The sequence below is a fragment of the Arachis hypogaea genome, chromosome 14, assembly GCF_003086295.3.
Source record: "Arachis hypogaea cultivar Tifrunner chromosome 14, arahy.Tifrunner.gnm2.J5K5, whole genome shotgun sequence".
Taxonomy (NCBI): Eukaryota; Viridiplantae; Streptophyta; class Magnoliopsida; order Fabales; family Fabaceae; genus Arachis; species Arachis hypogaea.
The window spans coordinates 135,883,102-135,952,934 of record NC_092049.1 but is presented as its reverse complement, the minus strand read 5'-3'; the positions used below and the strand labels follow the sequence as shown (position 1 = coordinate 135,952,934).

The following is a 69,833-nucleotide window of genomic DNA, read 5'->3' as shown; positions in this document are numbered from 1 at the left end:
AAATGGATATCATGTTGAGACGATGAATGAGGGAAATCATGAGTATTTATGTATCACAACTCATGATTCAAATAAGAAAGTTATATTAGAAAAATTACCCTCACTTTCATCTGGGTTGTATTATACCAAGATTAGTGCAATTGAATCACATGTCACTGTAAACCAGAAGTTTACTAGCTCAAATGAGTTCATAACTTGGCACGACCGATTGGGTCATCCGGGAACAACCATGATGAGGAGAATTATTGAAAACTCTCATGGACATTCACTAAAGAACCAGAAGATTCTTAAATCTAGTGAATTTTGTTGTGCTGCATGTTCTCAAGGGAAGTTAATTTTAAGGCCATCACCAGTAAAGATTGGATTTGAGTCCCCTGAATTCCTAGAAAGGATTCAAGGTGATATATGTGGGCCTATTCATCCACCATGTGGATCTTTTAGATATTTTATGGTCCTAATAGACGCATCTTCGAGATGGTCACATGTGTGCTTATTATCTTCTCGCAACCTGGCGTTTGCGAGATTACTGGCTCAAATTATTCGACTAAAAGCACAATTTCCAGAAAATCCAATCAAAGCAATTCGTCTTGATAATGCTGGTGAATTTACTTCCCAAGCTTTTGATGCTTATTGTATGGCTTATGGAATAAGTGTTGAACATCCAGTAGCTTATGTTCACACACAAAATGGGTTAGCAGAATCACTCATTAAGCGCCTCCAATTAATTGCTAGACCCTTGCTTATGAGAACAAATCTCCCAACCTCGGTTTGGGGGCATGCAGTTTTACATGCTGCAGCACTTATTCGTTTGAGACCAACGAGTTACCATCAGTTCTCTCCTATGCAATTAGCTTTTGGCCAGCAGCCAAATGTTTCCCATTTAAGAATATTTGGGTGTGCGATATATGTTCCCATTGCGCCACCTAATCGCACCAAAATGGGACCCCAAAGAAAATTGGGGATATATGTTGGATATGACTCTCCCTCTATAGTGAGGTATCTTGAGATACAAACTGGTGATGTGTTTAAAGCCCGGTTTGCGGATTGTCATTTTGATGAATCAAAATTTCCAACATTAGGGGGAGAGAATAAGTTTCCTGAAAAGGAACTTAATTGGAATGCATCATCATTGATGCATTTAGATCCTCGATCAGGGCAATGTGAACTGGAAGTTCAAAAGATTATACATTTGCAAAGAATAGCAAATGAATTGCCTGATGCATTTTCCGATACAAAGAGGATAACCAAGTCGTATATACCAGCGGAAAATGCCCCAATTCGAATTGATGTCCCAGTAGGACAAGTAGCCACTGAAGCAAATTCACGCCAGAAGCGTGGCAGGGCGGAAAATGCCCCAATTCGAATTGATGTCCCAGTTGGACAAACTGCCACTGAAGCAAATACACGCCAGAAGCGTGGCAGGCCTGTCGGTTCCAAAGATAAAAATCCTCGAAAGAGAAAAGAGGTAAATACGATTCCTGTTGAAAAAGACATAGTAAAGACACCTGCAGTTGTCCAAAATTCTGATATAACGCCAGAAGACGTTCAGGTACCTGAAAATTGTGAAAATGACGAGATCTCGATAAATTATGTCTTTACAGGAGAGAAATTGGACCGAAATAAGACAATTGTCAATGAAATATTTGCATATAATGTGGCATTAGATATCATGCATGAAAGTAAGGATCTTGAGCCAAGATCAGTCGAAAAATGTCGACAAAGAAATGATTGGCCAAAATGGGAAGCAGCCATGAAGGCTGAATTAGACTCACTTGCAAAACGTGAAGTCTTTGGACCTGTAGTCCGTACACCAGAAGATGTAAAACCTGTTGGATACAAATGGGTATTTGTGAGAAAACGAAATGAGAAAAATGAAGTTGTGCGCTACAAAGCCCGACTTGTGGCACAAGGTTTTTCACAAAGGCCCGGTATAGATTATGAAGAAACGTATTCCCCAGTAGTGGATGCGATAACACTGCGTTATTTGGTCAGTTTATCTGCATATTATAAACTGCATATGCATTTAATGGATGTGGTAACAGCCTATTTATACGGCTCATTAGATCGTGATATCTATATGAAAGTCCCTGAAGGACTAAAGATATCTAAACCATCCAATGAATATTCGCAAGGGTTATACTCAGTCAAATTGCAAAGATCTTTATATGGTCTAAAGCAATCTGGACGAATGTGGTATAATCGTCTTACTGAGTATCTGGCCAAAAACGGATTCAAGAATGATGATATCTGCCCGTGTGTTTTCATAAAGAAATCTGCATCCGGATTCATTATAATTGCTGTGTACGTTGATGATTTAAATATCATTGGGACTCCTGAAGAGATTCCAACAAGAGTAAAGTATCGTTTTTGTCCCCAACGTTTGGGGTAAATCTTATTTATGTCCCTAACGTTTAAATCGTCCTATTTGTATCCTTAACGTTTATAAAAGTGATTCAATGTTATCCTACTATCAGTTATACTAACAAATCAGATTATATTTTTCAATTATTTTTACTTGAATGTATTCATTCTCAATTAGGTCTCACTTGGATGTGGTCGATTTTAATATTATACTCACTATTTGTGTTTAGATTCAATTATGTCCTTAGAAAAGTAAATTATGTAGATGTTATAGGAATTAGTTTTAACATTTGATGAGCTATTTTTCGGAGTAGATCATCAATTCTATCCCAAACATTTATATTCTAACTTCAAGAAGAGGTTTTTAAAACTCAAACTAAAGCGTTGATGATGTGTAATTGACGGCAGGATAACATTGAATCACTTTTACAAACGTTAAGGATACAAATAGGACGATTTAAACGTTAGGGACACAAATAGGATTTACCCCAAACGTTGGGGACAAAAACGATACTTTACTCTAAGATTCCAACAATTATAAAAACTCTAAAAGAAGAGTTTGAGATGAAAGATCTTGGAAAGACTAAGTTTTGTCTCGGCCTGCAGATCGAGCATATAAAAGGTGGGATCTTTATTCATCAAACAACATACACAGAAAGGATCTTGAAAAGATTCTATATGGATAAGTCACATCCATTAAGTACCCCAATGATCGTAAGATCTTTGGATGTGAAAAAGGATCAATTCCGTCCTAAAGAAGAAAATGAAGATATCCTTGGTCCTGAAGTACCATATCTTAGTGCCATTGGAGCGCTAATGTATTTTGCTAATAATACGCGACCTGACATATCATTCGCGGTGAATTTACTAGCAAGGTATAGTTCCTCTCCAACCAGAAGACATTGGAGTGGAATCAAACAAATTTTTCGATATCTTCATGGAACGATTGATATGGGATTGTTTTATCCCTATGAATCCAAGTCACAACTAGTTGGCTATGCAGATGCCGGATACTTGTCTGATCCACATAAAGGGAGATCTCAAACAGGATACCTGTTCACACATGGTGGTACAGCTATATCTTGGAGGTCCACAAAACAGACGATTGCTGCAACATCCTCTAATCATGCTGAAATACTAGCGATTCATGAAGCTAGTCGCGAGTGTTTTTGGCTGAGGAGTCTGATTCAATATATTCTGTCATCATGTGGACTGATTGATCATAAGATAGCTCCAACTGTCCTGTTTGAAGATAATACAGCATGCATTGCTCAACTTAAAGGCGGATACATCAAAGGTGATAGAACAAAGCATATTTCTCCCAAATTTTTTTTCACTCATGACCTTCAAAATCAAGGGACAATTGATGTCCAACAGATCCGTTCAAGTGACAATCTGGCAGATTTATTCACAAAGTCACTCCCGAAATCCTCCTTTGAAAGATTGGTACATGAGATTGGGATGCGTCGATTTCGAGATATTAAATGATGTCGACAAGAGGGGGAGACTGTACTCTTTTTCCCTTGGTCAGGTTTTTTCCCATTGGGTTTTTCTTGACAAGGTTTTTAATGAGGCAGTCTCCATCACTAAAGGATATTGTACTATTTTTCCTTCACTAAAGTTTTTTTTCCCACTGGGTTTTTCTTTAGTAAGGTTTTAACGAGGCAATAATCCTGAATGGTCATCCAAGGGGGAGTGTTGTAATATGGATGACCACGTAGACTCACCTTCTCAATATTGAAGGAATCATTCTCAAGAGAGAATGGATTTAATGAGGTTTGAAAAAGCTAGTTCTGTATGCCTATAAAAGGATGTACGAGCAAAAGGAATAAACAACAATAACAACAGAACAAAAATATTATTCTTCCTTCCTTTTCATACAAATAAATCAATCCTCTTTTATGCAATCAAATACCCTTCTCCTTATATTACTATTACAATTCTTTCTCTTCTTTTATTTTATAAGTATTTTAAATTCTATTTTCTATTACTCTTTACATATAATATTAATAGCAATATTAACCATCTTTATTATATCGAGATAGTATCAAATGCAAATCTCTCTCTCTTTATTTTTAATACTTTTTCTTATCTTTGTATATATATACACAATACAACATATAATATTATTATATATATATAATAATTATTGAGCTAATTATATTAATAATAGAGTCTTCTATTTATACATCTTTATTATATATATATATATCTTCTATTTCACAACAGAAACAAGAAGGAATTATTTTTTCTACTTTAATTCTTAGAATATTAGATTATTATTATTTGCTAATAGATTATTATTTATTGCATAGATAAAGTAGAATTTAAATTTTTGATATTTGTTCTCAACCAATAATAATTCAAGTTGGTTAAAGCATTAGATAAATTAAAGTTGTCCAATACTATTAATAAAGAAATAATATTTTAAAATTTTAAAAATAAAGTTTGATAACTAATCATCCGAGGTGTGGTCTAAATAAATTACTCTTTTAATTTTGTCAGTATTTAGTATTTACTAATTAATGACAATTTAGATAATTGTATGACTCAATAAAAATGATCACCTTTTACATTGATCGCATGAATGGTCACTCAAAAAAAAATAAATGTGATTATACAATTTTATAAAATGTTTTAGATTTTCAGTGCATTAAAAATAAACTCTTTTATATATTATTTTTAGCTTTTTGTAACGTTCAATGAATATGCATCGCATCTCTTTTTATTAGACAAAATATGAGATTTGCATAAGATGAAGATTACATCTTAAAAGAGATGTGCATCAACTCAGCACATAAGACATAAGACATAAAAGAATCTGTCTATTAACATAATTTTCAACATAGCCAAATAATTCCTTGCAGAAAATACTTGACACCATTGATTTGTCACAACTCTCTAGTCACCAAAAAATTTTGTCACAACTCTCTACCATGGGAATGGTCATATCTGGCCAGTGGTCAAGTGTGGAATTCAATTAGATCATTTATTCATTAATTGTGTTGTTTGTTTTAACTTTTAAGTTACTTTTTGACAATTAAAATAACATTTTCTATAACCAACTTGGGTTGGTCGAATGGTCAGCTCACTCGTCCGCTTAAACAAGTGTCGGGGATTCGAATCCCGCCTTGTGCATGCAGCAACCCATTGGCCAACGACAGACCCTTAAATGAAGCTCCGATCCGCGACGGATTAATCTTTGACCTGTCAGGTTAAGGAATACTGTGGGTAACAAAAAAAAAACATTTTCTATTAATAAGTGGGGAATATATAATGCCATGCATCAAATCAACTTTATGTAATACTTAATTAATGGATTCAATGTTGTGTTTGCATGTGTGTCCACTATCCCAGAAATTAATGAGTTCGCGCGAACTAGGTTATTAGACTAAGTTTGTTTACAAATATAAAAAGAGGAGTGTCAAGTCCAGCAACTTTTGTGATTTGTAGATCATCAAATAGTTGATGATTTTAATGGTGTGAGATTGGTATGAGATTTCATCCAATAGCTCACTTTTCTTTACTAGTTACATGCTTACCAGAATTTAATAAAATTGATGGCTCCTAGACTTTTTCAATATAAAATAATAAGATATGGACATAAAAATACAAAATTATATTTAATAAATAAAATATAAATAAAAATATTATATTTTAAGATATCAAATAATTAATAATAAAAATATAATTTATTTTATGTTTTTTATTATTATTTAATTTTTTATAATTATATTTTTTATTATCTATTATTTTTATATTTTATATGAAAAAATAAAAATAAATTAATTTTTTATTATTTATTTTATTTTATATTTAATTTATCACCAAATAAAATATAAAACATTAATTTTTATATCTTTATTTTTTATGTCGTATTCTGAGTCGTATTCTATTTTTAAAATCAAACGCAACCTAACCTACACATACATGCATGGAAAAATACATAAGCGGATATTTCTACCAATAACGGTGGTTTGAAACATTTTGGAACAACATTAAAAATGACAGCACTACTTATCAAGCTTTTTGTGTTATTGTATTCTTGAATCATGTGATTGAGAAAAAGGGTAAGAAAATAATATAATAGTGGTGCAAGTGCGGACTGCATTAAGCAGGGAAATGCAGTAAATCTTGAATGGACATATCACTATGCACCAAAATTTTTAATTATGCTCAAGAATTATCACATACGAGAGACAAGACAAACTCTGTTGTTGCTTCGCACTGAGATTACATGATGTTGGTTATCTATTACTAGTTTACTACCGTTTTTTTTTTTTTCCTTTTCCTTTTTATCATTTGTCCCTTCTACCTTCGTGCGCTTGAACTATATATTGCATTACAATGCCTTTTAAATTTTACAACAGAGAGTAAATCACTAAAAAATTATTTTAAAATTATATTTTTTAAAAAATATTACGTACACGCTAAAAATTAATTATTAAATTAGTTATTATATTTGTATATGAATATATATAAAATTTAATTTTGATATATTATTATTGTAAAACAATTTTATATACATATTTAATTATATAATATTATATTAATAAATTTATATATTTTATAGAATTAAACTTATATATATTATTTAATTTATTTTTAATATATTTTATATTTTAACATATATTTTAATCTAAATGATATATATAAACATTTTAAATCTTTTTTATTGAGTGAGGCCGTTTTTTATTCTCCTTTTATTTCCGTATGAATAAATTAAGGGTGAGAGATAATATATCAGTCTTATGAAAATGTGAAAATATATTTATAGTCATTGAATTAATTTAAAAATTTAACTAAATGTGTTCTAAAGACATATTTTTAAAATATAATATAATTTTTTTTAATATTTTTGATGTATTTGAAAATATAAAAAAATATTTTTTATAAAATATTTTTTTTATAATATGCTTAACTTATGTCTATAGAGTACAAATGAGCAAAATTCTTAATTAAATAATTAAAATTAAATATATCTAATAAATAATATATAAATAATGTATTTATTATAGTCATTGAATTCGGAATGCATTTATAACTATTATATTTATAGTTATTATTTTTAATTTTTATTAAAATATACCTAATAAATAAATTAAAATAATAAATTTCTTTATCCAAATAAAATTAAAAATATTTTTGTTAATTAAATGTATTTTTTAAAATTTTATACAAATATAAAATAGAACTTTCTAAAAAATATATTTAAAAAAAAAATAAAAAAGTATTTTTTAAAACTAATCCAAACTAACCTTATATTACGTTGTTGATAATTGTTAAAACAATCTAGTAATCTAAGATTGATTAGAAGGAATAAATGTTCTTTTTTTCGTAATTATTTTAAGAAATCTTTTAATATTTTTTTTTTTTGGTGACTAAGAAATCTTTTAATATAAAAAGAAGTTACAATACTATATGAGAGTTAGTTTTTAAATATAATATAAAAAAAAAGAATTTTAGATTTTGGTGGATAAATGAAATAATTTATTTCTAACTCTAAAAAAAGTTGAAAATACTAAATAATTTAAAATTTAATGTAAAATATTATATAAAAATTAAAGATTTATACTAAAAGAAAATAATTTCATACCATGAAAGCAAATATCATAAGTATTTTTAAGTATAAAATATTATACTAAAAGCAAACATAACTCGGTCACAATTTATAAAAAATCCAATAGAATAAATAGGGGTGACAATACAATTTGTATATGTAAGTATCTAACTCGCTTCAATTTAGTTTAAGTAGATTGATAATACGATTTGTAGCAAGTAGGGTGTATCAAGCAAATTTTATCCGTTCAACCTGTATTTTTAGTATATAATGTAATGTAGACATATGAGGAATGAGTAAAGATTTAAACTCCATTTTTTGATTTGTGCACAAATACTTATTGTCACTAAATTTATTTAGCATTGATGGTTTATTAGTGACTAAGAGAAGGGAGAGTTGAATCTTAGTCCTTTTTTGTTGAGTAAATTTTGCTGTCATTTTAAAACGCTTCAAGAGATATTTCTGCTTTTTGTCTCATCAATAATCAAGAGACATTTTTTTTTGTCTCGTAACCAATGTGGAGATATTTTTCAATTTTGTCTCCTACGAACAGAATCAAAAATTGAGTAGACGAGAGAGAGAATCACACCCAGAAGTATCCTGGTTCAGCTGCTAAGTGCAGTGCAGCCTACATCCAGTCTCCATCACAACAATAACGTAATTTCACTATAATCAAATAGATTACAAACACCAATTCTCCCTAGGAACTACCATTCCTATCCGGGACAACTCCAGAATCTATCCCCAATCCTGAACTTGACTTGGTCACCTACCAAGCTTTCAACTACTAAGTGCTAACCCAACTTGCAAGGGGATTCCCACAGAATCATGAAACACAACACAGATATACAAAGGACCTCTAAGGACATCTATGGCTTTTTTCTTTTAATTTTGTATACTCTACCTTTTTCCGCTCTATGGCTTTTTCTTACAAACCTTACTGTTTGCCTTTTTCCATGAGACTCAAGACAGACAAAACTAAACAGAAAAATACAACATGAAAAACATTGAAGGAGAAGAACTTCTGTTAGCTTGGGTAGCTATGAGAACTCTGTGCTTTCACTCTTTTTCTCCTTACTTCAAGCCCTGGCTGTTCTCCCTTATTTATAGAAGGGGAAGCCTCCAAAGTTGAAACTGATGAACCGAGCTAACTTCTTCTTCTTCATGCAAAAACCGGTTCGGCCGAAGAGAGGAGAGAGAAAATTGAATGCTATAACCAACATGCAATTACCTCTGTGTCATCCCTTCTCACCAAGCTTCATCAATCTGGGCCTTCCATCGTAACTTGCTCCTCAAGAAGGATTCCTAGCCCTTGATGAGTCCTTGAATGCTTGACAGCTCCTCCTGCTCTTATCTTCTGCCTCATCCTCCACGTAGCTGCAGTAGCTACCTCATGTGGTGGTTGATCAAAAGTAGAGACGAGCTATGCTTTCAAGGGATCTTCTTCCTCTGACCGAAATGGATCTCTTTCATTTTTGGGTATGGAGAGCTTGAGACTTCCTCACCACTTCTTACCATAAGTGGTAAAGATCTCAGCCACACCCTACTATAGATCTTCTTTTTCTCAATGCCATCATCACAATGGCCTCTTCTTTGCAACTAGCTTCTCTGTACTTTTTACTGATAGCTTGCTTCATCCATCCTTTCCTGCTAGACAAGACCGAAAGAGAGAGGAGAGAGAACAGAGAAAAGCTTGCAATGTAATTAAAGAAGAAAATAAAAATGAGTTAAGTTTACTTTACTCATGCCTAGTTTCTGCTTTCTTCTTATGGTTACTTGCTTCTACCATTTTTCTTCTCTGATAGTGAGGTGACCAAATACAAAAAGAGAGAAGAGAGAGAAGAAAGAAAACTTTTAATGTATTTGAAGAATGAAATTAAAAATGAGTTAACCACTTCCTTTTCCCATGCCTTGTATCGTGTAGAGCATTAAAAGCAATCAAATCAATGTATCCTTTCTCTCTCATGTTACCAATGCACTTAGTTAAATTTGAATTCCATCACCCATAGAAAATGACATCTGTGGAAGGCATGCTTTCAATTAGAATTTGGATTCTACCAAGGTAAATGGATAACGAAACATGCTTGAGATCCTTGGACTTCATTTTTTGATTTATCAACTTTGGTTTATGGGCTTCTGATTTGAGCTTAACTCACTCTCAAAATTCAGCCACTTATATTTGAATTAATTTTTCCCAAGGCTGATTTTAATGATTCATTTGGGCTTGTGATTTGGGCCAATTTGGTTTTCTTCTATTTCAAAGCACACCCATTTATATTAATTTTGCAAATAGCTTGATTAATAATAAGTGGGGCTTATATTGCCTTTTGACCTAATATGAAATCTTCACACTAACAAACACATTAAAACAACCTATTGGAAGCAAATAACAATTTAATAATTTAATAATATTTGATCATCAAATTAGACATTAGTTTTTCAAACTCAATAATCTCTCCCTTGATGACAAATATTATTAAAGCTGAATTAAAAAGGATTAGGATTAGAAAATTCCCTTGATGATTTGGCCGAATCCTCTCCCTTTCAATTGTTCAAAATACTCCCCCTTAATGTGTGCCTGATTAACATAATATTCAAGAAAGCAAAAACTGTGTACAAGCTCCAAAGGATTCCCAAAAGATAAAAATTTCAAGAATTTGGATCCTTTAAGACCGAGCCATATTTTCACAAGAAAATACTTTTCAAACACCTTAATAAAATCCATAGTCCAGTCAGCACACTTGCATTTGAGCAAATAAATTTATCAATGATAATCAAAGCTCAAGTCAAAATTAATCCACTAACACAAAGTGCTCAAAACAGAGCCAGATCAGAGCATAAAACAGAGTAAAACAGGGCAAAAAATCAATGAAATATAACAGTTTCAATTATCAGAGCATAAAATAGAGCAAAACAGGTCAACAAATGAAACATAATAGAGGAAAATAGGGCAACAAATTAATAAAACATAACAGTTTCAATTCAGCCCTTTTTCTCTTCTCCCCTTTTTGTCATCAAGGAGGGACCCTGCAAAAAATGGAGAAAAAAACAATGCAGTCCATAACAAAATAGCATCAAAGTTAAGTTTGGTACAGTCTTCCAAGATAAATGAAAATAGTTCCATTGAGTCAAATACACAGAGAGCAAAATAACTGAGCATTCAGCCGCAGCAGCAACAGGGAGCAAACTTAGGCATCAGAATTTTCTTTATTAGATTCCAAAACATCATCTTATTTCTCAAAAGGAGCCATGTCCTCATCAACTGAATCCAAATGCTTTAAGAGCAAGTTTACCCTTGCATGAGATTTTAGCCAAGCCTTTTCATTTTGAAATGCAAGCTTTCTAGCTTCTTTGCTAGATTTTACCATTTGCTTATACATAGTAGCAAACTCCAAGAGAACTTCTTTACCTTTAGCATGTTGCGGTACACCACCACCTTTGATTGTGGACACTTTATTCTCAACAGGTTCATTACTCAAATCAACATTAAAATGCTCAATCAAGCAAGTCAAAAACATACCATATGACAAGTTACTCCTTTTATCACTTTTCACACAGTCCCGCATATGATGAATCATAAAGTAAGCTAAAGATATGGGGATGGAGTTCAAAAACAGTATAAAAAACAAGGGTGTCACAAACAGCTACCTTCTGATATGATCCGCTTTTAGGAGTAAAAGTGTAAACCCCGGTTAAATTAGTATATAATTAGTCAATAAATTAGTTTTTAATAAGGAGGATTAGAAATGTGAATATTATATCAAATTAGGGTAGAGCTCATCGAAACAAGAATTTTGACACTAATTTCGAAAAAAAGGTCCAAAATTGGACCGAAAGAACTGAACCGGTTGAACCAGACTCGAACTGGGCTGTCAGTCCAACCGGACCATCCCTTTTAAGTGAACCCAAGGCCTTTCTTCCCTTCATTTTAACAGAAACGAAGCTTTCAGCTTCCACGGGAGGGAAGAACGAAAATTTCACCGAAACCCTTACGGTGGTTTCCGATCCCCGTAACTTTTCCGTCCGAGCTCCGATCGCCGCACTGTTTGCGGCCACGCATCCACCGCGTCGAGCTCTACATTTCTACCGGAACAATTTTACTGGTAACTTGTTTAATCACTCTCAGCCCTCTTTTCCCCCAATTTTCAAATTTTTAATGGGAATGTCGAATTTCTTTGATTTCTGATGTTTTAGGATCCAATTAGCTTGAGGAAAACGTTCACTCTTGCTTATGTGAAACTTGGGTAAGGTGAGGATACGATAATTCTATTTTATTTTTATTAAATTTGAGCTTTGAGTATTAAATTGGATATATATGTGTTATGAATGTGTATTAGGTTGTGAATAAATAATTGGAGCTTGAAATTGTGAATACTGAAACTTGGAGGAAGCGGATTAGTTGAGGTTTTGAGGGCTGTATTCTTTTAGGAAAATTGTCTTGAAATAATACTTGGAAATTGGCTAAAGTATGGTTTAGGTTTCTTGCATTTAATATATAATGTTTTTTGTGAAAACTTAGGCTAGATGACCATAGGATAAGTTGGATTGCATGTGTATATTTAATGCTTAGTATCCTGTTGATGAACATGGTTGGTTTGGTGTTGTTGATTAACTGGTGATTTGGAAAATTATTGATTTGAGGTATAACTATTGTGGAGGTTGTTGTGATAACGAGGTATTTTGTGTTAAAAGCCTAGGATTTGTGAACTATGATTCTTAGTTGAATTTTGGTTGTTGGATTTGAATATTATATTAGTATAATTATTTATCTGAGGTAGATTTATTGTGGTGATTGTTATGATGATGAGGAAGGGTATGTTGAATTGAAAATAATGCAGGTTTGGATCCGAAAAGGGTGGCAAAGTCCGAGTTTTAGGGGAGATGCTGCCGAAATTTTATTAAAAAAAATTAGAGATTTTGTTTATATGATTATTTATAAAGATTTAGATTCAAAGGTTATATGGTTTGATTTTGAGTTATTAAGAAAATGAGCATGTTTTAAGTTTGATTCATTTGGAAAAGAATGAATTATGTTTTGAATTGGAACTATTGATAGACGGAATGGGAGGTGTAATAATGAAGGATAAGGATTGAATATGATTGACGTATAATGATGAATGAGATGCGATTGAGAATGATGTGGATGTTGATGATTATAATTGAATTATTTATATGGCTTATGAATTTGAATAATCTGAGATACGAGATTCCCTGGATTAAGTGCCGTGGCTTGCCACCACGTGTACCAGGTTGAAAACTCGATACTCTGTTGACCTTACAACATAAGTGTGACCGGGCACTATATAAATTCCCGGGAATGTTATCCCCATTGAGCAATATTGATTATTTAAGAAAAAGCTATGCATAGACTCTTAGGGATGCACGTCGGGGATAGTCTAAGGACAATTCAGACTTGTCGGGTTGGCTGGATAACCGACAGATGAGCCTCATCAGCCATAAGACAGGCATGCATCATATGCGTATTACTTGAATTACTTGTTTGTGCCTTAATCGGGTGTGCCTATATGTACTTGCCATGCTAAATGTGTATTTGTTACCTGTAATAACTGTAACTTTCTTGTGTTTGTCTTTATCTGTCTATTTGTCTGTGAAAATGCATGAAGGAGTTGGAAGTATGGAAGAATGGCAGTATGGGACTTAGATTTAAGGTTAAGTTAAGTTAGGTTTAAATATTTTTAGAAAACCACCTTTTATTGCTTCTGTTTAATACTTTAAGCTCTATAATATGAGTGTCGGCATTCTAGGATTGCCTCTGGCATTCCCAGGACCTTATATATTATGTGTGTGGCACCTTTACCATACTGAGAACCTCCGGTTCTCATTCCATACTATGTTGTTATTTTTCATATGCAGGTCGAGAGGCATCTCGTTAGGCGTCTGGACTCTTGAAGCGGAGTGGTTACAGGGTTATTTTGTTATGTTATGATGTATATATATGTACTTGGTTTTCTCTCCGCATAACTTGTTCTTTTGATCCTCTTAGAGGTTTATGGAGAGGTAGGATTGTGTATATGTACTTTTGGATTTTGGATATGTATGTATACATATGTAAATATTCTCCGGCCAGTCTTGATTTCGTAGGCTGAGTCAGGAGCTTGTTATTTGTATCTTTGGCACTCTATTCCTACTTCTGTCATCTTATGTTTAGTAGTTATGATTTTCTTAGCACGCAAGTCAACTTGTTCCTTGAGCGTTGCGCTTTTATTTCGCGATTTTTATTCCCTCTATTCTTCAAGGCTCCTAGCATATTATAATTCTTCTGCTATTATATGTACTCATTTTATTTTAGAGGTCGTAATACCACATCACCTCTATTTTACGACTTAAGCGTAAAGCTTTGTATGGTAGGGTGTTACATTATGGTATCAAAGCAGTTCGTTCCTATAGAGCCTAAAAGATGGACTGATTGTACTTCTGTGCATTCTCTGTATATGTGTTTATGTACTATTAGGATATCTGATTGATATATATGGCATAAACATTTGTGAGCATGCATTTGGAACTTAAAACATTAGACCTGCGATATTGAGACTGATCAACTTAATATCACTTGTTTGGTGTGTATAGGGACCAGATGTCGACTCGCGGACGCGGTCGCGGGCGAGGTAGAGGTAGGACAGGCATCGTTACTCCTGCCCCCCATAGGGACTGATCCAGTAGACTTTATGGCTGCCCTGGGAAATATGGCTGCAGCTATGCATGAGACAGCTGAGGCATTGGGTAATCAGATAAACTAGGGTAATCATGGGAACAATAAGTGCTAAGTGCCAATCCTGAACTTGACTTGGTCACCTACCAAGCTTTCAACTGCTAAGTACTAACCCAACTTGCAAGGGGATTCCCACAGAATCAAGAAACACAACACAGATGTACAAAGGACCTCTAAGGACATCTATGGCTTTTTTCTTTTAATTTTGTATACTCTGTCTTTTTCCGCTCTATGACTTTTTCTTACAAACCTCACTGTTTGCCTTTTTCCATGAGACTCAAGACAAACAAAACTAAACAGAAAAATATAACATGAAAAATATTGAAGGAGAAGAACTTCTATTAGCTTGGGTAGCTATGAGAACTCTGTGCTTTCACTCTTTTTCTCCTTGCTTCAAGTCCTGGCTGTTCTCCCTTATTTATAGAAGGGGAAGCCTCCAAGGTTGAAACTGATGAACCGAGCTAACTTCCTCTTCTTCATACAAAAACCGGTTCGGCCGAAGAGAGGAGAGAAGAAACCGAATGCTATAACCAACATGCAATTACCTCTGTGTCATCCCTTCTCACCAAGTTTCATCAATCCGGGCCTTCCATCTTGACTTGCTCCTCAAGAAGGATTCCTAGCCCTTGATGAGTCCTTGATTGCTTGACAGCTCCTCCTGCTCTTATCTTCTGCCTCATCCTCCACGTAGCTACAGTAGCTACCTCCTGTGGTGGTTGATCAAAAGTAGAGACGAGCCATGCTTCCAAGAGATCTTCTTCCTCTGACCGAAATGGATCTCTTTCATTTTCGGGTATGGAGAGCTTGAGACTTCCTCACCACTTCTTACCATAAGTGGTAAAGATCTCAGCCACACTCTACTGTAGATCTTCTTTTTCTTAATGCCATCATCACAATGGCCTCTTCCTTGCAACTAGCTTCTCTGTGCTTTTTACTGATAGCTTACTTCATCCCTCCTTTCCTGCTAGACAAGACCGAAAGAGAGAGGAGAGAGAACAGAGAAAAGCTTGCAATGTAATTAAAGAAGAAAATAAAAATGAGTTAAGTTTACTTTACTCATGCCTAGTTTCTGCTTTCTTCTTCTAATTACTTGCTTCTACTATTTTTCTTCTCTGATAGTGAGGTGACCAAATGCAAAGAGAGAGAAGAGAGAGAAGAAAGAAAACTTTTAATGTATTTGAAGAATGAAATTAAAAATGAGTTAACCACTTCCCTTTCCCATGCCTTGTAACATGTAGAGCATTAAAGGCAATCAAATCAATGTATCTTTTCTCTCTCATGTTACCAAGGCATTTAGTTAAATTTGAATTCCATCACCCATAGAGAATGGCATCCGTGGAAGGCATGCTTTCAATTAGAATTTGGATTCCACCAAGGTAAATGGGTAACGAAGCATGCTTGAGATCCTTGAACTTCATTTTTTGATTTATCAACTTTGGTTTATGGGCTTCTGATTTGGGCTTAACTCACTCTCAAAATTGAGCCACTTATATTTGAATTAATTTTTTCCAAGGCTGATTTTAATGATCCATTTGGGCTTGTGATTTGGGTCAATTTGGTTTTCTTCTATTTCAAAGCACACCCATTTATATTAATTTTATACATGGCTTGATTAATAGTAAGTGGGGCTCATATTGCCTTTTGACCCAATATAAAATCTGCACACTAACAAACACATTAAACAACCTATTAAAAGCAAATAACAATTTAATAATTTAATAATATTTGATCATCAAATTAGACATTAGTTTTCCAAACTCAACAAGCTTAAAAAATTATTTTAGAAATTGAATTTTGATGTAATTTTTTATAAATTTATTTTAAAAATAAGATAATTTTATTTTTAAAATTTAATAATTTTACTCTAAATATATATTTTTTACTATTTTTTGTCAATGATTATGAATACTTTTAAAAATAAAAAATTTTAGTGATCAAATTTTTTTTGTGTGTACTTTTTAAATAATTATTTAAATATTTTTACAAAAATTTAAATCAAATATATAAGTAGTTTTTTAAATATAAAAATCGTTTGTCTTTTATAAAAAATAATATTATTTTTTATTATTCTTCTCATATTTTATAATATTTTGATGATATTTTTGTCGTTACTAAAAGTAAAGGTTACTTTTATCGATATTTTAAAAAATTTTCAATAGTTTACCTAAAATATTTTGTTCGGCTTTGAATTTTCAAAAGTAAGATGTTTAATATCTGTTTCTAATGATTGAGCAACATAATATGTAATATAATGCTTATGCATAGAGATTTTGAGTAATCTATCTCTAATTTTTGATAATCAAGTTTTTGTTCAATATACAAATTTATCAAGTGCCCTCATCTATCAGTTGTTTGTGTGAGGGAAAAAAAATTAAAAAATATATAAACTTTTCATAGGTATTATATAAAATTTAGGACAATTTACCCAAATGAAATGGATTGAAGAAATGTTTACGCAAATGTAATATTTATATTTGAGAATCATTTACGTGTGTGTCTTGTTACTGATTTATATAATCTGTGGTAATTTACCATGTTTTAGTAAAATATACATAAACCGTGATAATCTACCACGGTTTATGAAAAGAACTTAATGAACATAAATTTTGGTAACATGTCACGGTTTATGAAGAGAGTCTTATGAACATAATTTTTTGAGAAAAGGACAAATAGGTCCCTGACCTTTTGTCCCGCGGACATTTTTGTCCATGACCATTGAAAAATACTTTTAAGTCCCTGACCTTCACAAAACTTGGACGGATCAGTCCCTCCGTCCAAATACCTCCGTCAGGAACTGATCCGTCCAAATGCTTCCATCAGGGATGATCCGTCCAAGTTTTGTGAAGGTCAGGGACTTAAAAGTATTTTTCAATGGTCAGGGACGAAAATATCCGCGGGGTAAAAGGTCAAGGACCTATTTGTCCTTTTCTCTAAATTTTTGTAACATATCACGGTTTATGAGAAAAAAAATTCTATATATACACGGTGAAAATCATTTTGTTGAAGAGGAGCATTTTCACAATGTCAAGTGAGGATGAGAGTTTCCTAGTGTTAGTACATTGCTCTGAGAAAATTCAAAGAAGCAAGAAATACGGTGTGAAGTTCACTGACAGAAAATCTTTGAGTATATTTATCAGTTCATCAAGTACCTTGTCAGATCTAAAGAACACCATATTGCAGAAGCTTGGGGTATTTGGGAGCAAGTGGGTAAAGAAGTTATTCTATAAGATTCCCACCGCAGTTGTGGCAACCGGTGTTAAGTATGATACGTTTGTGATAGCGCCGATGAAGATATTCATGTTCTGTTTCATTGTCTGAGGAGTTTTTCAGAGGTCAGAGTTCATGAGCTGTATGCAAAGTTGGATGTCGGTGTCGATAGTTTTGGGGCATAAGCTCCGGTTCCTAACTCGACTGCCATGGGCGGTGCCTCTAGTTCAATGGCTGTGGCTGCACCAACTGTTCCGTACGTTTCATCTCCTTCCTTTGTGGTTGATTTATTTAGACCGTATGGAGGCAATTGGTTTTGTACCATTCGAGAATCGTGGGTCTGGCATCAGACATATGAGATGGATAACGGTCCTGGCACTATTCATGATGTTGTAGGGGTCGGGAAACCTGATCGAGTTGAGAATGTAATGCGAGACGATGACTCAGGCCAGGAGCCTGTTGATATAATTGGGGACATCGATGATGATACAGGTGCCAATCCACGTACACAGCATGGCCGTTCAAGTTCTGGCATATAGCAGTACCCTCCGCACTTCTCCAGTCTAAACTCAGAGGCTATGGGGCAACAGTCAGACGGAGATGCTGCCGTTGGGGGTTCTTCTACAGAATTTCAGATTAGACAATCATTTTAGAATAAAGAGGAAGCTGTTTTGAGTGTGAAGGATTATAGCATCTGTCGAGGTGTTGAGTACAGGGTGTTAGAGTCGGATCATCTGAAGTATCACAGAAAATGCAAGGAGTTCGGCAAAGGTTGCAGTTGGTTGATTCGCATCTCGCTTCGTGCGCGAAAGGGCACTTGGGAGGTGAGGAGGTACAACGGCTGCACACTTTCTTGGCCACCTCCATTTCGAGTGACCACCGACAGCTTGATTACCATGTTGTCTGTGTGAGGATCTATCTATTGGTTAGGACGGATGCTGCGGTTACGATAAAGGTCTTGCAGGAAGCAACAGAAGCCAATTATGGATCCAGGCCCAGTTACAGGAAGGTTTGGATGGCAAAGAAAAAGGCAATTACACAGTTATACGGGGATTGGGAAGAGTCGTATACCGAGTTGCCACGTTGGATGCTAAGGGTCCAGTCCACCATGGCCGGCACAGTTACAGTGTTGAAGACTTCTCCGGTTCGTTTTGGGGATCAGGTCGATGAGTCTAAAGTCTACTTTCATCATCTTTTCTGGACATTTCCACCCTGCATTGAGGCCTTTCGACATTGCAAGCCCATCGTGAGCATTGACGGTACCCACTTGTATGGCAAGTATGGTGGTACCTTGTTGCTGGCTATAGTGCAAGATAAGAACTCAAACATCTTGCTGATAGCATTTGCACTTGTGGAGGGAGAAAATGCGGAGCCATGGTCCTTTTTCTTGTCCAACCTACGACAGCATGTGACGCCACATGAAGGTATCCTTGTTATCTCCGACAGGCATAATGGCATCAAAGTTGCCCTGGAGGCACCCAATGGTGGTTGGCTACCTCCACGTGCTTTTCAAGTGTTCTGTATTCGTCATGTGGCGGCGAATTTTAGCCTGAGTTTCAAAGGTCAAGAAGCGAGAAGAATGTTGGTGAATGCTGCCTATGCAAAGACCGAAGCAGAATTTGATTACTGGTTTGACATTATGCAGACTGAGAATCCGGTTATGTGTGATTGGGCCAATCGGATGGAATATGACAAGTGGACCTAGAATCAGGATAGCGGGAGACGGTTTGGTCACATGACAACCCATATTAGTGAATGTGTGAATTCTATGTTAAAGGGGACAAGGAACCTGCTGGTAACATCGTTGGTTAAATCCACTTATGGAAGGCTTGTTGAACTATTCATGGTCCGAGGACAAATGGCTGAGGCACAAATGGGGACTGGGCATGAATTTTGTCAGGCGTTGGTGAAAGCAATAGAGCGGAACATGAGAAACTCGAGATGCTTCACTGTCACTTTATACGACAGGTACCAGTCCGAGTATACCGTGGCTGAAACCACGCCCGCTGGTAACTTCTCCATTGGTAGCTATCGAGTTTCTCTTATGGATCACACATGCGATTGTGGCTACTTTCAGGCTCTGCATTACCCATGTTGTCACGCCATAGCATGTTGCGCCTACTGGCGTCTGAATTGGGCCTCATATGTTCATGATGTGTATCGTATGACTGAGGTGTTCAACGTGTACAAGGAAGGGTTTATGCCCCCTATCCCTGAAGGACTCTGGTTGCCATATGCTGGTCCAACTGTCATTCCATACCCTAACATGAGGTGTGCAAGAGATGGACGGTCAAAGTCAACCAGAATTCGAAGTAGCATGGATCAGACAGCTCCAAACCAACTAAAACATTGTGGACTCTGCCGTCAGCCCGGTCATACGCACAGGAACTGTGACCAGCGAGGACATACTACTTCCAGGGACGCTTAGATGTTATGATTTTTCTTTTTGTTGTTGTCATTCAGTTCATTGTACTATGTATGTTTAAGTTGTTTAGTATTAGATGTTATTTAACTTTATTGTACTTGTTTAATACCATCGCCATCGTCAAACGTGTTATGTTTCATTTCATGCGAAGAGCTTCCTCCGAGACAACCATCGGCCTAGGATCATGAAATGCGGCATCTGGGGACAGTAATATATGGGCCACACGATGCCACCAGTACAAGTACTCCCCCGATGGACCTGGATCATCTACTCTATCCACCTGTATGATTGAATCAACCCTGTTGTTCCAGTGCAGATGCCATGCCTGATAATAACCGGAGAACCATCAATCTCCACTCCTGCCATCCTTCGAATGGAGCCAGTCGATGTTCAAAGCCGGCTGGGGGAGATGCTTGGCGGAGGAAAATTGTCAGTAAAGATTTTCACAAAAATATCACATTGCAAGTATAGTTCTAAACCGACAAGCAATCCTTGATCGACGTTTAATTAGGTTGTCACAAGTACAAATCCCAATAAAAATAAACCGAAGTATTCAAACCTCGGGTCATCTCTCAAGGAATTGCAAGGAAGTGTAGTTTATTATTAGTTATGGGAAAGTATATTTTTGGAGTTTTGTAATAAGAAACAAGAAAGTAAAATGGCAAGAAAATAAACTAATAACTAAGTAAGTTCTTGGCAAGGACAGAGAATTAGAAGTCCTATCCTAATTATAATCGTCAATTGTGATGGTAAATGTAAATTGCCTTCACTTAGTTAACCTCTAACCAATGAAGAAAAGTCAAGTGTATACAATCAACTTGAGTCCACAAGTTCTAGTCAACTCATAGGGAGAGACTAGATTTAGTGAAGTTCAAGCTAACCGATAATCTTCAATAACCAATCAACAAGAGACTTTGACAACTCAAGAGTCTCTAATTAATCAATCCAAGTCAAGAACATAAAAATCTAATTTAAAATCCAACCAAGCATTTTATCAAACACTTAGAAGGTATAAAATAAAAACATAAAAAATTGACAAGACATAGGAAATTCTAAGACTAACCAAAGCAAAGAAATAGCAATAACAAAGCAATTGAACAATAAGAAACATGAAACATAAATTGCATTAATGAAAATTGAGAGTAACACATGAACTCATAAACTAAATTAGCAAAATAAAAGAATCAATAAGAGAAGTAGATAACTAAAGTGTTAGAACAAATAAAAGTAAGAGAAAACTAAATTAAAATAAGACTGAAACCTAAACCTAAGGAGAAATTGGGAGAAGAAACCCTAAACCTAGAGAGAGGAGAGAGTTTCTCTCTCTAGAAACCTACATCTAAAAACCTAAAGTGTGAATGAATGAAAAGTGAATGATGGATTGATTCTGCTCCACTCCCTAGCCTCTAATATGTATTTTCGGGCCTGAAACTGGGTCAAAAGCAGCCCAGAAATCACCTCAGCGTTTTCTCATGACTGAGGCACGTGATGCTCGTCACGCGACGCGTTAGCCACGCGTGCGCGTCGGCTCCAGCTTCTCAAATCCTCAATTTCTTGTGTTCCTTCCACTTTGGCATGCTTCCTTTCTATCCTTTAAGCCATTCATTCCCTATAAAACCTGAAAACACTTAACACACATATCACGGCATCGAATGGTAATAAGAGAAGATTACAAATTAGCAATTTTAAGGCCAAAGAAGCATGTTTTCAATCATAGCACAAAATTAGGAAGGAAACTTAAAAACATGCAATTTATATGGATAAATGTGAGAATAATTGACAAAATCCACTCAATTCAATACAAAATAAATTATAAAATAGTGGTTTATCAATGTTGTACCCCCGAGCTGCGGTACCACTCTATCCACTTGATGCCCTCTATCGCGGCAAAATATATCAAGCTCGTGACCGCCCTCCATAGCCTACTGTGCTCCTCAACCAGTATCTCCGGGTGAACAACAACTGCCACCTCAAGAGCAGAGTAAGGCTCCCATAGAAACTGTAAAGGACAAGCTAATGTTAGATAACACCATCAAAATAAGCATCATATGAGCACAGAATTAATCAAAGAGCAAAAACTAAACAACTCACCTCTCGATCACGCAATCTATCCAAAGAAAGGCATGCTAACACCACTCTCTGCTCCCCGGCATCGGTTGTCGGTAGATATGTTGCCCACCTACAATATTTAGGGTGTGCATTTCATTAAAAACGATACCCGATCAAAATACACATGTAATCCACACAAAACAATAATCTATACTTGGAGGCTAGCGAAAATCCAAACACGTCAAAACCACTAAGTCTGAGAGTGGAAACCTCCAGAAAATCCAAGATTGTAGTAGCTGAAGTGGTTCGGCCATGTTAACGACGTTTCTGTTTGTCGCCCGACACATACATCTATACAACCAGGTCAGTGCAGCCGATCCCAGCTATATTTTTCCAAATCGTCCATCGATGCTAGAAACGGCAACCAACGAAGGTGAACCTGATTCTGTTCTTGTCCCCAAACAGCTGAGATGACAACAACATCATAATGTAAGCACGCGCGTATGGTGTTCTTTAGATATGCTTTTCTAATAGAATAACTTCTTCATTATAATAGGTAGATTAATAGATAAAAAAATTTCTCTTTTTTTATTTAGAGTTAATTACTAATTCGGGATCCAAAAAGATTTAATGGTGGCTAAAATATTTTTAAAAAATATTATCGACAAAATAATTTTTAAATAATTTAAAAATACAACAAAAATAACAAATAAAATTATATTTTTTATAAATAATAAAAGATTTTTTTTATTTAGCAAACAACTTATCAATTTGATTCGAATTTTTGCGAAAATATTTGAATAAATATTTAGAAAATATAAAAAAATTTAAAACAAAATTTAATGTCTATATTTTTTATTTTTTAAAATAACATAGTAATAAAATTACCAAAATTTAAGCATAAAAAATTTATTTTTCTAGCAACCCATACAAAAAATTGTATAAAAATCTAATTTTTAAAATTTTTTAAAATATATATTTAATATTTAATTCATTTTATAGTGTTTTTAAATCTTTTGAAAATTTATTTATTATTAACATTTTTTTATTATTTTTATGGTTGACATGAACTTTCTGAGTGTTCGGTGTTCCGCGAATGGTTCAAAGGTACAGTGTCTGGGTGTGCCTAGCAAATGTTTGTGAAAATGCTCAACAGACAAAAAATGCCGTGCAGACGTGCAGGGTCCATCAATGAGAGCTTTGTATGCTCTGGTCTTCGGGACTAAACCCTGCTTTCTCACTCGGTTAGTAGCATTTCTTCCTGATACAGTTTCTCAGCTTTTCAATAACACAGTAGCACGATTCTTCCCAAAACCCTTCATTATATCTACCTTCTTTCTTATCCCACGATCTATTTATGCTTGCCTTCTCCTTTTAATACCTCTGTTCTTCACCTGCCAGCAGTGTATACAATTCACATTCTTTTCTCCCCTGCAGCTTCAATGCTATTCACCTTCTTTCACAATTCACAATTCACAATTCACATTCACCTCCATTGATCTTTCTTTAGTTCCCCTACTCAGTCCTACGCTGTTCTCACACCCTCACCCTTTCGAAAGCCCAAAATCCCATCCTCACCACACCCCTCTTCAGATAGTAAGTGTATCTGAAGAGCATTAGTAAAATTAATTCCTTTGTGTTTGTTTCTACTTACTTTTGCTCGTTATTAATTTCCTGTTTTACTGCTTTATTATTTTCCTTTTGTTTTACTTTTTAATTTATGCACTCATGATGATTAAGTTGGTCCAAAATAATGAAAGTATTTAGACTGAATTGGTAGCTACTGGATTCTTCTTTCTTATTTGACAAGAGTTTCTTTTGCAATGTATTGACTTGGCTCTTGATGTATGGTTTACCGAGATTGATTTGGCAATTAATCCTCCTCCTCTTTTTCCAGTTCACATTGGCTTGAGTGGGTGCAGCAAACATGAGTGAAACTGGTGCTGATCTCTTGCAACAGTTGGAGGATATCCTTGAATCCGACCCTCTAATGTAAGGTTTAATGATTTTATGAAAAATTGATTTACTGGTTGCTATTTGTTAGTTGTTTGAGAAACTAATTAAGATTTAGGCCATTTAGTAGAGAGCTTCTACTAGGTATCTAGATACAAATGTCTAGTTTTATGTTTTAATCTTGGTGGTTAATGTTGTTCTCTTGTCATAGTGCTTGACCTAACAATATTGTTTTGTCTTTGTCTAACATATTTTTACTTGAGCTTTTGGATTCAGTGATGAGGTGGGATTTATTCATCCATCTCAATTTGACTTGCTAAATGAAGAATCAGGCATTTCCGGCAATTCATCTGATGAAGCTATCTCTCAGGCAACAAAAAGGACAGCAAGCTCTGAGGGATGTTCCAAGCAAAAGAACAAAAACTTTTGGAACAAAGATCATAAATTGGGAATTTCAACTTCTATTCTTCTCCCACTATACAAAGTTGCTAAACTAGCGTTTATGACTGCATTTAAACAATACAAGATGTGTGGCGATCAATCTGATGAAGTTGGGAATTGTTTACCTGCCTCTTCATCATGCGATGATCTTCGAAGTATACTTATGAGACACAGCAGGTCACTTCTGCTGCTAAGTTGCGATTTTATGACAGCATGGAATTGCAGGTTCTCCACTTACCTATTGTTCATTTTATTCTCAGCGTCATATACATGTCTAAGCCAGTGTCATAAGTTAGAACATTGGCATCAATATTATTCATCTACTTATATAGACTTTATTTGTTTGTAAACATGTTCCCAACAAGTTCCAGTTTCAATTGACCACTTGTTTTTTTATAAAACCATCCTCCTTGAGCCATATCATGTGTACATTGAAACTTACATTCTAGACATGATGAGGAAAAAAAATCAGCTTTGGAAAAATATGTTATGCAATTGATATTTTACCGCAAAATATTGAGTTTTTGTATGCATATTGCAGAAAGTTAGTAGTTTCCAAGGAGAAGCAGGACTCCATGTTGTTGGATGAACTTCATCTGTCTGCGCTCGTACTTTCATATTCACCCAAAAGTGAACAAGCTTGGAATCATAGGTACTGCATGTACATTTCTTCTTATAAGTAGTCCCAATCCGTAAATTGATAATGTTTCCTAGATGAAAAAAATATATTTGTTTGAATCTTGACTTGATTAATCCTGAGGTCTTACAACTGATATTTCTAGGCGGTGGGTGATCAAGTCAATGTCCGCACATTGTTCAAATTTCAAAGATCTTTTGAGAAAAGAATCTGAGCTGGTGGAAAAAATAGCTGAGGTCTAAATTCACTACACAAACTGCATACTATTAAATTTGAAAGACTTTATCTTCCGTTTCCATAATAGAGGGCATGCTTGCTCAAGAGAAGGACAATTTCTCTTGCTGATTTTCCCCCTGTACTTATGTTCGTGGTTGTCCAACATAAGGCATACTATGATATGAGACTCCATTGTAGTTTTGGTCTACACTCTACATTAGATGTTTTTTGTCCTTGGTTCTAATTTGGCAGTTTACCCTGTTTCTTTGTAAATATGGAATCATCTGCTAGGCACATTCTCTTACAAAAAAGGAAAAGAGAGTAAGATCTATGGATTGTCTTATCATGCTCTGTATGCATGCACCTTTTGTTTGCCAAAGAGAGTGCATATAGGATGAAGCGTTCTTATTTTTTTTTTGAATATCTATTCATTTTCATCTCTACTTATTCATTTTCAGAGGTCGAAAATGAATTATCGTGCATGGAATCACCGCTGCTGGTTAATTTCGTATATGGCTAGAGATCAGGTTGAATTTTATATGATTTTATTTTATATTTTTAATGTATTTATTTATTTAACCTATGATGTCATTAATATTTCCTTGTGGTACCTGAATGAAATCTGTGCCCATATAGGTGTTACATGAGCTGAAGAAATCAAGAAGCTGGGCTGCAATGCATGTTGCTGATAATTGTTGTTTTCATTATCGCAGTGTAAGTTTTGACTAACCAGCCTGAATATGAATTTATTTCAAATGAATTATAGACCTTTGAATAAGGAGACTTACTTTTTATGCCTTTAATGAGCTTGAGATGTGCACTTAACGAAATCATATTTTCCATCATGTTGCAGCGGCTATTGCTTAAGATTATGGAGGAATCAAGTGGTTCTGAGAAAAATGTGTCTTCTGGTTATAAGGCTGATATCAACCAGGCTTGGAAGGTAGATTTTGCATAATCTATTTATCCATGCTCAAAGTGGTTCTTTAAGTATGTGATAGTTTGATTTGACAGGATGAGCTTCACTGGAATGAGACATTGATAAGACGCTATGTGGGAAGAGAGGTTGGTGTTCTTGGCCTGTGACAAATTAGCAAGTAGTTGACCAAATGATTCATTGATCAGCTGAAACTTCTATAAACACATGTCATGTGATAACTGATTAGTCAGTGCACATTTGGATATTATTTTTGTTCTAATTTAATAGCTTTTCAAAATTCTTGTTGCTTGTCGTTTCCTGAATTTCTGTTACCTACACCTTCTCTTTACAAACTTAAGTGCACGTCAGGTTCCCCTATTTTGAGAAACCTATGAAATTTCTATCCTTTACAAAAGTAAGCATATAGAGCATTACCATTACATACCCTTTTGAATGGATTTGTCATATACCCGTTATATTTTCTTAAATGGATTTTACCAAACAAATATAGTTATGGTAATGTTATCTTTTCCCAGGAAAATAGTCATTATCATACAAGTTCTTCAATTATATTTAAGGGGTTCTCTCAAGTCCGACCTTGAATGCTATTTTCTACTGATTGGCCTAGAATTCTCTATCACTTATGATGTTGAGTGTTGCTCATGTTAAACAGGCTCTATGGCTTCATCGTCGCTTCCTTTCCATGTACTGGATAAGTAATTTTCTTTCTGATTCTGGTGGTACATCCTACAATTCCAAGCAGACAAACAGAAATTATAACTACTTTGATCCCTTCCTGGAGAATGAATTGTGTCTCATTGGCTCCTGCATAACTGTTGAGGACAATGAATTTGCTGATTTCGAAGCGCAAGCAGTGTATGCTGCTAGTTACATGCTGTGGTTGAAAGTGGTATGTGGATACTGTTACCATTATTAGATGTCAGATTTTTTTGAGTTACTGCTCTGCTGGATTGCCTTCTCAATTTTCCTTATGTTTGTTTTCAGCAAGTTCCTGAGCCATTGGGAAATGATCTCCGAGCGAAGATAAGAGCAATGGATCTGAAGACCTTGCTGGATAACTCAAACCAAGAGAGGTTCTCACTTTTCAATCACTTTTTAAGCTAAATGGGAGCATTTGTTCTTTCTGAGGGGGAGGTAGATATTATTAATGATTCTAACAATAAGTTTCTTTTACCTTACTATTTTTGTTATGATGATACTGTGTAATCTATAAATATATATTAACTTGATTTTCCATGAATGGTGACGCTAGCAAGAGAATGCTGTAAAGTATCATATCATCACTAAACGAGAAAAGGTTCAGATAATCAGATCTTATATGAATTTCATTAGATAACAATTGGTGTTTATTTCATTTATTTTCCTCAATTCATTCACTATGTTATTAATTACATAAGAAGTTACCCTCAAACAAAGGAGAGCAGTTGAAACTTGAAGAAATAGGATTATGTTCAATCTCTAACCGAAACATTATTGAAGTAAATGCCATAATCTGAAACATAACAAAGCCACAAAATACAACGGATATGAAGAAGATGCCACTTGAGAGCTGAATTGGTCTTATACTGTGTAATGACTGTTGATTGCATCCACATCTAAACCCTTTAGCTTGCCCATTGTTTCCACCCTTCCTTTCAGAGTGTGAAGCTCTCTCATCCTATATCAATATTCGAAAAGAAAGAAAACAATGATAAATTGAATGCATGCAATTAAGTAAGAGGTTGATCACTTAGCCAGTGTTTAGTGTCTTAGTACAGAAACTACAGAGATAGGAGATAGAGACAAGACAAAAACATCTTTCTCCGTTAACCTACTGTCCCTTGTTTTGAGGTGGACTACAAATTGGTAATATTTTGTTCCAAAACAGACATTTTTTTTTTTTTGGTTTTTATATGTTCTATTCTTTAAAACAAATTTCTTTTAGTGTCTCCATATTTTCTATCCCAAGACAGTTACTTATAAAACATTTTTGTAAATCTAAATGATGCTGACCTTGCTATTTCTGCACGCCTCTTGGCCTCGTCAGCTAGTGTATTTATTTCCCTGAAAGTGTGCTTCTCAACTTTCATGTCAGCAGACTGGAGACCATGTAAGGTTCTCTGCTCAGCAGCCCATTGAGCTTCACGAGCTTCTCTACCAAAGTCATTTTTGTTGATAAATGCAGTCTGTTCAGTTGCATTAACAAATGGTTAGTAAACTGAATATGCGGTTATAACTGCTCTGGTAGTACGCAATAAATGTGCTCTAGGAGCGTGCAAGTATTTCTCATCAGTTTTTAGTCTTAAGATTGTTAGGAATCATCTAGTCATGTAGTATATGTGCATATAAACAACAGGTACTCAAAATCCACTAGACTAAACTAATTTGACTTGGAATAGATTAGTTTACCATAGATTATTTATTTACTTTTATTTTATTCACTAAGATTGTGCAAGTTTATTGGTACTTACATGTTTGTCTACCACCAAATTCCAAGCTCTTCCGCTTAATGCATAACGAACAGCAAACTTTATAGGATCCAAAAATAAGTAAGTTATAATAGAGTAGACCCAAATGATTCCCGTCCAACCCCATCCTATGGCTTTGATTCCTGCTAGCTCCCAAGAGAGAAGGGCAGATACAATAGTTGCAATCTACAGAGGATATAGAAGTGATTAGGATCATTGACATAAAAAATAAAATCAGGGCAATGTTTGGTTTTTATTGTTATCTCCTCTCTTTTATTTTCAGTATTTTGTAAAACAAAATGTGAAAATAATAAATAGAATTACACTATTACTTTCTTTTTCAAAATTCTAAACATAAAACATTGAAGACAAAAACAAGAGATGGAAGTATTAGGCTTTGTACTGAGTGGGATAAAATATGAAAAGTACCAGTTGAGCTATAACAAAAGCGATCATAAGCAAAACACCGGGCCTTTCTGTATAGGACCATCCCCTTGAGCGAGTCACAAAAATTAAGGCTTGACTAATTATACTGACTTGAAGATATATAGCAGCTCCTAGCATTTTACTCTCTTCATGAGTAGGTGGACCATGAAGATCTTCGTGGAGATGTCTCACATCAAATTGGTTCTGTAGCACAGTGATTTCCATTGTCATATAATTTGATGTCACTACAAACAAATGATTAAGCTAGAGGGAAGATGCTTACAGGAAAAAAATGTGTTTTATACGCTGCCCAGAAGAATATCACTGTCATTAGAGCCAGATAACCTCCTAGGACAATCCCAGTTGCAAAAATCTCACTCAGCTTCCAACTATCAGGACTTGGAGAAGGCTTAACCCTATCTTTAGATATTGTCATGATGGTACCTATTAGCAAGTCAGGGGTCAAGCGAAAGAATATAAACTCTTGAAGAAGACACACACACATGTACGCATGCACACACAATAAAAATTTGTCCTACTAAAATAAGTAAGTTATATGGATTAGACAACTTCATGGTTTCATATTCTAAACAAAACCATGAAAAGGTAATGATATTTGAAAGTAACTAATGTTACTATAACTGTAGAGAAGACCTTCAAATAATGCATTTTAAATATGGTATTTGAGAGCAGATAGTAATACCATCGTTGAGAATGGCTATGACAAGAACCATAAAGGGAGGAAAGTTGAATTCCCAAATGCATGTGAGTAACATAAAGCCAACCTGCAACCCAAAATAAACTGAAAATGAGAAGGAAAGAAAATGATGGCTTGATCACTGCTAAATTCTCCATATATGCACTTATAACTTACCACAATACGAATGGTGATAGATACAGCATATATCTGCAAAAGAAAAATAAAATAAGGCTTTGAATTTTTCGTTACAACAAGGACTATTGCAATATTTTATTAATATTTTCATAGTTGGGGGATTACTGTGTAGTTTTTCATTCTTTGGAAAATTGCACGGCTAGTTAAAACAGCACTTATGATCACACTCAACCCAGGTTCTGTTAGAACTATGTCAGAGGCACTTCTTGCAGCGTCTGTGGCATCTGCTACAGCGATACCTATGTCGGCTATCTTCAAAGCCGGTGCATCATTCACTCCATCACCAGTCATCCCACAAATGTGCTTTCTAGCTTGTAACCTCTTTACAATCTCATATTTGTGCTCTGAGGGAACATATATAATCAGAAAATAGACAAGAATTTGGATTAGAGCTTTCCTGTGATTGCTATTATACTTACCAGGAAAGACACCAGCAAAACCATCTGCATTCTCTATAAGATCATCGACAGGAACAGAAGCAAAATTATCTTTGCTTTCTCCTAGCAGTGACGAAGAAGGATACATGTTAGAGCCCATTCCAAGACGCCTTCCTGTTTCCTTAGCAATTGCAAGCTGATCACCTGTAAGGGTATTTTTTTTTCAAGAGTATGAGATGTGATCCGTTTCCCTTCTTGGTTACAAACAATTAATTCCTGAGACAAATTTCTGGAGGTAAAATCTCCCACTAGTAGTCATTAACTATCACAAAACTCTGTTAGGATCCAATTAATGAGTTAGTTAGAGAAGTTAGTCATCATAAATAAGGGATAGGATGAATTAGTTAGGGTGTCTTCAATCATTTGTTGAGATTAGTCTCACGGGAGAGTTTGAGACAAACTCTCAAATTAAGATTTCATTTGTATACAACTCAGTTGATTTGGGAATAATATCACTGCCTGCTACATTCGCTATCCTTTCTTGATACCAGATCTAACAACTCCTTAGTTCCATGTGAACTATAACATTTATGTTACATATAAAAATTAGTATTTACATCATACTAAAAAAATAGTACAAAACTTTTGACACATACCAGTGATCATTTTGACACTCACACCAAGATTAAGAGCTCTTCTGATCGTTTCAGCGCTATCGTGGCGGGGAGGATCAAATAGTGGGAGTAGGCCGACAAATTCCCACGGACCCCCTAAACTTTCTTTGGTTCCCTCAGGTACTTCCTAAATAAAAAGAATCATTTTTGCTAAGATATAGTAACACAATAACACTTATGAGGATGAAAGATTCATAAAAATATATCTACCTGGCGGGCAACAGCCAGCGAGCGAAGGCCACGTTCGGCAAATTTGTCAATAATTGCATGTACCCTATGTGCAATTTCCGACTTCTTGTGTGCAAGGTTGAGAATCTACACAATACACGATATGATTTAAATAATGTTCAAATATGTTGCTGTTGTTGGTAGCATACTCATTTAAAGTCATAATGTAGTTTATTCTACCTGCTCTGGTGCACCTTTGCTAACCCTGTGCATCTTGCCAGCAGCATCGGTGTATGTAAGTGCAGTTCTTTTATCTGTTGGATTGAATGGAAGGAAGTGAATTTCAGTTATTCCAGCTCGTGCCTTGCAAGATAAAGGCGGGAAAAAATCAGTATATTCTCTAAAGTTTGACTGCAGAAGTTGTATGGTGAAATGCTATCTTGAAAAATTCTACAATTATATTTATGGAAAATTTCTCTGTCAATAGAAGATACGAATAACATGTCATCTTTAATATTTGCTAAACATGGTATTCAATTTGAAGAGCAACTCAGAAAAATGATGGATTATTGTCAGTAAGGCATCGGTTTTATTTTTTAATTTTTCAAATGATTCGAAGATGATCCAAAGGAGTAACCAGATTGGTAGTTGAAATAGTACCTCCTTTGGGTCTGCTAACATAGATACAATTGCACAATCAATTGCATCTTGGTTCTCTAGCCTTGATGCCCTTGCAGCCATAAGTATAACCATGTCCTGATTAACTCCATCAGCAAAGACCTGCCAGATATTGATCATTGTTGGAAAAAGAAGAAACAGGTTAGTATTTTGAAAACCCATGAACGGCTTGTATAGACAATGGAGTTGCTCTTTGTCTTTCCATTATCCTCTTTCTTTAAGAAATTATCTTCTTTACATTTAACTATGTTTCAAAATTTTAGGATAAATGAGTTATCAAACCTCAATTAGATTCTTGTCCACTGTAAGCTTGTTGAGAGTTAATGTGCCTGTTTTATCACTGCATAGAACATCCATTCCGGCCATTTCTTCAATTGCAGTCATTCTCTTTGTTATAGCACCCTGCAAAGATTTATATCATTAGTACCTAACCTATAATCATTAGATAATAACTTTTATCATTAAAGGATAACAATTAGGCCCTGTTTGGTAACTGCATCAAGACAAAAATATACATACACTGAGTACAAACCTATTTGAAGGAGATAGATACAGAAACAGAAAAGATGTTTCTATCTAGGAACAAAATTTGCCTGATTTTCTATGTAGTCTCTGTCTTGGTGTTTCTATATTTTAGTTCTGAGGCACTTAAGCACAACATTACATTCCATCCTATATAGCTCAACAAAATGTTTGAATCAATAAACTAAATGTAACCTGCTGAGACAATTTGTGTGAACCAATAGCCATTGTAACTGAAAGGACAGTTGGCATCGCAATAGGGATACCGCCAATCAGTAACACAAGGAGGTTATCGATACCAACTCGGTATTTCCTTTGCTGCGGGCCATATATCACTATGATTTCAATGAGCATTCCAGTAGCAATGGAACAGATGCAGAAGTTCCCAATAGATTGCAAAACCTGTAACAAGATCATGGCAAGATTTAATTTCAGGGTAAGGCATAGAAAACATTGACTAATATAACATGATAGAGATGATATATGTTTCTGTATGTGGACCTTCTGGAAATGTCCAACATGTGTGGTGTTTTCCACAAGATGCGCCGCCTTTCCGAAGAATGTGTGAACTCCAGTTGCAATAACTACTGCTTCAATTTCTCCTTGCTTGCATGTTGAACCAGAATATACTCCATCTCCAGGATGTTTTGAAACAGGAAGTGACTCTCCAGTAAGAGCAGACTGAAATCAAAACATACTTATTGAACAATATGCTGATAAATCATACTAAGGATTTTAGGTTGAGGTATCCAATACATTTATAAGATCTAGTAGTTAATTTCTTTTTCATATGTAATAATAGTTCCTTCTTCTGGTTGCAGAAAAATATGTTCAGATAAATTCTATACATATTTATCTGATGTTGGTCATTTCCAGCTAAAACCTTAATACTTAGGATTTAAGGTTTAAGGTATGTGTTAATAATAGTAATAAATTTTTTGTGGATTTTACCTGATCGATCTTCAAAGGATCTCCTTCAAGGAGGCGTGCGTCGGCAGGAATGATGTCACCTAGCTTGATGCTGATTATGTCTCCAGGAACCAACACCGATGCATCTTCTTCGCTCCATTTTCCATCACGGAGTACCTATAAATTCAAAGGAAAAGGAAACCAGAAACGTTACATGATAGCTAACAAGTTAGGGAAAAAAATATGGAAAGAAGAAACTTGGAGAATAGAATAATAAACCTTTGCTTTTGGGGCCAATCTTGCCATGAGTGCTGCTGCTGCATTACCAGCATTGTTTTCTTCTATGAAACTGATTGTGGAGTTTACAAGTAGCAGTATAACAATGCCCGTAAAATCTTGATAATCCCAACCTTCTCCCTGTAGCATTATGTTATTTTTACTAAGTTTATTGGAAGATTAGATGAAAATGAAAAACAAACTCTTGCAAGAAAAAAACAGTAAATGGAAACTTTCATGTTTCAACAATAAGTTCATAACCTCTTAGTCATTTGACACTTATAAATCCTTAAAAAAAATCTATAAGTATATGTATATTTCGTATACATGTTCCACCATTTAAAAAATTTGGTATTTTGATCTTTAAATTTGTGTCATGTCATGTTCATATTAGTATTAATGCTTTATAGAATTAAGAAAGAAAAAAGGTTGTAAAAGTGATAAGATAAAATAATTTTTACATTTGCGAAATCTATAATTATATTAACTTGTTTTCATCAATTTAACCACCAAAGTTCATGGAAAAGAATTAAGGAATAGAAGAGTCACCCCTCCATGAGCCATGGCAATGGCCATGATAGCAGCAGCTTCCATGACCCATGACAGTGGATTCCACATAAACCCCAAAAACTTGAGTATTTTACTTTCCTGCAGAGTCATAAAAGATATAAGTGAAAAATTAATATAAAGTGATTTAAGTACTAAAAGATTTGGCCCTTTTTTTTTCCACGGTATCCCTCAACTCGACAAGCCAAGGACTAATCTGTCATGGATTTGAATTCCATTTAAGGGTCTACTATTGGCCAATGGGTTACTGCATGCACAAAGCGGGATTCAAATCCCTAACGCTTGCTTAAACAAACGAGTGAGCTGATCACTCGACCAACCCAAGTTGATTAAAAGATTCAGCTTTATTATGTGATTAACCTTCTTTTCTTCAAGCTTGTTGTGTCCAAACAAATCTAGCCTCTCTTTCACTTGATCAGAGGTTAGTCCTTCTTTTGTGCATTTTAGATTTTCAAAGACTTCCTCTATGGGTATGTTCTCCTACATAGCACACATATTTAGTTTAGTAAATATTTAATAATGCATTAATTAATTATTTTCTTCTTTTTCAACACAAGACAAAATTATCATAACAGAAACAATGTTTCAAAAGCTTTATCCCACTTATATTTCCTTCATCCTTTAGTATGAAGAACTGTATATAAAGGTATTAATCACGGTTTAGAATTTGTTTTCAAGTTTTTAAAATTTTTAAAATAATTAATTTTAGTTAATGAAATATTTGACACTTTTTCAACTACATGTACTATAAAGATACTGGTATGCCCATAATTGTGAAAAGTACCATAATAATTCCCAAAAATCATACCTTATTTTTTTCAAAGAAAAAAAAAAAGAGACAATATAAACAACTAAATCAGAAATTAAATAGAACTTAAATTATTCATATTATAAATTTCAACATACCAGATCAACTTGTTCCCTTATAATTGCTTCAAGTTCCATGGCTTTCTCCTGAATTCTCTTCTTTTTTCTCTTTCTTTTTCCCCCCTTTTTACCTTGGCGTGATTATTTTCCCTCTTTTTCTCTGAAGCTATAGATTATACTGCCTTCCTAGCAAAAGAATATGAACTTCTGAACCCTGAATAGAAGCTACAATAATTGTTAAATGATGAACTACTATGCTAGCAAAAAAAAATGTAAGCTATGGCATCAAAGTAAGTGTCTTTTTAGAATTTAGATAACAGAGCTCAACATTATATCCATATTTACAAATTCATTTCACATGCTTTTAACAAGTCTAAATCCAGAACCCACAAGACTTTATGGACTAAGAAATTTTGTGACTATATAGAATAAGAAAAATATTTGTTACACTTATTTTATTTTATATAGAACAATATGATAATTCACCAATCATTTACCGTTGAATATAATAATGTGAACTTTATTAAAATTCAATCAAATGGTAAATGATGGATAAATAATTATATTACGACATTCCATAGATAAAATGAATGAGTTTAATTAAGGGATCAACTTTCTCTGGCAAATTTTTAAATTTTAAATTTTAAATTCTAAATACTAAATTTTATATTCTAAATTCTAAACTCTAAATCTTTCAAAAAAAAATTAACAAAACAAGTTTACCAAAAAAAATTGACTAATATTGACTAATTAAAATTAGTTTCCTAGCAGAAGTAATTCTTGATCACTCATGAGCAATTTCATTTAATATTAAACAAGGTGATGTAATTTGTAAACTAATTTCTTAAAGTGCATTTATACATATGATGATGATAATATTCAAAGTGAAAATTCACGTGCAGTTATTTTCATATAAAATTGATAGTACTGTTAGATGATGATTTAGTCAAACTTGTCAAATCATCTAACGATTATTAAATATCAACTTCACATAAAGACAACTACATATGAGTTCTCAGTGATATTCAAACCTAAAACTTCATGCATACTATTTAAATTTCTCAATGCAACGAGCCTACCTAAGAATTTCTCTCGCTTGCATCGAAGTTGAGACCTCTTCAAACAAAATATATAATTCTCGATTATTACTCATATAAACCATAACCAAATTCTCTTTAAGATCATGGTTTTAGGGTTTTGCAAGAATGTAACATATATTTATATTTGTGGAAACCTGAAAGAGTAAATGAGTTATAATTAATGTGAAGCAAAGCGCCAACTATGAAAAAGAACAAACAACAATAGAATGACAAAAACAATATAAACATACAATGCAACGTAACCATAGTTTACATCAAATGTTCCCGCCGGCCATCATGACTTCAATTTTTCTATCTATAGAAAAAAGTAACGAAGCTGCTATGCTTAATTACTTATTATGTATCATTGCCTTATTCAAATGATTACATGCCATTATGATTATTATTGTTTATTAGTTAATTTATTGTTCTTAGATAGGTATAAATGTATAATAAGGATTTAATTTGTATGTACTTTTTAAGGATAAAGAAGTATGTAAACGTGTGCATTCTATAGTGGCCATGATTATTTTGACTAGAAATCTAGAATGTCTATGAAATTTCGGCAATACTTAAAAAAATGTGACTAAAGTTAAAGTTATATTTTTTTTATTTGACAGAATTTTTTAATTCAATCATATTTTTTATCTTTTATTTTTTGAAATTAGAAAATGTTTTTAAATAGTAAAAACTATTAACTTACTTTTAGCGACACTTTTTAAGTGTTATGAAAATTTTATAACCACCGCAATTATAATCATCATAACTTTTAAAAAATATTTAATTATGTAATAGTTGTTGAATAAATAATAGTGCTTGATTGATACGTATAACCCAATAGTTTAAAAGTAGGTAGAAATTTACGTGTAGTTATTAACTCCATGTAAAGTTGATAGTTGAGAGTCGTTAGATGATTTAATAGATTTGACTAAATTGTCATTTACGGTTCTCAACTATTAATTTTACGTGAAAACAATTGCACATAAACTTTTATCTTAAAAATATTATAGACATTAAAAAGGACATTTTTCATTAATATGGTGGTTATTGTTTTTATATGCGTAAATTATAGTTATTCAAGTATTAAAGGTTGCTTTAACTAAAACTAAAGTAGACATTTTACTGAAATTAATTAATAACATATATGGTGATTATCTAAATTTCAATTATAAAGAATAATTAAAATTGCATTTAGATTTGCCATCCTATATATAATCATATATCTATTGATTCCTTTGAAACCAACGCACTATGTTACCTTAGAATCAACGCAGTAGAGACAAATAATAACAAAAAGAAAAAACTGAAAAACAATTATGTAGCTCCCCTTTTTTTAACATAATGTAAAAAGTATAGTATATAACTTTGTCACCAACGTCTTAATCATCAGTCTGATTGACTTCAATTCTTTTCACAATTCACATGTTGGACTCAATTATTCCCAAAATTGTCCTAAATTCCTCATCACTTTGTATATCTGTAATCATGCTGGCTATTTTATTAGCCTAGGAAGGATCAAAAGACCATTAGAGGTCTTTGTATTTTAGTGAGGGTGGTTAAGCATACATACATATGCATTCTTTCCCTTTATTTCCCCAATAGGAAAAGTTTTATAACTTAACAAACCGGCAATGAATTAGAGGTGCAATCGGATCAAGTTTAGGGTAAATTTAAAAATCGAACCGATTAAATTTAATCAATTTAGGTTGGAATAGATTATTGTATTTTTTGTAAAAGGACTCAAATCAATTCAAACTTATCAAATCAGGATTGGATGGATTCGGGTAATCGAATATTCAATTAAAATTAAATTTATAAGAAAAATTAAAAAATAAAAAGGAGCAATGAAAAAAAAATTATATAACACTAAAAACTAAAAAAAAAAATTTGTAACAAATACATATGAATGATAAATACTATACCTTTTAATATAATATATTAAGTAAGCGGGTCAGTTTAGATTTCACGACTCCAAATCTGATACCAAAATTAAATAAGTTCGGATATATAATAATAGTATTATCACCCTAATAATAATAATAATAATAATAATAATAATATTCTTTATTATACCCACATTGCTTAAAGAGTTTGAGAAGTCCTTTCTTTGGGATCTAGACTAGAAATTCACAATCTGGCAAAAGGAGTGGTATTATCGATCAAAATAAGGATGATAATTTAAGATATATGAATATTGATACTGTTGAAGAAGGTGTGGAAGGGGAGTGTGAGAACAGAGTAAAGGTGGAAACAGAGAGAAGAAAAAGAGAGTTCTTGTTTTCTCAGTGTATTGAATGATGAACCACACTTTATACTCTTACAACAGTCAAATATATATATTGGTCATCTAACTAACTGAGTTAAAATAATTAGGGCCTAACTAAAATTTCTAACTAATTTGTTGTTTCTATTATAGGCTACTTGTCTAACTAATTTGTTGTTATAACTAGTAAATCAATTAACTACTAATTGCTAAGCTAGTATATCAAGTAACACCCTCCCTCAAGTTAGGAGTGTGTAAGTTGACTAGTCTTAACTTGCCAAAGAGTGTGGAGAACATGGACGGAGGTAGTGGTTTGGTCAGGATGTCCGCAACTTGTTCAGTGGTGGAGATGGGAAGAAGATGAATAAGACCTTCTTGGAACTTGTCGCGTACAATGTGGCAATCGGCCTCTATGTGCTTCGTGCGCTCATGGAACACCAGGTTAGAGGCGATGTGAATTGCAGATTGGCTGTCGCAGTAGGTGCTGATGGGCTTGGTGAGAGGCATTCCCAAGTCCTTCAAAATGAAACTGAGCCAAATAGCCTCCTTAGTAGCAGCGGCGAGCACCCGATATTCAGCTTCGGCTGAACTGCAAGCAACTGTCACTTGCTTTTTGCTCTTCCATGAAACTAGAGCAGTACCGATGTAGAAGCAGTAGGCTGTCACAGATCTTCTTGAATCAAGACATGCCGCCCAGTCGAAATCAGCAAATCCAGTGACATAGAGATCAGAGGTGGCGAGAACACTATGCTAGCGGCAGGGGAAGCTTTGATGTATCTGAGAATTCGATGGACAGCACTGAGGTGAGAAGTAGTGGGGTGGTCAAGGTATTGACTCAACTTTCCAATGGCAAAGCTAATGTCAGGTCAGGTGTTGGTCAAATAGAGCAATTTGCCAACTAACTTTCAATATTCTGTAGAATCTGAGAAGGGAACGCCTTCAGTTTTGCTGAGTTTGGTACTGTAGTCCATAGGGGTAGAAGCAGACTTGCAGTTCTCAAAGCCAGCATCCTTCAAGATGTCCATAGCATACTTTCTTTGATTAAGAAGAATGCCCTCTTTCGATCGCGCAACCTCCATCCCAATAAAGAATTTCAAATCTCCAATGTCTTTGATTTTGAACCTATCATCCAAGACTGTTTTGACAGCATTAATTTCTCCCAAATCATTTCCAGCCAATATCAAATCGTCAACGTAAACCAACAATGCGGTGAATCCAGATTCAGTTTGCTTAGTAAACAAACTATAATCAGCCTTTGACTAAACAAAACCCAACTCAACCAGAATAGATTTCAGCTTTGTATTCCACTGTCGACTTGCTTGTTTTAGACCATAAAGCGACTTTTCAAGCTTGCACACTTGGCCATCTTTGACGTCCAACCCTTGAGGTGGTTTCATGTACACCTCCTCATCCAAATCGCCGTGCAAGAATGCGGTATTGACATCAATTTGCTTGAGGAACCATCCCTTTTCCGCAGCCACAGCCAAGACAACTCTCAAGCTGCCCAACTTCATCACAGGGCTAAATGTGTCCCGATAATCAATCCCAGGGACTTGGGTGAATCCCTTCGCCACTAATTGTGCCTTGTAGCGTACAATGCTGCCATCAGGGTAGTATTTCACTTTGAAAACCCACTTGTTGCCAATTACCTTCTTGCCGGGTGGAAGTAAAGTGAGCTTCCAAGTTTGACTTTGCTCAAGAGATTGGAGTTCATTCTTAATAGCATCAACCCAACAAGATTGAGTAATTGCTTCACTGTAGTGCTTGGTTCAATGTTAGAAGATATGGCTAGAGAATATGCAGTATGTGATGCAGAAAATTTTTCATATGACAAATAATTTGATAAAGGGTACCTGTCAGATTTTCGGAGTGGAAGCCGAGAAGTGGTAGCATTTAGACAATGATAGTCTTGCAAATGTGATGGTGCTCTGCGAATTCTTGTTGATTTTCTTAACAGGGGCAGTGGTGATGCATGTTGAGGTGCAAGTATGTGATTTTGTGGCATATCTGTTTGACTAGGTGATGGAGATTGAATTGGTGGTGTATGTGCTGAATTGAAATTTTGTGAGTTGGATGCATGTGATGCTTGATGATTAGTGTGTGTTGTGTGAGGTTGAAGAATAATGTCATATGCAAAGGGGTCAGTTTTGAACTGAATAGAAGATGCAGTATGTGTACTTTGGTCAGGGTGTGTGCTTAAGTATGGAAAATGATCTTCATAGAAAGACACATCTCTTGAAGTAAAGATCTCTCTACTATTTAGATCAATTAAGAGATATCCCTTGGTACCCTCCTTGAAACCCAAAAAGGCACACTTTCTGGATCTTGGATCCAGTTTCTTTTGATTTGCTTGGAGTGTACTGGCATATGCCAGACACCCAAAAACCCTTAAATGAGATATGTCAGGTAAAGAGTTATGCAAAGCTTGATAAGGTGATAAATTGTTAAGAAAATTTGATGGTAGTCTATTCATGATGTGAACTGAATATGAAACTGCATATTGCCAAAAACACTTAGGTACATTTGAGTGGAAGAAAATTGCTCTAGTTATTTCAAGAATGTGTTGATGTTTCCGTTCAACAATACCATTTTGTTGAGGAGTTTCAACACATGATCTTTGGTGTAATATACCAGTTTCATTGAAGAAAGAGTGCATCAAAAATCCAGTTCCATTATTGGACCTTATACATCTAATTTTGCTGTCGTACTGTGTTTTAACAAAATTTACAAAGAATTTGATGAGATAAGCAATTTCAGTTTTGTTTTTCATGAAAAATACCCAAGTGAACTTTGTTTTATTGTCCACTATGGTTAAGAAATATCTATGTCCTCCTGTAGAAGGAATGGCCAGCAGGCTCCAAACATCCACATGAATTAAATCAAAGGAAGTTAATGAAACTGTGCTGTTATTATTGAATGATAATCTCTTTTGCCTTGCTAGGTGACATGAGTCACAAGGCTGTACATCACTGTCACAATGAATGAATTTGAAAATTTTCTTCATTTCTTTCATTCTATGGAATGGTGCATGGCCTAACCTAAAATTCCATAGCTTTGTGTTTGAAATATTCAGTATTGGCATGTCTACATGAATTTTATTTGATACCTGTACAATTTCTGATCGCGCAGCATCACAGTTCAAGGTATAAAGGCCACCACACACTCTAGCTGCTCCAATCGTCTTCTTCGAGAGTAAATCCTGTATCTCACAATCATCATCAGTAAAACTCATTTTACAATGCAAATGTTTTGTGGATTTTGATACTGATATCAATTTGAAATTGAAAGATGGGACGTATAATGCATTTGTGAGGTACAGCTTATTTTAAAATTTGATAGTTCCAGCTATATTGCTAATGGTTTGTGCACCATTAGGCAACCGAATGATTATAGGAGCTATCTTGAAATGAGTTTGAAAATCTTCTAGGCAATAGGATACATGAACAGTAGCTCATGTATCTATTATCCAAGAACTATGTTTTGATGCAGAAATGTTTAAAGCCAACACACTTGACTTAAAATGCATGATATGCACCAAGTTACCTTGATGAGGTACTTGTTCCAGGGTTGTGATTTGGTTAGCACTGTGGATCTGCTTTGCCTCTCCCCTGTTGAGTAAAGCTAGTAGGGTTGATTTCTGCTCTGGAGTAAAGTCAACATTGGAAGTTTCATTTTCTTCCACACAGCCAGAATCATCAATGCCATCGCCATTTATTTCAGCACTGAAATTCACTGCTCCCAAACCTCCGTTTGAGTTCATATTTCTCTATCTAAGATGGGGGGAGGAACCATGTTTCTTGTAACATACATCTACCGTGTGGCCTCCTTTACCATAGTATGAACACTACATTCTACCTCTTCCCATTTGTCCTCTCCCAGAGCCTTGGAATCTACCTCCTCTACTACCTTTTCCTCTCCCTCTGCCTTGTGAGGTCTCAGCAGTGTTGAAGAAATTGGTAGAGTGTAATAAGATCTTGGGGTCTATGGTATCATCCATGATCTGGTTTTGCCTTTCTTGTCTAGTCATCATGAAAAACACAGCCTTTAAATCTGGCAGTGGCTCCATCAGCATGACCTGAGCTCTAACATTCGCAAACTGTTCATTAAGTCCTCTTAGGAATCTAGTTACATGATCTTCCATTCTATATTTTCGCATTTCTCCTAATCCACAAGTACACACAGATTCACAATTGCAGGGTGGAATTGGCCTGAAATCATCAAATTCTTCCCACAGTGACTTTAGTTTTGTGAAGTATTGTGTCACGCTCATTTCTCCTTGTCTTGTTCTGTATAGCTCCTCCTGTAGTTCTGCGATTCTAAATCTATCACCCTCATGGTACCTGTGTTTCAGGTCCTCCCATAGCTCATATGCAACCTTGTTCCACATCACGCTTCGGGGGTGATTTCAGGGTTCAGTGAGATTTTAATCCAAGCTAAGACATATGTATTACATCTATCCCACAGTTCAAATAATGGATCATTCTTATCAGGTTTCTTTAAACTTCCATCAACAAATTTCAACTTGTTCTTCGATTTTAGGGCTAACAACATCGAATTACTCCAACTACTGTAATTCTTGCCATCAAGAATGATAGGGATGAGGGGAATACCAGTATTTTCAGAAGGATGAAGGTAGAAGTGGCTCGATGAATCTTGGCTAGGGTTGTTGCCATTCCTATTGAGGTGAGCCTGAATCGATGAGATCTGGTTCAAGAATGCCGCGATACCTTGAGCATCGAGGCCTTGGAAGGAATTGCCTTGGTTCATTCGGAATTGCTTTGAATTTTGAGTTGGATCCATCACTAGGTTTCAGATCGTGCACTTGATGTGTGCTTTGATTTGAATTCTGAGATTCTCTTTCCTCAATCGCTGTTCCTTCTATTCTCACCCCTTTGGGTTCCACGCTCACCGCACCATGTTGAAGGTGCGGAAGGGGAGTGTAAGAACAGAGCAAAGGTGGAAACAGAGAGAAGAAAAAGAGAGTTCTTGTTTTCTCAGTGTACTGAATGATGAACCACACTTTACACTGTTACAACAGTCAGATATATATTGGTCATCTAACCAACTGAGTTAGAATAATTAGGGGCTAACTAGAATTTCTAACTAATTTGTTGTTTCTGTTATAGGCTACTTGTCTAACTAATTTGTTGTTACAACTAATAAATCAATTAACTACTAATTGCTAAGCTAGTATATCAAGTAACGGATACAGATACAAAACACAATACAATATCAGATATGTGGATGTATGAATTTTAAATTTTTATAAGACACAAAGATATGACATATATAAAATATAGAGTATTTTTTAAATAAATTATAATAATATTTTAATATTTTTTAATTAAATAAAATATTTAAAAAAAATTTATTTAAAAGATAATATATACTATTTTTATACTTATTTCAAGAATACATGTTAAGAATAAAGCTGAACACGTTGACACATGATGTTATTTAGGTGTGTCCAAAACTCCAAATGTGTCCAAAGAAAAACTTTTTATTTTCTATTAAGACACGGTTAGACACAAAAGACATGTGTGTTGAACGAGTGTCATGTCCAAAGAATAAAACTCTACATCCAAGCAAAATACTTAACCAAGTCTAATCAAGTTGTTATAACAACTTTTTAAATCACGCTCTTCTTTCTCCTTCTCCTTTCCCTGTTTTTTTCTCCTTCTCCTTCTCCTCCTCCTCCTCCTCCTCCTCCTCCTCCTTCTTCTTCTTCTAAATTTGCACACGCAGGTTCTTCTTCTTCTTTTTCAATGTTGCGTCTTCTTCTTTTTCTTTTTCGTTATCGTCATCACCAATAATATCAATATTTTGCGAACATCTTTATTAGTTCTGGTTTTCTCTGTTGCTATCGTTAAATAATTTCGGTTCATTTCTTAATTTATTTTGGTTCATTTGTGTGTTAATTGAGGTTCACTTGATGCTGCTGATAAGTATTGACCAAATCTTTTATTCCTTAAGTAATTTAGGTTTATTTCTTAGTTTAATTGAGATTCATTTGGATCCAGAAATGAATTTGATGTGTTTTTGTTAATGATTGAGTCTTTTTTTAGCAAAAAAGAATGAAAGTATTTATTATCGTCACTTTATTCAATTGTATTAGATTTCATTTTATTCTATTCAATTTGTCTTGAAAGTCATTCCAACCATTGGGACAAATTATTCATCGACAATACACATGGACTACAAATGAACCGAAAATATTATTAAAGTGAAACCATTGTATAATACCAAATGAACTGAACATTTGTCCATTATATAAATTCGAATTCAAAAACACTTGCGTCTAGAGTGAACCGAAAATGTTATCAAAGCGAGACAACTATATATTACTAAATGAACCGAACATTGTCAATTATATAAATTCAAATTCAATTCAAAATATTGGTCTTTGTTAACAAATGTTGGTGTTGTTGATGATTATGATAATGAAAGAAGAAGAAGAAGAACCTACGTACGCAAATTTGACAGAAGGAGGAGGAGGAGGAGGAGGAGGAGGAGGAGAAATAAAAAGAGAAGATGAAGACGAAAAAGTTGCGTTATTGAAACGTGCATGTGATACACGCTGGTATGATGAAAGTAATTTTTGTTGAGTTTGAGCCAATTTAATTGGATTTAAATACAAAAATACTTAAATGTGTAATTAAAGTGGTGTCTAAAATATATCTGACACACGTACACAATAACTCAACGAAATATCTGTATTTCATATATAACAATATTCATTCCAAGTAAATTTATATACAGAATTCTAGCTTAAGAAGGAATGATTAAATAGTTCTTATAAAATCTATAAAGATTTTATCTTTTATGCGATGTAAAATTTTGATAAACCCACTCATAATCATGAAAATAAAGACTTGAAGTGTAAAAAATTTCATGACTAGGCACATATGTAAGCGATCCAAATAATAACTGTACAATAAACTCTAATATTATATTAAAATTCAAAAAATCTAACTCAAAATTTAAAGGGATAAATATGATTTTGGTCCCTAAAGTAGAGGCTGAAAATTTATCTCGTTCCCTAACTTTTTTTCGCTCTAAAATGGTCCCCAAAGTTTCAGTTTGTTTTAAAATCGTCCTTTTTACCAATTTCATTTTTTTATTACCAAACTACCCTTTATTAAAAAAATTATAAAATAAAATAAATATAAAATAAATTAAAAATAAATTAAAAAAAAAAGAAAGGGATAGATACGGGGTGGGGAAAGAAAGAAAAGGGATGGGGGGAGAAAAAGGGGGGAGGGGGAAGGGAAGGGGACCGCCGCCCGCCGCCTTGCCGCCCTGCACCGCACCACCTTCCTCTTCTTCTTTTTCTCCTCTCCTCGCCGCCGCCACCGGTCTTTCTTACCGCCGCCGCCGCCGCCGCTCTGCTCCTCGGGGAAAGGGGGAAGGGAAGGCGAAGGGAGAAGAGGGGGAGGGGGGTTTCGGGACGGGAAGAAGAGGGGGAAGGGGAAGGGTCCTCGCCGCCGCCACCGGTTTTCACGGACGCCGCCGCTCTTCGCTGCCGCCGCCACCGCTGCTCCTCGCCGGTTTCTAGTTTCTTGTGGTTTCTTCTGGTTCTGCTGCTTCTGCATGCTTATGATTATCAATCTGGTTTTTGTGTTGTTGTTGTTCTTTTGATTCCATTATGATTATCGTTTTTCTGATTTTGGGTTCTGAGTTTTGACGATGACCATGATTTTGAGTTCTGAGTTTTGATTCCATTATTATTGTTCTTCTATTGTTGTTTGTTTGAGTTCAGATTATGATTTTCTGAGTTTTGATGATGATGATTTTTCTGAGTTCTGAGTTCATTGGTGTTGCTTCTGCTTCTGTTTTGCTTCAGCTTCTGGGTTCAGCTTTGGCTTCTGGGTTCAGCTTTGCTTGCTGCTGTTCTTCCGCTTCTGCTTGCTGTTCTTCTGATTTTCAATTTTGTTTATGGTTCTGATGATAATGATAATGACCATGATGATAATGGTGGTGGTGGTGGGTTCTTCTGATTTTCAATTTTGTCATTGTTGTTGTTGTTATCCATTGTTGGCTGTTTTTTTTTTTTCTGGGTTTGTGCATCTGGTTCTGCTTCCGTTAATGTTGAAGAAGAAGAGGAGGAAGAAGATGGGATGGGAGGGGAGGGTATTTTCGTCCGAAGGACGATTTTAAAGCAAACTGAAACCTTGGGGACCATTTTAGAGCGAAAAAAAGTTGGGGGACGAAATAAATTTTCAGCCTCTACTTTGGGGATCAAAATCATACTTATCCCAAATTTAAAACTAGATCAAAACTGAAAAGTTGCCAAATCACATACAAAAGTATGAAAATCTTATTTTAAGCTCTATGGAACTCTACTAACCATTGCAATATTACTTTAAATAAAAAAGTTATTATACAAATTCATCTATATAAAGTATTCAATGAGGATCTCAAGCACATCTTGATTGTAAACTGAAGAACAAGAAATATTTGGAATTTGGATTTTCTATTTAGAACTTAGTTTTTGTATAATGTTTAACAAATCTTTTTATAAGCATCATTTATGCTTACATTTGGAACAAACGAAGATATTGCTGATTCTTGTTTTAACATCATTAATTCATGCATTGACACGTTATTAATTTAGTGATAACAGAAATAATCTTCCTTTTAATTTAAATCTGAATCACAATGCATAAAGATATATTCAACCTTATCGAAAATAACGTAAAAGTACCTGTTACTTGTACGTAACTTTATAATAATATAAGAAAGTTGTTTCATAGTAACAATGCATGTTCCAAGAATATTCAATATATTCCAATTATATGCAGACAATAAACGAATGTTCTTAATTTGTAAGTTTAGCAGGCTCGTTTATTGATACTTTTTTCTGTTTACGGCATCCACTGTATGAAATTTGAAACACCATTGAGATCAATCTAATATTAGATAATGATCTTTCTTTTCTTTTTTTTTGTTGATTCCGTTAATGATCTTTCTTTTTTTATTGAGCAATGCTACGGAACCAAAATTATATTAGCAAAAAATCAGTCAAATACCTTTAGGTGAATCCAAAATCTCTACGAATTAATATACATGGATGTTTCTTCTGCTAAGTATCAAAATGTTTCTTTTTCATACTAAATGGATGTTCTTTTATATATTTTTCGAATTTTTTTGTATTACAAATGTGAATGTCTCTATTTCTTTAAGAATTTCTTTTTTAAATTTTATAGATATTTAATTATTTTTGCTAAAATATAACTGGATATTTCTTTTGTTAAGTATTAGGATGTTTTTTTTTCATATTAAATGAATGTTTTTTTATATTTCTGTAATTGTTCAAAGACTCCTTTTGACTAAGATTAAGTGTGTAGTTTGCAGTCTCTTTAATCATCAAAACGGCATCTAATATCCCAAAACGCAGATGTCGGTGATAGAAGACATGGGCATGTGTGCGAAAGGTTGCTGAGCCAAACTTTGTTGAACTGGTTGCAGGGTAGAACGGTGGTTAATTGGGCCAGGTTGTTGATTGGGATTATAAACCGGATGCTGTTAGATAGGAGGGGTACCTTGGCCTTGAACAGGTGAAGCCATATGCAGTCTCTGTAATTATTTCCGGTCGAAGGAGCTAGTGGAAGTGACGAAGATGTGTAGGGAGATGAAGAGGATGGTGCCGGAGATATTGGAGGTGGAGGTTGATCCGAAGGGAGGGCCGGGGATAGTGGAGGCCGCGATGAGAGTTTATGCAAAAAAAGAGAATGTGGTGAAGGTGTTGCAAGCGATGCAGGGAATAGAGGCGGCGATGAAGAGATTCTTCTTCGGTTACAAGCAGGTTGTGGCGGCGGTGATGGGAATGCTAAGGCTGGCGGAAACCGAGTTGGTTCCGACGACTTGCTGATAGAAGAGGAGTGGGTCGCGGTGGGGATGCGGAGAGAGCCCGACGGTGAGAGAGAGAGGTCTGTGTGTGTGTGATTGTTAGAGGTAGGTAGGTTAATGTGAGAGAGAAGATGAATGTTTTTATAGATTTTAATTAGGTTTACTTAATTTTTTAAATTTTTTAAATTTTAAATTTAAAAAATTTAAAATTAATTAATTATTAATATAAATTAACATGATTTTGTTTAGTTTTTAGCCGGTAACCTTTTGGTTTCATATACTTTTCTTTTTTTATTTTACTCTTTTTGCCAAACCAACAGGTTTTAAAACCAAGTAGTGGATTCCATACTCCAGATGACACAAAGTAGTCTGAAAGTGCAAAAGAAGGAGATTTCGGCTCCTTTTATTTTTCCTCTTTTATTAAAAGAAAATAGAAAAAATCATTAAATGGGCACCACCATTCTTTCCATATCAAAAATAATTTCCGTGATAAATATAGTACAAATTAGAGATGAAAATTATTTTATACAAACAAAATAATAAGAGTATTTACCCATTTTTAATTTTCAAAAAATTTTAGACCAGATATTTGAGTTCCTAGCTAAAATTAATTACTCAATTGGTCCCTAACAATTAACTCCATCAATCATTTAGGTCCTTTATTCTGTCAACTCTAACAGAGAACAAAATGGTCCCTGTGACAACTCTAACAGGAGATAAAATAGTCCCTGACCCCCTCTATTCGAAAACGACACCATTCTCCTCTAATTTCCATCATATTTTGCATAACCCTAACATTCATACTCTCCTTTTTCATCTTCACAGTCTTCTTCTCCATCTTCTCCTTCCTCCTTTTCAGCTCCAAGATTAAGTCATGGTGTAACTGTCACACATGTCGCACCTACCTCAACATGTCATGGACCACACATTTCCCAAATCTTTGTGACTGGTATACCCACCTCTTCCGCACTTCACCCACCAGAAATCCACCTCCACGTCCTCAATAATAGCATCACCTCCCACTCTGACAATGTCCACCATATCCTTAAGACCAAGTTTCACAACTACCCCAAGGGCATGCTTTTCTCCATTCTCCGGTAAGCAATATAAATTCTTGGACATTAGGACATCATGAGAAGATTCTTCTTCGATATCATATGCAAATTCTCATTTGAAATGGACCTTGAGTGTTTCATTCCTTCTCTCCCAGATTCCAAGCTGACAGACAGTTTCGACCTTGCATCTAAACTATTAGTACAACGAGCAATGTCGCTGTCGCCACTCATGAAAACTGAAACGATTACTGAACATTGATTCGGAGAAGCTAAATGGTAGACAGTGTGGCCATGGAGATGATAGGATAGAGAAGGGAGATGACGAAAACGACGAGTCTTAACAAATTGAACTTGCTGTCTAGATTCATGGGATTCATCGAAGACGACAAGTACTTGAGTGACATAGTCATTAATTTCCTGAGTATGAATTGGTTGAGAACAAGTTGATGATTTTTCTTCTTGTAAACATTGAAAGTGCAAAGTGTACATTGTTTAATTTGAAGTTGAAGTGTTAGACTACTAGAGTTATACGAAATCTGATAGAAATTGAAGGAGAACAATGACGTTTCCGAACAAAAGGGATCAGGGACCATGTTGTCCCTTGTTAGAGTTGCCAGAGACTATTTTATCCTCCGTTAGAATTGATAGAACAAAAGATCTAACTAACCGAGTTAATTATCAAGGACCAATCGAGTAATTAATTTTAATTAGTAACTAAAGTGTCTGGTCCAAAATTCTTTTGGGACCAAAATAAGTAAATACTCAAATAAAAAACAAAACGAAATCTATAAAATTATAACTTTCCAAATTTAGAAAGGAAAATCCTATATAGAAGTCATGAAGTTTTACACCAAAAATAGATCATAGATTTCTAATCCTGTTCCATCTAACATGTCTGTCAAAATATTTCATTGAAAATAGTCAAAATACATTTCAAATACATGCATTACGCTCCAATCAAAGAGTCCAAATAGTGGCGAATATTACAAAGGGCCACAAACTTTTGGCCTAATTTTAAACACTTATATTAGTAAACTCTAATCTCGCAGGGGATAATATTTCTCCCAACATACCTCAATATGCAACACAAAGCAAAATTCTGCATAGTGAATTTTAAGTAACTTTAACAAAATAAAATTCCATGAACATTTTAAAAAAAATTAACAAAATAAGTTATCATCAAGAACAACCAGTGTAAAAATGATCTGCATGGAGAACTCTTCTTTCCTAGCGGTCTAGTTTCCGAATTCCTAATTAAGAGATAATAACTTTTTCTTTTACAAAAGGAGAAGGAATGCAAACAAAACCTCTATGTATGTACATATTATTGTACATTCATAATACTACTCTTTTGACATTTTCACATGGCAGAGGTTGTTCTCTCACTTCCACAGTCTTTTCTGTTGCACACATTTCTAAAGGGATAGTTGAGATTACCGCATTTTTTACAGGTCCAACTGCCTTCGGGAGCGCCTCGACTTGTGCCCTATGCGAAAAAAGGAAAACAAGTTACAGCCAAAATTAGCATAGACTATTGTTAGCAATGCTACAAAACTAGAATAATGGAACAGAAATATGTTACTAAAATTATAGCGACGATGGTAAGAGCATTAGCAAAACAGAGGAAAACACTTACAGGTCTTGGAGCTCCACAGTGTTTCATGTTGCAAGTTGTTCTGAAAGCAAAGTTAACATTCTCACATTTCGGGCAGATCCAGTCTCCTTCGGACAAGCCATCTGGCCCTGCATAACCAATACAAAAATAGATTGGTGTTTTTCTTAATGTTTCTTTTTTCATTTCCTGTGAAGAGGGTTAGGATGCCATATTACTACTAAACGTCATATATAAATAAAAGAACAGAGCAACATACAACGTGTCTAAGTAAGTTTCTTTTTTCACCAAAATTTTTTCTCAAGCTCCGCCACTACATATAATCAACAAACAACAAAAGCCTTGTCCTACTATGTGGGATCGACTATATGGATCAACAAACTAAAATTAAGAAAACGTATGGTTCAGGAGAAATTTGTTTTTTAATAAAAAAATTCCTCTCCAAAATTTCAACTGTAAATTACTTTGAACACAAAATAAGCTAATGCAAAAACACAATAAACTATATCTAGATTTCACAAATATGGGAAAATGTGGATACCTATGAATAGGTTTAAAGTTAATAAGAAGTTAAAAAGATATTAAAATTACCTCCTCGGCGTTTCCGAGATGCAAAATTATCAGTTATCAGTCCTTCGGCCCATGGAGGACTTTGAAAGCCATATCCATAGCCGTTGATACTAGGCCTTGGACCATAAGGAATACCTGATTCAGTTCAATGAAAACTTGATTATATTTAGGGACACACGAGATACTAGAAAGTATAATGAAACAAGAACCAACAGGAATTAGCAACCATCATGTTTCTAAAACGAACAGTACAGATTCCACCAAAAACTCAAATATATTATAATCAATCTCAAAGGTGAATAACATCAGTACCTAAAAGGTAACATTGTCACATAGCAACCCTCTCTCTGTTAGAATCAAACTGATGGGGAGTTCATAAAGAATGAAACAAACAGTAGATGCAGAAAATCAGCTCATAAAGTTGCTAAGAGAGTACCTCCAAAGCTTCCAGGTGGCAATGACGGTAATGGACTATATGGTAGACGAGGCCTAGGATACAGACCATAATCATATTGCACACCAGAATGTGGCATCGGGGATCCAAATCGGCCAGACACTCCATATGGTGGAGGAGGAGCCCCAACACCACCATAGTAGAAGGGAGGAGTGTTTCTATATGGGCTTGTAACTGGGGCAGGCTGCAGAATACACAGGATTTTGTCCATTGAATGCCTTATTGCCTTTTCAAGAATAATTGGCCCTTCTCCAAAAGAAAAATCTTCTTGACATGATAATCTATTAATCTATAGAAACACACACTTACCTGGATTATGGATGGTCTTGGTGCACCACAATGTCCCCGGTTGCAAACAGTTCTAAATGAAAAGTTTAAGTTTCCACAGTTAAGGCAGGTCCAGTCTCCTTCTTTACGTGGAGCTGAATATGACAAGAAAAAAATTTAAGAGAGACACTTGGAGGCTAGTTGATACATTGAGATTTTTGTCTTTTAGTTTTCATTCCAAAACAAAAAATTTAAGAATCACGGTGTAACACAAAAGACAGAAGCGGGATCGAATAGTTAAAATCAAATATCAATCAAGCAAAAATATCAAATTCTAATCTTTAAATACCATGATCCCACCCACTTCCCCATGTGTGAGCCATAATCACTATAGAAATAAATGGCATACAAACAACACATTATAAAACCGTTTTAGTGCCAATGTTTTCCCATCTTTAGGTTATCAAAAAATAAAAAAGAAACCTTACAGCAAAAAACCTAGTTTTCCATGTTTCTTCTAAATGACATGTAAAGCAAAGGGAAGCCGCACACTTTCTAAGACATCATGCTCCTATCTCAAATTACTAATCCAGAGATTAAAGTAAAAAACAGCATAATCCTACATGATACAGCAAAGATTTCAGTTTTCACAAGAGTGTACATTTTACAAACAGTAAAAATGCACACACTAACATTGTGAATGCTAAACTAAAAGTCACCCACAACGCAATTTTCTAATACAATTTTCACATAGTCCAAAAATCAAATGAGTAGCTCAAATTCCTCCTCAAACAATCAGAACAATAAAGATAATTACAAGCCCATATAACTAAACAAGATTTCAACTCTAAAGAAGCTCCTTGCAGCTCAAAACAGTAATACATACCATCGTTTCGAAACCTCTTTGATCCGAGTGAACCTCGATTATCATCCTGAGAGCAGAAACGCACAAAACCCACATACAAGAAACAGAAAAAGATTAAAACTTTACACCATTCAGCATGAACAGAGAGTCATATATATCTATAGAAAAGATAGTGCGAATGTGCTAGAATTTTGAAAAATTCACAGAAATTGAAGAAAACCTACCTTAGTAGAAGCCATTGGAAGGGCTCAGAAGAAGTTAGAGAGAGAGAGTGAAGCAGAGTGTAGCAGAGAGAGAGAGAGGGAGGGAGAGAAAGAAAGAGAGAGACACGGAGAAAGAGACAGCGTCAGCGCCACCAAGCAAAAGAACGCGGAGTTGTTTTCTTCTTCTTGTTTAATACTCGCCGTTTCGTCGAATTTATTGGCCAATTTTTTTATGAAAGGAAATTTTCACAATTTCTTTTTTTAAATTAGATAATTTTCCAATTTTAGTTTATGTTTTTATTCACGTAAAAAAATATTTTTTTATTTTTAAATGAAGAAAAAAGAAGTATTTGCAAAAACGGCATCAAGAGGAGAAATTATGAATTTATGATCGTCTGTTTTTTGTAATAATAAGTCATTATTTTTCGAATCGTATTTTGAAAGAAATTATTATGAAAAGTTGTTTATACGCATTCATATTAATAAATCGATAGATAAAATTAATTAATTATAACTAAATTCATTTAATTATATAAAGAATAAAAAATTTATATAATTATAACTAAATTAACTGATCCAACCAATAATTTAATAGTTAAATAAAAATTTTAGTGGCTCAAGATTTTGATCGAATTAATTATTGATCCGATTTATTAACTCAATGTTTTTTTTCTTATTTCCACTGAACTTTTAGGCTTATTTTAATCCATGGATTTATGGACTAGTGAAATTTTTTGTAAAGTAATTCTTTTATTAAAAAAAAAAGTGTAATATCCAGAATTTCTTATTTTAATAAATAAAATAATTATAATAATTACTGAAATAAATAATTTAAAAAATATTTATCAAAATAAATACTCTTGTGTAAATGAGAGAGTGTTATCTCGTTTACAGTACGAGATACGTGAAAAAGTTATCTCGTTTATAGTGTAAACGAGATACAATAGGACAAATTTGCAGCAGTTATATAAAGATGTGTAACCCTTGACATTTTCTACACATTTTATTTCTTTTTCTGTCCCATTTTTCTCACAAAAACAAGGCAACAATGGCCAGTAATAACGTGTACCTAGTTGTATGTGTTTACTCCAATTGTCGTATGAGAAATGGCGATAACGAGATGATATTTGAGTGTGACAATCCGATACTGTTGCGAACTTAGCGTGTAAGTACGTTGTTGGAGTTGAAGAGTTTGATATTGAGCAACTTCGGTGGTAAAGTTACAAGAGAGGTGGGAAGGGTGGAGTATAGGTTGCCGACACTCATGGATAATGGAGTTTTTCGATTTTGACTATTTCGTCTTGTAGGGGACGAACATGTGCAGCTTGTGTTTGATATCCATGGGAGAATCATGGCAGAACAAGTGATGGAGCTTTTCCCCGAGGTTGGAGATGTTGGTCGTATTGGTTCTGTACACTCGACCTACGTATAAGACGACTGTCCTCTCGTACCACCACCCATTCATGTCTCCATTCCAGTGGAGGAGGTGGAGGAGGGTGACGAAGAGTCCGACGAAGAATACGTGGTGGATACGGTCCCGCAGCCAAACAAGCTTCAGGGTGAACGACTCCTTCCTCTGCGCGGCTTGCTGTGGCGCCACCAGAGGCCTGGCACCAAGCAGCCGCTCCACAAACTGCCACGTCTCCGTGTGGTAGTACTTACTGAAGTCACGGAGGCACCCCCGACTGGATCCCCATATACGCGTAGCCCTAGGTGATACGCCACATCCTGCAGGGTGACAGTGGCCTCACCCATAGGAGATGAAACGTGTGCGTCTTCAGATGCCATCGCTCCACGAATGTCGTAATTAGGGAATTGTCGAATGTGAAATCCTGAGGGGCATTGTGTAGCCAAATCTAGCCTCAACCAGATACGGGACGATGACGTTTGGTGGAAGAAGGGTATGACTCACTCGTTGGGACAGTAGAAGGCGAGGCCTCTAAAAAAAAAAACAATTCAAAATTATAAAGAGATATTTTGAAAAGTTTAATTGGATCTTCGACGATTAACGATCCTCGTATTTTCAAAATTTTAAATAGGCTTCCATATTTTTCCTATTAAATTCTTACACTATTTTTAAGTTTTTTATACCTTTTGTAGTAGGATCTTTTTAAGATAAAAAATATTAAACTTAAATAAATATTTCTTTTTAAGTTAAAGATATATCTAATTAAGAACATATCTACATCTTTAATTACTTGTTTTTTAGACAAATACCACTTTGTTAATTTTAATATATTTGATACTAAAAAAAAATCTAACTAGGACATAGAGTTTCAAACTAATAACTATGTCGCAATAACCTACCATAATTAAATAAGATTCCAGATTTCTACAAGTGACCTGTTCCTAACACTACATACTATATACTGGTTCTTTGTGACTACGCTAACCATATCTACATACAAAAATGTATCTATATGGGATTGCACAAAATTCAACAGAAAAGAACTAACATCAAAGTCGGTTGCTCCGGCATAATGCGAAGTCTCATTGAGCCTATTGATGTCTCCATCGTTACTAGCTGTGCGCGCCATCGTCGTATGTATTGATAGTTTGCTTAGAAAGGGGTAAAAGAGACGAAAAAGGTGGTGAAAAGGTTAAAATGGGACTCGGTCAAAGGCTGTGAACAACATATATTTAAAGACGTCGCCTAGCCTTATCTCGTTTACACTGTAAACAAGATAGGCTTCCGTATATTTTATTTACACTATAAACGAGATATACACATATTACGTCTATGTGTCTTATCTCGTTTACACTGTAAACGAGATACATGTAAAATTATCTTATTTACAATGTAAACGAAATAAAACAGGAGTATTTATTTCGGTAAATATTTTTTAAATTATTTATTTCAATAATTATTATAATTATTTTAGTTATTAAAATAAAATATCCGTAATATCCATGTATAATTAGTTTAAAATATATTTTATTGTTACAGTTATTTCACAAATCAGATGTATCGATTTATTATTGAAAAAAAATTACAAATTTTAAAATATTAAAACCAAACACTCCGATTTCTATTTTAGATAATTAAAAAATTAAAATCAAATCTACTAAATTATGTGATTTTTTAAAAAAAAAATTGCATGCACTAAAATGGAACCCTCCGATTTCATATTTATCTTCGCTGCTTAACAAATTTGACTGTTCGAATTGTTTAATAACAATTTAAAAAAAAAAATTAATACCATATTAGAAAAATACCAATTATTCTAATAACAATGCATAACACACCATTTTCATTCATATTAAAAAAATTAGCCAAATTTTAATCTCCAAAAGAGGATTGGAAGTAAGTCGAGTTGAACCGAATTAGAATAAGTTCGGCTTACGAAAATTAAACTTGGTTCATAACTTGACTCATTAACAATCGAGCCTATTTTGTAAGTTCAAACTCAACTCTGCGAAAGCTCACGAGCTGGCTCGAGCTCATGAGTTAGTTCAAATAATCGAAACATAATCTATAATTCTATATCAGTAAATTATAACTTATATATATATATATATATATATATATATATATATATATATGATATGGACGGTAAAAGTCGGTTACGACTTATAGCTCGGCAACGTTCAAACCTTGATTATAACCGAACTTTCTAATTAAGACAGCATTCATACTCTCCTAATAACGTCGGATTTGCACTTAATTCTCGGACGTTACATGGAAACGGTCAGTCTCAATCAACCAAGATAAAAGGAAAAGAACAGAGACCAAAAAGGTAACGAGTTTTTCCTAAGAAAAATATACACATAATTCCTCTTATTAACTTGAGCGTCGGAGGACCTTTGCAGGTACCCACCACCTCGGTTCCCATTGCTGTGCTTTCTATTTCCACTACAAGGAGCTTGCCGATCTTTTCCGTGGAACGAGTTATACCTCGGCATTAACAGGTCAGAACATTTGGCGCTAGAAGGAGGGCCGATTTGATATATTACTCGGTGTAAGCATCGAATTCGTTATGGCTGATGCTCCTCCTCCTACCCCATCCGAGCTCATGAGGATGGTAACCGAGCTTCAACAAGCAAATCAACGGATGGCGGAGGACAATCAGCGAATGCAAAATCAAATTGCGCAACTACAACATGCTCGCCTGGAGCACAATAATAATAACCACGAACAACACGGGAATGATGAACGGCAATCACTACCAACCCATGTTTCTGATACGCCACAACGTAGGACTGATGAGGAACAACAGAATGAAGAGGCCCAACCTGAAGATGAGGGCGAAAATACAGATAACTCTGTAGGACCATTCACAGCTGAGATAATGAACTTCCAGCTACCTAGGCAGTTCACTCTACCGACCACATTAACCCCATATGACGGGCTGGGAGACCCAAAACAACATGTCAAAAAATTCCGATCAATCATGATTGTTAACGGTGCCTCTGATCCTATTTTATGCCGATGTTTTCCTTCTTTTTTAGATGGTCCTGCACTTGACTGGTTTTGTTCTTTGCCTGCAGATTCTATATCACGTTTTCAGGAACTCGCCAAACAGTTTGAGGATCATTTTGCAGCCTCGGCGATATACCTCCACGACTCTGACTACTTAACAACCATCATACAAGGTCCGCAAGAAAGTCTAAAAGACTATATAACTCGGTTCACTAAGGTCGCCATGAGTATTCCGGACCTCCATCCCGAGGTACATCTTCATGCTATCAAAAGTGGCCTTCGTCCAGGGAAATTCCAAGAGACCATCGCGGTAGCTAAGCCAAAAACTCTGGCGGAATTCCGCGAAAAAGCTAAAGGGCAGATTGATATTGAAGAACTCCGCCAAGCGCGGAAACCAGAAAGGTCGACCACTAAAGACGACGAAAGAGCTCGGGATACCAAGAAGGGTTTCAAACCAGTACCTCGTTACGAATCATATACACAATTCAACGCCAAAAGGGACGATATCATTAAGGAGATTCTAAACTCAAAGTTGATTAAACCTCCCCGTAAGGCAGGCAATTACCCCGAGCCTAGAAACGTCGACAAATCCAAATACTGCACTTTTCACCAGAAGCATGGTCATACCACTGATGAATGCATAATTGCTAAGGATCTACTGGAACGGTTGGCACGACAAGGTCATCTTGATAAATTTATTGCAGGTCATATTCAAAGGAGAACGGCATCCAACTCCGAGCAACCCTCAACAGGACAATCATCAAAAGAAAAAGACAAAGCCCCGGCTCAACCAAGGGGAGTGATCAATTGTATTTCCGGAGGTTACGCCGGAGGGGGAAGTACAAGCTCGGCCAGAAAACGAACGTATCGAGCTATGTTAGCAGTCGACGCTGACCATAATTCTGCGCCAATCCCAGATGTACCCGAGCTGACCTTTCGTTCCACCGACTTCAATTCCAGACACACAAACTATGATGACCCTGTGGTCGTCTCTATCCAGCTTGGAGACCTTATTGTTCGGAAGGCATTACTCGACCCAGGGAGTAGTGCTGATGTACTTTTCTTTACAACTTTTCAAAAGATGAAATTAAGCACTAACATTTTGCAGCCATATTCAGGAGACTTGGTCGGATTCTCAGGAGAGCGAGTACCCGTCCTGGGATCCGCATGGTTACAAACTACACTAGGCGAGCAACCATTGTCCAGAACACAGGATATTCAATACCTAGTCGTAGACTGTTTTAGCCCTTATAATGTTATCCTAGGGAGACCTTTTTTAAACAGATTCGCTGCTATTGTTTCTACTTATCACCTCTGTGTCAAGTTTCCTGTGCAGGATAACGTTGTTGCAACCATACATGGTGATTTGCAAGAAGCTCGGCAATGCTACAACGTAAGCTTGAAACCCATCAGAAGAAACACCGAAACTCGGATCAACTCAATTCAATCCGGAGCACCAAATTTGACAGAATTAGACCCAAGAGCCGACTTTCAGGAACGTCCCCTGCCCAATGAAGATCTCCAAAAGGTCGCCTTAACCAGCGATCCTGCAAAGTTCACATTCATCGGCACATCAATGAAAAATGAGGTCAAAACAAAGATAATCAGCTTCTTATGTGCGAATGCCGACCTTTTTGCATGGACTTCAGGAGATATGCCGGGGATTAGTCCATCAGTAATAACACACAAGCTAGCCGTTAGCCCGGCAGCCCGACCAGTTTCCCAAAAAAAGAGAAACCTCGGCACCGAGAAGCGATCAGCCTCCATGACAGAAGTCAACAAACTCCTCGAAGCAAAGTTCATCCGCGAAATCAGATTCACCACGTGGTTGGCTAATGTCGTTATGGTAAAAAAGAACAACGGTAAATGGCGCATGTGCGTCGACTTTACTGATTTAAATAAAGCATGTCCAAAAGATGCTTATCCTCTACCTTGCATAGATACATTAGTAGATAACTCCTGTGGTTATGATACTTTGAGTTTCATGGATGCATACTCTGGTTATAATCAGATCCTTATGCATCCATCAGACCAAGAGAAAACAGCTTTTATAACTGAAAATGGTAATTACTGCTATAATGTTATGCCTTTCGGTTTAAAGAATGCAGGGGCAACATACCAACGACTGATGAACAGAATTTTTGAGCAACAAATAGGCAGAAATATCGAGGTCTACGTCGATGACATGGTAGCCAAAACAAAGGTCGGCCAATCCCACATACACGACCTGGAAGAAATATTTTCTCAAATAAGAAAATATAACATGAGACTGAACCCCGAAAAATGCGCATTCGGTGTCAAAGGCGGAAAATTCCTCGGGTTCATTCTGACAAGTCGGGGTATCGAGGCAAACCCAGAAAAATGTCAAGCAATACTCGATATGCAGAGTCCAAAGACGACAAAAGATGTTCAACGGCTAACAGGCAGATTAGCGGCGTTGTCAAGATTCTTGCCATGCCTAGCTTTCAAATCATTCAACTTTTTCCAATGTTTAAAGAAAAATACGAAGAGCTTTTCCTGGGATGAGAAATGTGAAGAAGCATTTTTAAGCTTGAAGCATTTCCTCTCCAAACCACCTGTTTTGCAGAAACCAAAGCTCGGCGAACCATTATACCTATATTTGTCCGTCACTGAGCTAACCATTAGTTCTGCTCTTGTTACAGAAAACAACAAAGATCAGCAGCCAGTATACTTCGTGAGCAAGACACTACAAAATGCAGAACTTAGATACCCGAAACTTGAAAAGCTCGTCCTGGCACTGATATTTTCGGCAAGACGCCTCCGACCTTATTTTCAGAGTCATACAGTCATCGTTCGAACCGAACATCCACTTCGACAAATACTCTCTAAGCCTGAATTAGCAGGACGAATGACTAAATGGTCCATTGAACTCTCCGAGTTCGACATACAATTCCAACCTCGGGGATCTGTTAAATCGCAATGCCTAGCTGATTTTGTGGCAGAATTTACTAATACTTCAGCCGAGGAAAGTAGTCGGCCCTGGACGCTATTTGTTGATGGAGCTTCAAACCCCCAAGGAGCAGGAGCAGGAGTATTGCTAGAAAGCTCGGATGGTATAATCCTCGAACACTCTCTGAGGTTTTCATTCAAAGCCAGCAATAACCAAGCAGAATACGAAGCCCTCATAGCTGGGCTCAGGTTAGCAACTGATTTACATATTCATGATTTGAAGGTTTATTGTGATTCATTATTAGTCGTACAACAAGTAAATCAAACTTTCCAAACAAAAGATCCAATTCTTTCGAGGTATTTGAATATTGTTCGGAACTTGTTAAATAAGTTTTTTAAAATAGAAATTGTCCATATACCTAGAGAACAAAACCACAGGGCAGATGTCTTATCAAAATTAGCAACAACACAAGCACACACTGCTACACTTTTACAATCAACCTTAGACAAACCGAGCATTGACTCAGCAAATATTCTAAACACCTCGACTAAAGATAGTTGGCAACAACCTTACATTCAATACCTCCGCAGCGGATCTGTTCCGGAGGAGATTGAAGACAAAGGTAAATTCAGAAGACAAGCTTCTTTTTTCACCTTGATAAATAACACTCTATATAGGCGAGGTTATTCTCGACCATTATTGAAATGCCTGGATAGGTCAGAGGCCGATCTTCTCTTAGCTGAGGCTCACGAAGGAATCTGTGGCATACACTGTGGAGCTCGGAGCTTGGCGCAGAAAGCTCTCCGAGCAGGATTTTATTGGCCGACAATATGGAAGGACAGTAGGCATAAAGTTAAAACCTGTGACAACTGCCAGAAGCACTCACCGATCATTAATATGCCTGCCGAACATCTCCATCAATCAGTGGTAAGTTGGCCATTCGATCGGTGGGGAATAGACATACTCGGCCCTTTCCCCACTGCTCCGAGACAGGTAAAATTTTTGGTTGTTGCAGTAGATTACTTCTCTAAATGGATTGAGGCACAACCACTCGCAAAAATCACCTCATCACAAATAATCAGTTTTGTGTGGAAATATATAATTTGTAGATTCGGTATACCAGGCCATATCGTAACCGATAATGGTCGTCAATTTACTGATAGCACTTTCAAAGAATTCTTACAGAATTTAAAGATTAAGCAACACTTCTCTTCTGTGGAACATCCGCAATCCAACGGCCTGGCAGAAGCAGCAAATAAGGTCATCCTTCAAGCATTAAAGAAAAAGCTGGACCACGCAAAAGGCTTATGGGCCGAACTTATCCCTGAAGTCTTATGGGCATACAACACAACAATCCACTCAACTACCAAAGAAACTCCCTTCAGGTTGGTCTACGGATCCGAGGCAATGATTCCAATGGAGGTGTCTCAAAGCTCTATACGAACACTAGCATAAAATCATGAGAAAGCTCGGCAAGCCGAGCTTGACCTCGTTGAAGAAATTAGGGAGACAGCGGCTATTCGGCACAGAGCTCTACAACAACAAGTAAGCCGACGATATTCTCGGAAGGTGGTCCCAAGGTCATTTAATCACGGAGACTTAGTACTTCGTAAGACTGAACAAGCCCGCCGACCTCCTTCTCATGGGAAGCTCGCCGCAGCCTGGGACGGCCCGTACCGAGTATCCGAGGTATTAGGCCGAGGAGCATACAAGTTGGAACAGTTAGATGGCACGCAAATTCCTAACACATGGAACATAAACTCTTTGAAGCAATATTACAGTTAACAGTAAGGAAACATACCAGTACTCTTTTTCCCACCTTGAGAATTTTTTTCCCAAAAAGGGTTTTTGCTCATAGGGGGTTTTAATGAGGCTGGTTCGCCTGAAACAAACTTGTACAGGTATCATTATTAATAAACATTCATTTTCTTCTACATATTTTATGTCATAAACCCCACAACAATAAACACAGACGGGGGACTTCTCTAAATCGTCCAGATATAATATTCCTATAAAAGGGAATTACTAATAAAAGATAAGTCGCATTATCATAATACGAATGCGCAAATACTACAGTCATCAAGCCTCAAAATGGCTACATCAGAAAACCGATTAGGAAACAACAAAACCTAATCTATCAGTTTATAGCCAAACTACTGAAATACAAGATCAAAACAGAGAAACATATGCAGCAAAATAAACAGAAACATTTTTTTTCACACAAGCAAAAGGCGAACTCCTACAAAAACTAATCGGCAAGATTATCATCCCCTTCTTCAGCAGCCTCCTCATCATCTACGAGCTTCCCGCCTTGAATCACTTTACCAGGATCCATGGCACCGAAATCACCATCAGGAGCAAGGAACTTTGCTTGATTAACAGCTCGCTCAAAGCCCTCTGCAAAAGCATCCAAGATATCACCCTGCTTGTTATCTTCAAATTGCTTCATCTTAGCAGACAGCTCGATCATCCGATCATTCACAATCGACAGGTCATTTTCTTTCTCTTTCAATAAAACAGAAATTCTCTCATGACATTCTCTTTCAACTTTAAGATCGGTCTCAGCCTCTGATAATTTTTTCTTCAAATCCTTAACGGTCACCTCACTCAGCACTAATTGATTTTTTAATTCAGCAAACTTCGAAACTTCAGATAATTCCTTTTGGTGTTTTTTCTCCTGACTACGACCAATACTGGCCAATCGAAATCCCAAGACCTGATATATTAAAACCAACACATGTCAAACGAAAAAGGAAAACAGGAACGCACAAACCATCACGCATTTTACACACAAATTACCTGCAGGTATTGATCAACACCTATATCGCCAACTCCTTCTACCCTACTTTTATCCGCAACAGATTGAACAATTTCATCGGCCACAACACTGAAGGGGAATTTCTTGTTCCATACCGAGGAATTCTCCTCCTCCTCCTCAAAAGAGTGCAGCCTCTCTTGCTTTAAAATAAAGTTCGGCAAGTCATCAAGTTGCAATTTCTCCTCTCCAACCCCTCCCTCATTTTCAGTAACTGCATCCGATTTCCTTTTTTTGAAAATGATCCCCTTTCTCTTCGGTAGCGGTTGATCAACCTCAGCCCCACCATCCGCCTTTTCAGCATTTGATGAGGATCCCTCAAAATTCTTCGCTTTAAATCGGGACCTCAGACTCGAGGCAGTTACACCAGGAAAATTACCAGCTGCAAATTTCACGAAAAACCAGTGAACCAAGTAGCAAAAAAAAAAAAAAAAAAAAAAAGAGAAAAAGCTTTCTCACCAAAATATCTTAAAACAGCCGATCTATCTTCCTCCCAGGGAAGTAGGTCAGAAACAGATATCAACCCCCCCTTATCCACCATTTCAATCAAAAACGAGATAATGCATTCATTCCGGCTATTAATCAATTCAGGTCCCAATATGTGCTGTGGATGACAACACCAATACAGTGGGAATTTTTCCCCCAGATGCTCATCCAGGTAAAATGGATACTCTTCATCTACTGATTTTACTTTCAAAAACATTTCTTTGAAATCTTTAAAAGATGATTTGTAAAGTTTAAAGATGGAAAAACCAGGGGTACTGTTTAAGTTAATCCACAAACCTTTCCACACCCCCTTAGCTTGAAACAAAGAAAAAAACAACTCCACCTCTGCTTCAATTTCAAGAAAATCCATTAAAGCTTGAAAGCATCTGATAAAAGCCCACCCATTTGGGTGTATCTGAGATGGAGCACAATTAAGTTGTTTCATCACAGTACACTCAAAGTCAGAAAAGGGAATTTTAACCCGCAACTCCTCAATCATACAACTGTAAACATAGAAATTTTCAAAATCTTTTTTCCTATGGAAAACGCGATCAGCTCGACTGCATGGAAGCAATTCTATATGAAAACCCGTCCTAACTATCCTCCCAACATTTATCCGACTCACACTCTCAATATCAGAAAATAGAGAAGCCCGTAAGTGGACATCACCATCAACCCACTCATAATCACCATCGTCTTTAACCTCAGGAAGCAAATTTTTCTTCTTCTCACTCATTTTTTGACAAAGATCAAAAAGAAAAAGCAATCAGAACAGAACGGGGTGAAGAGAAATTACTAACCTCTTCTACTCATTCTTCTTTAAAAACTTATCTTTCCAACTTAAACTCCAATGCGTGTGAAAACCTGAAACAGAGAAGATAGTTTAATTAAACCTTTCAGTTCCATAAATAAATCTTAGCCTTTCCATCTATATTAATTTTAACGGCTACAGATTGATCTTGGAAGTTGCACCTAAGACATAAATAACACAATATCCTATATACATAAATGCTATTTACTTTAAGAAACCCTTTCGCGTTCCAGGCTTGACCAAGGTAAGACACGTTGACCTGGGGGCTGCACATGCCGAGCTATAACTCGACGAAAAGCTCAACCTGTCTCCTCCAAACCAGGTCAAGCTTGGGGGCTGTGATATGGACGGTAAAAGTCGGTTACGACTTATAGCTCGGCAACGTTCAAACCTTGATTATAACCGAACTTTCTAATTAAGACAGCATTCATACTCTCCTAATAACGTCGGATTTGCACTTAATTCTCGGACGTTACATGGAAACGGTCAGTCTCAATCAACCAAGATAAAAGGAAAAGAACAGAGACCAAAAAGGTAACGAGTTTTTCCTAAGAAAAATATACACATAATTCCTCTTATTAACTTGAGCGTCGGAGGACCTTTGCAGGTACCCACCACCTCGGTTCCCATTGCTGTGCTTTCTATTTCCACTACAAGGAGCTTGCCGATCTTTTCCGTGGAACGAGTTATACCTCGGCATTAACAGGTCAGAACAATATATATATATATATATATATTAAATTATTAATACACATATTCTATATGCATTTAATCTATACTTTTAATATTATATATAATCGAGTCAGTTCACGAGCTAATGAGTTGAGCTTATCCAAACTCAAACTAGACTCATTTAATTTATGAACTCAATTCTAAGCTCAAACTCGGCTCACCAGCTCACAAGTTCAGCTTATCAAACTATTAATGAGTCGAGTTCGAGCTGGCTTATAAGTCATGAGTCAGTTTGACTCACTTCCAGTCCTATCTCCAAGCAAGGACGGACGTAAAGGGGGGGGGGAGGGGGCGGCGAGTGGAAGCCTCGGTCCCCCTGCTTTTTTTAAAAAAAAAAATGAATAGTAAGAGTTAATAGTCAAATTCGTCTATGAAAGATTACCCATTCTTCAAGTTAGTCCTCAAAAGATTTTTTTAGTCATATTAGTCCTTAAAAGATAAAACGTGAGTTAAATTGGTCCTTCCGTTCATAGTTGTCAGAACCGAACCAGTTATAGAGATCGGAGTGCTACTCTTTCACATTCATTTAAAGAAAAGATAAGATTAGAGTATCTAAATCAAAATAAAACCTTAAAAATTGAAGATAGAATTTTAAAGATAAGATAGATGAATAATAAGATAATAATTTATAAAAACGATAACAAAATTGAAATAGGCGTAGTAAACACTTCAATCGATTGGGTAGCACAACCAATCGATTGAATTCGACAAATCCATATTGTTTTGATGACTTCACTCGATTGGGTAACACAACCAATCGATTGAATTGTGAGGTCAGGTTGTTTTGAAGCATTCAATCGATTCGGTAGTATAAACAATCGATTGAATTATTAAAAACCCACATTTTAGTCATCGTTTAATCGATTGGGTAATATGGCCAATCGATTGATTTTTGCGAAAACCATGCTACCTTGCAATTTTCAATCGATTGTTTTGTGATAACAACCTGTAGTCCAATCGATTGAGTTATGGGAAACCTGAAATTCAATCGATTGTTTTGATAATCCAATCGATTGATTTTCAAAGAAACACGATTTCACAGCCCTGGACGAACGTCACGGATCAAATATAATCTTTTAATCGATTATGATTGCTAAAAAGTTTATTACGATCAATGGAAGATCTAATTTGTTATTGTTTTTGTTTTTGATTGTTAATAAACATAATAGACTAATGATAAAATAATAATTTATAAAATAAAAAATAGTTTTTATGATTTAATAAACTATATGGGGTTAATTTCTAATTAAAATTATATAAGGACTATTTAGCCGTTATTAAAAAAAACTTAAAAAATATATTTTGTTCTGGGACCATTTAATGGTTCAAACGTTTTGGGACCATCAAATCCTTTACCTACACATTATTAACCTTTGAAGACGAGTGTTTTGAAACCACATACATGTTATTAACCTTAGGAAGCACTAATAATATAAGCCACCTTTTTAATAAGTATATATTAAATTTAAATATTAAAATTACTATCAATTTAATTTTTATTTTCAGTTAGTATATTTAATTAGAGAATTAGTGGGATAATAATATAATATAGAGAGCTGCTACATATCTAAATATTTTTGATAACTAAATTGACCCAAATCCAACAAAAATTACGTAGCGTGTATACACGCACTTAACTCACGCAAAGTGAAGTGGATAGAATCATAGATAGGGAACTAACTATGTCAGTGACCTACCAAAATTTATTGTAGAAATTGAATTTTCAAGATCAATGATTGGACCATGCACACTAGAAATGCCATTTTTTGGATAAAGGAAGAGATTACTTGATCTATTTTCGTATCACTCATAATATATATTAATTCGAGCACCTATTTCAGATGCATATCCCATTTTTGCACAACAGGAATATGAACATTCGCGAGAAGCGATAGGCCGTATTGTATGTGCCAATCGCCATTTGGTTAATAAGCCCGTGGATATTGAAATTCCACAAACGGTACTTTTCGATACTGTATTTAAAGCGGTTGTTTGAATTCCTTATGATATGCAAATCAAACAAGTTCTTGCTAATGGTAAAAATGGGGCTTTGAATGTCGGAGCTGTTCTTATTTTACCGGAGGCATTTGAATTGGCCCCCCGATCGTATTTCACCCGAGATTAAAAAAAAGTTGGGTAATCTCTCTTATCAAAGCTATCGTCCCACAAAAAAAAATATTCTTGTGGTAGGTCCTGTTCCCAACCAGAAATATAGTGAAATCACCTTTCCTATCCTTTTTCCCAATCCCGCTACTAAGAGAGATGTTCACTTCTTAAAATATCCAATATATGTAGGCGAAAACAGGGGGAGGGGTCAAATTTATCCTGACGGGAGCAAGAGTAATAATACTGTGTATAATGCTACAACAGAGGGGATAGTAAAAAAAATCATACAAAAAGAAAAGTAGGATATGAGATAACTATAGCGGATGTATCGGATGGACGTGAAGTGATTGATATTATACCTCCAGGACCAGAACTTTTTGTTTCGGATGGTGAATCTATCAAACTTGATCAACCATTAACGAGTAATCCTAATGTGGGTGGATTTGGTCGGGGATGCGGAAATAGTACTTCAAGATCCGTTACGTGTCCAAGGTCTTTTGTTCTTCTTGGAATCGATTATTTTGGCACAAATCTTCTTGGTTTTTAAAAAGAAACAATTTGAGAAGGTGCAATTGTCCGAGATGAATTTCTAATTTACAGGTCCGCAAATTTATGAACATATTAAACCTAAGTCGGTAAAAGAACTAAATTTTAGTCGATAAATTATATACTGTAATTTTATTCTGTATAATAAAAAATTTAAGAAAAAGGATTGAACCTTTGATTCTTTCGAGTCTTTTTCTACCATATTTAGAGAATTTTTTGTACTGCCGTAATAGTCAATCATAGTATATATAGTGAAGAAAACTATTTTACTTTGTATTTTTTTAACCCAATAAATTAGAATAATGATTATGTCACTGTTTTCAGATTTTTCAATGTCCTACAAATAGAAAACAATTATTAGTTTTTTATTGTTGTAATATAAAAAAAAAGTTGGAGAATATTAAGCACAATAGAAATCAAAATAGGAAAAACGAGATTCTAGGAGAGATTTTATTTTTTATTTTTTCCTAGAGTTTGATTGTTTTTTTATTGTAGCAAAATATCGAAATAGAAAATCTTTTCTATTCTATTTATATAGAATAATACTTGTTGATTCCCTTTTTTGAGCGAAACCTTTATGAGATAAGATAAAATATTATCTTAATGAATACAGTATACCACATCATGTAGTAGACAAACAAAAAAGGGGATTGACCCAACAGTAAGATTTCGAATAGAAAAAGGGAATAAAGATAGAATAGAATTAAGAATATATTACAATATAATTAAACAGAATTCATATTATTTTTATTGCAATATCCCGAAAAAGTAAATCAAATGATTCTCCTTTTATTCTTTTTTTTTTTTACTTTTCTTTCAACTTAAATTGAAAGAAGTTTTTCTCTGGAAAAGACTTTTTTTAATCAAAAAATAAAGTTCACTTTTAAAAAATATTAATAAAATTTGAAATGGACTTTTTTGAAACATTGAAAAAAAGTTATCTATTGAGTCATTTATAGAATAAGAAATCTTCTTCTTATTAAGAACTCAATGGGACCCCCTCAAATTCATCAACAAAAAGAGTGGATCCCTATTGAGTTCTTCTTACACGTTCATTTTGCAAACTCAATTCATCTGATTACTACAGGAATGAACCCAATTCAGAATATGAACCATAAAAGAAAATACCAATTAAACCGATCACATGAATACCCGTTACAGTACCTATTATCCAAAGAGGAATCCTTCCAGTAGTATCGACCATTTATCCCACTTTCCTCCACAGTTGATCAAGTAGTCATGCTAGTGACATAAACAGTCATAGATAATTATGAAATTATATCCTTCTGAATGGGATAAGAGAATTCTGAATATGTATACGTATTTATTCTCTTTTTTTTATTAATTGAAGAAATAATTTGAAAATAAAATAGCAAGTACAAAAATGAGTAATAACTCCAGTAGAGATTCGTACGATTCAATTCTACATTTTGTTCGTTTGGGTTTGATTGTGTCATAGCTCTA

General features: G+C 35.2%; 6 protein-coding genes across 11 annotated transcripts; 4 read left to right on the top strand and 2 right to left on the bottom strand.

Annotated features, from left to right (window-relative positions):
* Window positions 1-18,609: 18,609 nt before the first annotated feature.
* On the top strand, window positions 18,610-20,286 carry LOC112743296 (uncharacterized). Its single transcript, XM_025792513.2, has 2 exons — window positions 18,610-19,515; window positions 19,636-20,286. The coding sequence occupies exons 1-2, from the start codon at window positions 18,610-18,612 to the stop codon at window positions 20,284-20,286; spliced, it is 1,557 nt and encodes a 518-aa protein (XP_025648298.2).
* Window positions 20,287-23,388: 3,102 nt separating this feature from the next.
* Window positions 23,389-27,858, top strand: LOC112744413 (uncharacterized). 3 transcript variants are annotated; one of them, XR_011871464.1, is made up of 11 exons: window positions 23,389-23,576; window positions 24,230-24,324; window positions 24,562-24,951; window positions 25,268-25,378; window positions 25,509-25,599; window positions 26,038-26,106; window positions 26,216-26,293; window positions 26,433-26,522; window positions 26,581-26,644; window positions 27,172-27,408; window positions 27,504-27,858. XR_011871464.1 is itself a non-coding variant. In XM_025794030.2 (11 exons), the coding sequence occupies exons 2-11, from the start codon at window positions 24,260-24,262 to the stop codon at window positions 27,621-27,623; spliced, it is 1,302 nt and encodes a 433-aa protein (XP_025649815.1). In that variant the 5' UTR covers window positions 23,389-23,576; window positions 24,230-24,259; the 3' UTR covers window positions 27,624-27,858. The 3 variants fall into 3 exon arrangements, 2 of the variants coding, with proteins under 2 accessions (XP_025649815.1, XP_025649816.1); XM_025794030.2 differs by having other exon boundaries at window positions 26,594-26,644; XM_025794031.3 differs by having other exon boundaries at window positions 23,564-23,928; window positions 26,594-26,644.
* On the bottom strand, window positions 27,818-35,748 carry LOC112744412 (plasma membrane ATPase 1). 2 transcript variants are annotated; one of them, XM_025794029.3, is made up of 21 exons: window positions 35,365-35,748; window positions 34,819-34,938; window positions 34,441-34,539; window positions 33,895-34,032; window positions 33,658-33,792; window positions 33,208-33,387; window positions 32,902-33,108; window positions 32,467-32,586; window positions 32,167-32,286; window positions 31,747-31,869; window positions 31,549-31,653; window positions 31,321-31,465; window positions 30,707-30,868; window positions 30,393-30,631; window positions 30,267-30,299; window positions 30,096-30,177; window positions 29,676-29,836; window positions 29,396-29,596; window positions 28,970-29,152; window positions 28,512-28,684; window positions 27,818-28,176 (listed from the first exon to the last, which is right to left on the bottom strand). In XM_025794029.3, the coding sequence occupies exons 1-21, from the start codon at window positions 35,401-35,403 to the stop codon at window positions 28,080-28,082; spliced, it is 2,862 nt and encodes a 953-aa protein (XP_025649814.1). In that variant the 5' UTR covers window positions 35,404-35,748; the 3' UTR covers window positions 27,818-28,079. The 2 variants fall into 2 exon arrangements, with proteins under 2 accessions (XP_025649814.1, XP_072071248.1); XM_072215147.1 differs by having other exon boundaries at window positions 30,393-30,868; window positions 35,365-35,544.
* A 10,091-nt stretch (window positions 35,749-45,839) lies between these two features.
* On the top strand, window positions 45,840-46,698 carry LOC140173188 (uncharacterized). 3 transcript variants are annotated; one of them, XR_011871462.1, is made up of 2 exons: window positions 45,840-46,241; window positions 46,511-46,698. XR_011871462.1 is itself a non-coding variant. In XM_072215146.1 (2 exons), the coding sequence occupies exons 1-2, from the start codon at window positions 45,905-45,907 to the stop codon at window positions 46,585-46,587; spliced, it is 387 nt and encodes a 128-aa protein (XP_072071247.1). In that variant the 5' UTR covers window positions 45,869-45,904; the 3' UTR covers window positions 46,588-46,698. The 3 variants fall into 3 exon arrangements, 1 of the variants encoding a protein (XP_072071247.1); XR_011871463.1 differs by having other exon boundaries at window positions 45,860-46,231; XM_072215146.1 differs by having other exon boundaries at window positions 45,869-46,214.
* A 3,751-nt stretch (window positions 46,699-50,449) lies between these two features.
* On the bottom strand, window positions 50,450-53,772 carry LOC112744411 (ranBP2-type zinc finger protein At1g67325). The gene is made up of 7 exons (XM_025794028.3): window positions 53,564-53,772; window positions 53,361-53,406; window positions 52,517-52,629; window positions 52,190-52,391; window positions 51,775-51,888; window positions 51,208-51,314; window positions 50,450-51,057 (listed from the first exon to the last, which is right to left on the bottom strand). Exons 1-7 carry the CDS (start codon window positions 53,576-53,578, stop codon window positions 50,932-50,934), a joined length of 723 nt encoding a protein of 240 aa, XP_025649813.1. The 5' UTR covers window positions 53,579-53,772; the 3' UTR covers window positions 50,450-50,931.
* A 3,747-nt stretch (window positions 53,773-57,519) lies between these two features.
* Window positions 57,520-62,328, top strand: LOC112743295 (uncharacterized). The gene is made up of 2 exons (XM_025792512.1): window positions 57,520-57,946; window positions 58,031-62,328. Exons 1-2 carry the CDS (start codon window positions 57,520-57,522, stop codon window positions 62,326-62,328), a joined length of 4,725 nt encoding a protein of 1,574 aa, XP_025648297.1.
* The last annotated feature ends 7,505 nt before the right edge of the window (window positions 62,329-69,833 follow it).

Bases quoted from the DNA above. Each gene is read 5' to 3' on its own strand.
- LOC112743296 (XM_025792513.2), top strand. From the start codon at position 18,610: ATGCAAGGAGTTCGGCAAAGGTTGCAGTTGGTTGATTCGCATCTCGCT. The intron at 19,516-19,635 runs GTTATGTGTGAT...TCTATGTTAAAG, and splicing joins TTATGCAGACTGAGAATCCG to GGGACAAGGAACCTGCTGGT.
- LOC112744413 (XM_025794030.2), top strand. From the start codon at position 24,260: ATGAGTGAAACTGGTGCTGATCTCTTGCAACAGTTGGAGGATATCCTT. The intron at 26,107-26,215 runs GTTGAATTTTAT...GTGCCCATATAG, and splicing joins CGTATATGGCTAGAGATCAG to GTGTTACATGAGCTGAAGAA. The intron at 26,294-26,432 runs GTAAGTTTTGAC...ATCATGTTGCAG, and splicing joins GTTGTTTTCATTATCGCAGT to CGGCTATTGCTTAAGATTAT.
- LOC112744412 (XM_072215147.1), bottom strand. From the start codon at position 35,403: ATGGAACTTGAAGCAATTATAAGGGAACAAGTTGATCTG. The intron at 31,870-32,166 runs GTACTATTTCAA...TTATCTTGCAAG, and splicing joins TGTTAGCAGACCCAAAGGAG to GCACGAGCTGGAATAACTGA. The intron at 30,869-31,320 runs GTATGTGTCAAA...ATACCCTTACAG, and splicing joins GAGTGTCAAAATGATCACTG to GTGATCAGCTTGCAATTGCT.
- LOC140173188 (XM_072215146.1), top strand. From the start codon at position 45,905: ATGGGGGGAGAAAAAGGGGGGAGGGGGAAGGGAAGGGGACCGCCGCCC. The intron at 46,215-46,510 runs GTTTCTAGTTTC...GTTTTGCTTCAG, and splicing joins GCCACCGCTGCTCCTCGCCG to CTTCTGGGTTCAGCTTTGGC.
- LOC112744411 (XM_025794028.3), bottom strand. The intron at 52,392-52,516 runs GTAAGTGTGTGT...TGTATTCTGCAG, and splicing joins CAAGACCATCCATAATCCAG to CCTGCCCCAGTTACAAGCCC. The intron at 51,315-51,774 runs GTAATTTTAATA...TTGGTTATGCAG, and splicing joins ATCTCGGAAACGCCGAGGAG to GGCCAGATGGCTTGTCCGAA.
- LOC112743295 (XM_025792512.1), top strand. From the start codon at position 57,520: ATGGCTGATGCTCCTCCTCCTACCCCATCCGAGCTCATGAGGATGGTA. The intron at 57,947-58,030 runs GTGCCTCTGATC...CTTTGCCTGCAG, and splicing joins ATCAATCATGATTGTTAACG to ATTCTATATCACGTTTTCAG.